General features: G+C 34.6%; 2 pseudogenes across 5 annotated transcripts; both read right to left on the reverse strand.

Annotated features, from left to right (window-relative positions):
* Window positions 1-17,742: 17,742 nt before the first annotated feature.
* Window positions 17,743-22,267, reverse strand: LOC149147189 (cytochrome P450 86A22 pseudogene; annotated as a pseudogene). 3 transcript variants are annotated; one of them, XR_016262634.1, is made up of 3 exons: window positions 21,997-22,267; window positions 21,563-21,632; window positions 17,743-19,879 (listed from the first exon to the last, which is right to left on the reverse strand). The product of XR_016262634.1 is annotated as a cytochrome P450 86A22 pseudogene, transcript variant X2 (transcript). The 3 variants fall into 3 exon arrangements; XR_016262635.1 differs by having other exon boundaries at window positions 21,521-21,632; XR_016262633.1 differs by lacking the exon at window positions 21,563-21,632.
* Window positions 22,268-47,150: 24,883 nt separating this feature from the next.
* On the reverse strand, window positions 47,151-51,804 carry LOC149147190 (cytochrome P450 86A2 pseudogene; annotated as a pseudogene). Of its 2 annotated transcripts, XR_016262465.1 has the most exons (3): window positions 51,555-51,804; window positions 51,101-51,169; window positions 47,151-49,273 (listed from the first exon to the last, which is right to left on the reverse strand). The product of XR_016262465.1 is annotated as a cytochrome P450 86A2 pseudogene, transcript variant X1 (transcript). The 2 variants fall into 2 exon arrangements; XR_016262466.1 differs by lacking the exon at window positions 51,101-51,169.
* Window positions 51,805-72,089: the final 20,285 nt, after the last annotated feature.

The raw sequence follows: 72,089 nt of genomic DNA on the forward strand, positions 1-72,089 counted from the left end.
AGGGGTCTATTCAGATATTGATTGGTCCAGTTTAGAGGCAAAGGACCAAGCACATTGATATTCACATACATTACATCCATGAGTTGATTCGTAACCGAGTCATATCACTGCAGTACTACCCCATTGAGCAGCAGGTTGCAGACATCTTCACCAAGTCTTTCACTAGAAAGAAATTTTTAGAACTGAGAGCTATGCTTAGAGTGGTGGAGACAGATGAGTAGGCCCTTCTAGCCACTTAGCCCTTTTTTCCTCTTTTGGTGGGGGGGTGTGTTCCCACAAGGTTTTCCCTCTTTCTTCATTTTATGAGGATCTTTTATTTATTGTACCTGAGTACCTAACATGGCATCTTGGTCGAGACTTAGCTTAGATAAGTGAGTTAGGATGGGGGGGGGGGGGGGGGTGTTGGAATATAATCCTAACATCTACATTTATTTTTTAGCGTAAGTATCCTTGACTTAGCCACATGCACTAAAAATCATGTTCACACTTGGTTTTTGGTAAACTAGCTCGGTGGACCAACTTTCCCTTGTTTTTTGCCTTTAAAGGCTTAATATTATGAAAATATTGGTCCAACCACTTTCCTAAACCATTTAGACATCTAAGTGCATGTTCACACCTAACCACACTTCATCCACTTGAGTTATTTGAGGATTGGAGCCCCGCATCAAGATTCCCCCTTAAATTAAGGGATTTGGTCCCCCAGACCATTTTAGCATGTTTTAAAGTTGTATTCCTTGGGAAGTGCACCCCTCCTCATGCTTTCCTCGTGGCTGATAGTTTGCATAGGTTGTCTTGAGTTATTGTTGTTATTTTAGGCCTCCCTTTAGCTTTTCTTAGCCTTTTCTAGTTTTTTACTAGTTTTTTCCTAGTTTTCTAGATTCAACAATTTCTATATAACCACCTCCCTTTCGGATTAGAGGTTTGGTTGCTCATGTATTACTATTTTTCATTAATTTAATACATTTATTTTATGGAGCAAATAATTTCTCTCCTCTCTTGAATATCAGCAAATTACTTGTGTTTAATTTAACTAGAATTCTAGATCTTTCGAGTTTCTACAGGAATTCTACACTTTTTTCCAGGAAGGTTTAAATTATACTAGTTTGCTATCATTTCATTCAACCCAATTAGGGTTAACAAACATGTGTATGTGCCTAGCTAAAAAAATTATCTTTCTCATAGTTAGATGTATGATGTTGATAGCCTATTGTACTTAGCATCAATGACTCCTTAGAGATACTTTAAAACATGTTGTCTTGTTTTCATTCATCTTTGTTGTAACTTCACAACTAGAATAATAAATAGAAAAATTTCTCTAGCACAAATAATGCATGAAAAATCACAAGTATCATATGAATCCCTAGTTTGATAAATTAAATGAACATTATTTCTAGTTATATTTTGATAAAATTAAAGGGTAATTAGGAGGCTCGTCACCTAACTTCCATAGGGAATATATCATAAAATACAATGAACCAATATATGAAATTTTCATAGTGTGTTCCCATATACATCTCCTCCATCTCCTTAAACTTTCATGGTTCGAAATGTCATAGGAAACATGTTATAGTGAAAATGCCCATATCTAAGAAATTATAACTAACTAATGGCTAAAATTTTGACTAGATGTAGCCAAATATCTCATCTCTGTCTCCTCAAAATTCCATGGTTTGAAACGTTTCAAAAAATAATTTATTGTGAAAATCCCAAGATGACTCATTTGAAATAGATTTCAAGCCCAACCAAAAGTCCTAAATTCCATAGTGTATATCTCTTCAAGTATAACAAACCAAGATATAAAATTTAACTAGATGTTTCCCTTAACATCTACTTCATATTCTCAAAATTTCACCATTTGAAGTAGTATAAAAAAAGAGTTATAACGGAGATGCTAAGATGACTCATTCACTCCATAAATCACAATTTTTCTCACACAATATATCATTCAATGCTTTCATCTTTTATACATTATCATAACAATTCATGAAGAGACACATTAATTCAAAAAGTCACATCAATTCATTAATTTAATAATTAATTATCCTTTTTATTTTTCTTTTCCAATACCATGGGTTTGAAACCATCATTTCAGTTTTTGAATTCACCTTTTCTCAAGAACATCCTTTCTAATATACTTGGATACTTATATATAATATCAATGGTATAAGCATTTTGACATTAATGGAAACAATTTGTTTAATAAGACAATCTTAGAGACCCAATGTGCATCTCCTTGACCCTAATCCTTTCTATCTTTGTAAATATATAACATCATTTTCCACATATGTTTTGAGATGCATTTGTTGGCCATGAAAATATATCCCTTTCCAAATAGTATACTTTGTTTTCCCAAAATGTTATTCAGTTTTTTTTTCTTATCCATATACTCTTAGTGTTCTAGAAAAAAGTGTATATATGTAAGCTTACCAAGGAAAAAACACATATATACCTGGGTCATTTAAAAGAACCTACATACTCCTTCAAAATGCACCAATTGTTTTTCAAATATGTAAGTTTTAGCATTTTTTCAGGTGGGGTGCATGTGTTAGATAAAAAGTGATTTTTTATATACCATATCTTAATCACCCTAGCCACTTATTGGGACTATAAATTTAAGCAATAGGCTAGGGATTAAGGCATGCCTACTTCTGCAACATAATGCTAGTGAATTTCCTCCCTTTTCTAAGTATACCTCCTTAATATTTTAAGCTCTCCCTTCAACATGAAACCCATGTTTCTTGGTATTCATTCTATATCCATAATTTTTTGTTGAGCCTTATTTATCTCACACAGTTCTTTGGAGCAAAATACTATAGGTGGAGACCTTCATTGGCTTAGGAAACATGGACCTAGAGAATGGTTCCTTTTGGTGCTTGTGGAAAGAATTAGGCGATCTTCATCAATTGCATTACTTCTATTTAAATCAGGAAACATGGACCTAGAGAATGGTTCCTTTTGGTGCTTGTGGAAAGAATTAGGCGATCTTCATCAATTGAATTACTTCTATTTAAATCAATAAGAAACTCATCTTTCATATCTCCATCTCAGTGTTTATATGATATTATTTGTAATCATGCATTTGGAATGAGGAATTCACTAACATTTTATATTCAAGTTTACTTTGATATTACTAGTGCATACTTTCTTTCACTATGTCCAATGTAGATATACATTTGAAAAATGAGAGAAGGAGATTAGATGAGGGGAGCTACTTCAAACAATTGATCTTTTTTTCTTTTTTTTTCCTTTTTTTTTCCGTTAGATGGTACTTTTTCATAATTTGTTGATTATTTGGGTAGTGTCTTTGAGTTTAATTCATCCATTTTTTTGTTACTTTTAACCTTGGCCTTAGGGAATAAATTTCCATAAAATAATTGACAATTCCATTCGAAAAATATTTTAGTTTCTCTCTTAGGGTAAATTTGTAGTTAGGGTATGTTTATAATTTTAATCTTGTTTTTCTAGTCTGTTTAAGTAATTTTTAACCTTTTATATAATTAGATCCTCTTGATCTTGGTATTTTCACTTTTCAATTTCTTTGCATAGTTTCTATACATGAATTCCATTGATAACAATTGCATATATACATGATTTACTTCAACACTATATGTGCTTGCATGTGACTTAGTTTAGTAGTATTCGTGTATCTGTCTTGGGAGTGAAATCTCCTTCACCATTTGGCTTGTCCAAGTTTTTTTTTTCTAGGTCTTGTATGATTTCTTATCTATTTTTCAAAGTGATTTACTGATTTTGGAAGAGATGTTTTCTAGTTTTTCTTTGCCATTTGTGTAAGTGACCTCTTTTTCAACCTAGGGATTGGCTCTCATGAGCCCATAGGGTCTTGGTCGCATGCAAAGGCATGTATGTTGGTTTTGTAGTGTTAGTGGTTTTCTTTTGTAGTTGTTTAATCCTTTGGTCTTTTCTAACAAATCTCTCTCTTATTGTTTATCATCACCCTTTATTTTTCAAGCTAGGTTGTAGGTCTTTCTTGTAGTTGCATAATATTTTTTCATTGTTGATTTTATACACTTGAAAAAGAAAAAGAAAAATGTTTACTTTGAAAGTTTCTCATTTTCCGTTTTTTTCAATAGTAATGACTTTTATAAATAGGGAATTATTCAGATAGTTGGCATATTTTTCAATGAAAAATTTGGATGATTCTCCTCTCTTAGAATGGACATACAATGTTTTCCTTCATTTATAAACTATATGATAAATATCATATCCTAAAATGGACATACAATATTTTTCTCCATTTATAAACTATATGACAAGTATCATATTCTTAAAATTTTCCTTAGTAAAGGGGGAGTGTGGGAGTATGTAACTCTTAGTTGTTCCCATATTTAGGAATTGGTGAGTTTTACATGGTTTGAAAGACATTCTCCTACTAGATCTTCCTAGATTGGTATTGCATTGAGATATTTGCTAACTTATTAATTGTTGCAATCTAGTTAGCTTGTTTATCTTGAAATAGCATGTATGGGTAACATTATTTAGTTGATGGATAGAGAATGATTTGACATTTTTAACTCAAATCTCTTGAGTTATATATATATATATATATATATATATATATATATAGAGAGAGAGAGAGAGAGAGAGAGAGAGAGTCTAGTTTGTTGGACTTATAGTTTTGAGTTGTTGAGACTCTACAATACTAAGCAGTGTAGGGGTTTTAATTTGTTAGCATTATAGATTTGAGTTGTTGAGACTCTACAATCCTCAGTAGTGCAAGGGTTTTAATTTTTTGGAACTATAGATTTGAGTTATTGAGACTCTACAAACCTAGATAATATAGGGGTTTTTAAAAGCACTGAATTCATTTATGCATTCAAAAATGCAATTCAAAAAACAAAATATTGTTATCTCACAAAAAAATGTATAAATCACCAAATAAGCCAAAATTGAGATCCTTTAAACTTATCTCTCCCTTATATTGGATGTATAAAGTTTTACTTTCAGTTACTTCTTGTATATAAAAATTGATAAAATACTTCACTTAAAATAGGAATTGAAATATTTTATTTATGGTCAATATTAAAATATTGTTTTATTATTAAACTTTTTAAAATACATTTTCTATATAAAAGTGATATAAATAATATTATATTTAAAATAAACATTGAAATATTTTATTGGGGGTTATTATTATTTTAAAAAGTCATGTGTCTAAATCTATTTTTTTGTTATTAATATTATATTTAAATATATCAACGTTAATTTCATGTTAAACATAAAAAGAATTAGACATTTTGTAAGATGAGTTTTTGGAAAATAATTGTGTTTAGTTTGTCCAACGTGAACGCTCCACCCATCATTAAGACATAAAAACTTTGTATCCCTGAAGATGGGTGGAGTGTTCACTCAAAACATTCACCAAACTAAATTAGAATATATATATATATATATATATATATATATATATATACACGCATAAAAAATACACCTTTTATATTATGTGGAAGTAAATAAGTTTTGTACTAAATCTTGTTCCTAAATTTATAAAAGTTCCCTGCCACAAAACAATAAAGAATTTGGAATTTTGTAATAAATCTTATTCTTAAATTTATAAAAATCCCTATCACAAAACAATAAAGAATTTGGAAAATAAGATGAGTTTTTGGAAAATAATTGTGTTTAGTTTGTCTAACGTGAACACTCCACCCATCATTAAGACATAAAAACTTTGTATCCCTGATGATGGGTAGAGTGTTCACACTCAAAAAGTTCAACAAACTAAATTAGAAAAAAATATATATATCTTACAATATAAATAGCTATAAATATATGCATAAAAATCACACCTTTTTATATTGTGGAGGTAAATAAGTTTTGTAATAAATCTTATTCCTAAATTATAAAAACTCCTTGCCACACAACAATAAAGAATTTGGAATTTTGTAATAAATCTTATTCTTAAATTTATAAAAAATCCCTATCAAAAAACAATAAAGAATTTGGAATTGGGACATCTTCATATCCAAAATGTTTTAATTTACTAGATAATTAGAAATAAACTTTAAGAGATATTGTTTAAGGTAAAGAAACCATATAAACTTTCTCCTTTAACAATGTAAACTATGAAACGAGAATTGTAATCTTAAAACGAGAACTATAGTGAAAAAAACCCCAAAAAATATGGAAAACAACCCAAAAACAAAAATTGTTGATGGCAGAATAACATTTTTTTGGGTAACTTTTCAAAAAAATTTAATAATTGCAGTGAAAGCTAATTTTTTTCGAGGTAAATTTTCAACATTTTTTAGCAATGATGTTAAGATAAAATATCGTGACTCTGAAAAACCTTAAAATTCCAATGATTTTTAGGCATGTCATTAAAGATAAAACATCACATCTCTGAAAAACTTTAAAATTTCAACAATTTTAAGCTATGGTGTTAAATATAAAATATCATGACTTAGAAAACCCTTCAAATTTTGAAAAAATTTTGACCATGGAATTAAAACCAAAGATCACGACTACATAAAACCTTAAGTTTTCAACATATTTCACCCAAGGCATTATGAAAATTTTCTATGACTATTTTTTTTAAATGAATACCTGAATGAAAGAGTCATTATACCAAGAGTACTTTTTTTTTCAAATGATAAAAGTACAACAACTTTAAAATCTTAACCTAAGACAACTTGACATATTGCAACAAAAATTTGAAAAACAACCATTAAATTGACACGTTGTGTAAGCGAACTGACCCATTGTAATGAAAGCTTAAAAACCAAACATGAAATTAGCATATTGTGGAGATAGACTCGATAAGTTATAATGGAAACTTTAAAATCAACTATCAAATTAACACATAGTGGGATGAGGTTGCTAGTCAAGAATCGACACAAGCCCTACAAGAAAAAATAAAATAAACCAAACTAATAAATAAATAAATAAAAATAAAAATACAAAAGAAAATAAAATTTAAAACATTGAAAAAAATAAAAACAAAAAAAAGCACATAAAGTTTTAAAAATAGTAAGTAAATAAAAATATTTATTAAAAAATAAATAAATAAGGAGAAAACAAAAATTAAAATATTGAGAAAAATAAAAACTAAAACAAACATAAAATTAAAAAAAAATTAATAACAAGTAAAAAAAAATATATTAAAATATGAACAAATTAAAACAATGGTTATATATATATATATATATATATATATATATATATATATATATATATATATATATATATAAGTTGTCTTTAGTGAGACATTTTGGAAGCTTTTCCTGGTGGGTTTTTATGGTCAAATTTCTCTAAAATCCGGCAGCAATTTATTGAAATCGCAAGTTTGACAGGTAATTTCTGCATAATCAAAGCATCTTAGGGTTTTTCGGGGTGTTGAATCCAAATATGCAGTTAAAAAACCATTTTAAAAATACAAATCAAGATTTAACCTCAATTTTTTCCGCGGATTCCATCACCGGAATCTCCAAAAAGTCGCACTAAAGACAACTCCTATATATATATATATATATATATATATATATATATATATATATATATATATATATATATATATATATATATATATATATACAACATAAAATTGTAAAAAAAATCAACCTGAAATGATAACATTTTGAGAAAATATATTAAAAAAAGAAAAAAATTTAAAAATAAAAAAATATAAGAAAATGTTTCCAAAAAATATATAATTTAAGAAAAAATAACCCAAAAAAAAAGAAAAAAGCTATATTAAATAATAAAAATAATTATATAAATAAACAATAAAAAAAATAAAAATAAACTCATAAAAACTTAAAAGAAGACATTAAAATAAAATTAATAAAAAAACAAATCAAAAACCATTTTAAAAAAATAATTAAAAAAAATAAAAACATAAAATTAAAAAAATTAAAATTTAGTGGCCCTCATCCCTTGGGCCTGTTGGGCCGCGAGGGTGGGGGGGTGCAGGGGCTGCATGCAGACCCCTACTCCCCCACCCGTGCGGCCCAATGGGTCACAGGGCCGATTTTGAAAATCGACCCTCCACCCCCTATGTAATGCCCTGAGGAAGTGCGACGCGTTTGGGCACCGAGCGGACCGGGCGGGCGCGCGGGTAGGTGACGAGTTGGAGCGCACGATGGAGGTGCGACGGTAGTGCGACCCAGTTATGCGACAATACTTACGACGAAACATGTGACAAATGAAATGCGATAGAGCTATATGTACACCTTGGAGCGTGGAGCGAGGCACTTAGAGGCTGACTCATGATGGAGGGCAGGCCGACTTGAAGTGTGGGCGCTTGAACGATGGTTAAGGGGTGTGAACAAAGGTTGGGTGGTCGGCTGGGCAGCCCCACCCACACATTGCGATGGATATATATGTAATGCATTTGGAGAGCATTTGGACATCAATCATTCGATCAACACTTCACACAAGAAGTGCGCAGATTCTAGTGCGCAGAAACAAGAGAGGGAAGAGCGCATATCTCATGCGCTAATTCTTGGTTTAGCCGCACGGTTGGAAACGCATTTGGAGTTGGGTGAAGGTGTTGGGCAAGGTGTGCCCGTTGGTCGGTTGCGGCGTGCACGGTGAATGTGTAGCGCCCGTTTGTGCCAAGTCTTGGCGTGGATGTCTTGGGCGCTCATCGTGCAAGTGTGCACGAAGGTGAATGAAGGTTGGCAACCAAGTTTGCCTTGATTGTAAAATTGGCTAAGTATGAAACTTGGACTTCCAAGTATACTTGTATAAGTTTGTAATATTGAAGATTGATTAATACATATATTTCGGGCAGACTCATTGTTCAGGGAGTTGCCCCTCCCTTTATACTGTGTAATTGTGTTCTCGTTTATAATTGTTGTTGATAATGAATGTGTATGGGTGTTCATTGGTATAAAGGATAACATAATAATACTTGGTTGCGAAACACAAACTAAGTAGGAGTAAGTGGTTAGGCGTAGTCCACAAACATAAGTATTGGTGAAAAAAAAGTGTTTGGTGGTGTCGTACCTCACTAAGAGCGGTTGAAAGACTACCACCGGCTTGGGGGCATGACAGGTGGTATCGGAGCTGATATCCTGGTTGAAGCTACTACACAACTTCACCGAAGTGAAGTTGGTATCAAAGCTCAGTTGGAGCTGGTGAGTAAGGTTGCTCGTGACGAAGTGCAGTGATTAAAGCTGATTCAGGGTTGAAAAAAGCTTGAAAATTGGTAATTGGGCAAGGTTGCTCATAACAGGTACTTGCAGGTGAAGTTGTTTTCACACACAAGTGGGACAAGAGCTGGTTCATGTTTGCAGGGAATATGGAGAAGGCTGAAAAGGCAGAGATGGTGGATGAACCTATGGAAGGTGAGTCTAGCCATAATGCAGCTGAAGTCTTCTGGTACAAAGTGTTGGAACAGATGGGTCGATGGAGTTCTAACTAGGTTTCGATGAAGGCTGAGAACATGAAGATTCGGGAAAGCTGTTCGGAACTAAGGAAGGAACTTGAAGAACTCAAGAGCCAATGCGGAAGTACGACAGATGTGGAACTCAAGGAACTTGATGAGGAGATCCGACAAAGTGGTCTTGATCTTCAAGAGCTCTTTGATGAAAGAGCCCGATTGAGGAAGAAAAGTGCCATGGTGGAAGCTGAAATCAAGCAAGTTGAGGAAGAGATAAAGAAAAAGCTTCTTGGTAAGAAGGCCATTGTGATTGAGCAGGAAGAGCTCGACTACATTGACAGGCTGGGAACTCACTACCGAGACAATCCAGAGGATGTTCGGAAGCTTAGCTCTATGGAAGTAGTTAGTGGACACTTGGTTGGTGCACTTGAGCAGGAAGCAATGGAGGACAAGCTTGAAGGAAGTCAAGCTAGACCAGGATCGAATTGCTTGGAAGAGCCGAGCAAGGAGGTGAAGTACCTTAGGAGGAATGTCAAGTTGGGGCACGAGCCAATTGACACTTCTGAGGCCGAATTCTTGAAGAAGGTTGCTGATGTGAGACACAAGATAAAGCCGATAGAAGGAGGTGATTCCTTGAAGCTGAGTTTTGTGCAAGTGACCGTGAAGGGCAAGAGATTTGCAGCTTTGGTGGATACAAGGGCTACTCATAGCTTCTTAAGCAGGAAGGCAGCAAAGTCTTTTGGGAAGAAAGCAAAGATGGAGAGGGAATGGAGTGCTTTCAAAGCAGTCAACTCTACCATGAAAGTTGTTGATGGTGTGATGGAGAACACTCAGGTGAGAGTGGGATCGTGGTTTGGAAAGTTGGACTTGAGGATTGTGGACATGGATGATCATTCTATGGTGCTGGGGCAAGATTTCATGAGGCTTGCACAAGCCATACCAATGGTGGACCGGGACATTCTCTTGATCACAGCTGAGGGAAGAACCATGATGGTACCGATGAATAGGAGGAGTTGCTTGGGGTATAGACCAAGGATGACTTCTATGACTTTGTATCCCAAAGATCCGAATGTGAAGCATGAGGATGTGGAGCAAAGAGGACTTGGGAGTATGACTCAAACAACGAAGGAAAGGAAGTTGATTAACTTCATTGCAAGAGCTAGAAAGAAGGATGAAGGAAGTGAGAGGGAAATCTCACAAACATGGAGACACTTAACAGGGACATCTTCTACTAGTGATCTTCACAATGGAGTTGCAAAAGAAGGGGGTCCGAGTACTACTTCAGAGGTAGTGGTTGATGAGGATTATGAAGGTTGAGATCCTGCTGGCATAGTGGACTTTTGCAAGTATGCTATGGGCATATATGACTTTCAATTGACAAAGGACAAGCTAGGTGAGCTTGGATGTACATGTGAGGAGATTGAGGCTGTGCACAGATACTTGAGGACACAACATCAATCTGACACATGGGTGGATGAGAGTCAGGGAGGAAACTTCCTAGCCCTCCTTTCTCTATAGACAACCTTGGAGAGAGGTTGGTGTAGGGACCTTGTTTGGGAAGGGCTACACCAACTTAACAAGGGGCCTTGGAGGAGGCTTCTTTATGACAGATTATAGACTTAGATGCAGATGGCCAGATGTTGGGATGGGGTCTACGTGGGTTGGACATCATAGACAACTAGAGTCATGGACATCACGTTGGAGATATGGAGCATGACAGTTATGCAGGGAAATTATGCAAGAGCATGTGTAGGGGTGTCATTCATGGACATTCTATGGAGTGCCGAAGCAAAGGATGTTGTGTAGATGTTGTTGTGACAGGGAGATGTATGAGCTAGTGGAGAGGTTGTACACTCTTGTGCAACAAGACCATGGCTTGGACATGTTGCAGATGAGATGGATTTTCCATGGACCTAGACATGGATTGATAGATTCTTGATGAGTTCGAGATATAGCAGAAGTTAGGGGAAGACTTGTGGTGGCATAAGGATGTGCATTCTTATGATTTGGGCGTATGGTTGGACTGATCACCTGACTAGTTCAAGTCATGAGGGGTACTAATGTACAGAGAGATGTTGTTGTTGGGTCGACACGGTGACACATGGTACAAATGTGTTGGCATGGTGGAGCATTTGATGAAAGACTACATGAAGAAATGACACATGATGAGGTCGACATGAGATGTTGCAGTGAGCATGTAGCTTGGATGGAGGGACCAGCCTTCCATGATGGAGAGCAGCATGTGGAGATTGTGACAGAGGGGTCGATCATGGATTGAGATGATATCTGATGTATGACATACCGATGAGGTGTACACCTTGGTATGGTTATCTTGGTGACGTATGGTTGCCGAGGTGAGACATGATGGAGATGGAGTTCTACATATGTTGCAGGGATGTTTGTAGTGTGTGGAGGAGTTAAACATCATGGATATTGATGATCTTGGTGGATGGCTACTAGGACGATATGTTGTCGAGGACGACAACGATTTCAGGTGGAGGAGGATGTAACGTCCTGAGGAAGTGCGACGCGTTTGGGCACCGGGCGAACCGGGCGCGTGCGCGAGTAGGCGACAAGTTGGAGCGCGCGACGGAGGTGCGACAGTAGTGCGACCCGGTTATGCGACAATACTTGCGATGAAACATGTGACAAATGAAATGCGATAGAGTTATATGTACACCTTGGAGCGTGGAGCGAGGCACTTGGAGGCCGACTCATGATGGAGGGCGGGCCGACTTGAAGTGTGGGCGCTTGAACGATGGTTAAGGGGTGTGAACAAAGGTTGGGTGGTCAGTTGGGCAGCTCCACCCACACATTGCGATGGATATATATGTAATGCATTTGGAGAGCATTTGGACATCAATCATTCGATCAACACTTCACACAAGAAGTGCGCAGATTCTAGTGCGCAGAAACAAGAGAGGGAAGAGCGCATATCTCATGCGCTAAGTCTTGGTTTAGCTGCACGGTTGGAAACGCATTTGGAGTTGGGTGAAGGTGTTGGGCAAGGTGTGCCCGTTGGTCGGTTGAGGCGTGCACGGTGAACGTGTAGCGCCCGTTTGTGCCAAGTCTTGGCATGGGTGTCTTGGTGGCTCGGGTGAGCGCCCGCCCATCGTGCAAGTGTGCACGAAGGTGAACGAAGGTTGGCAACCGAGTTTGCCTTGATTGTAAAATTGGCTAAGTATGAAACTTGGACTTCCAAGTATACTTGTATAAGCTTGTAATATTGAAGATTGATTAATACATATATTTCAGGCAGACTCATTGTTCAGGGAGTTGCCCCTCCCTTTATACTGTGCAATTGTGTTCTCGTTTATAATTGTTGTTGATAATGAATGTGTATGGGTGTTCATTGGTATAAAGGATAACATAATAATACTTGGTTGCAAAACACAAACTAAGTAGGAGTAAGTGGTTAGGCATAGTCCACGAACATAAGTATTGGTGAAAAGAAAGTGTTCGGTGGTGCCGCACCTCGCTAAAAGCGGTTGAAAGACTACCGCCGGCTTGGGGGCGTGACACCCTAGGCCTAATAAACCGCAGAATTATAATTTATAATTTATAATTTTGTGTTTTTTAAATGTTTATTTTTATTTTATTTTTTAAAAATGTTTTTAGTGTGTTGTTGTTAAATTTTTATTTGAATGTTTTATTTTAATTTTTTTAATGTTTGTATTATTTTTTATATGTCTTTTTAATATTTTTTATTTTTTTTTTTAATTTAAAGTATCTAATATCTTTTTTTAAAACCTTTGTTTTTTGGTTTTTTTTAATACATATTTTTTAATTTTTATCATTTATCAATTAATTTTGTTTTAATTTGTTGCCTTTTTTTGCCATTTTTTTTTAAATTTTGTTAGGTTTTAATATATATTTTTATTTTAGTTTTTTTTTTTTTTTTTTTTTTGGCTGCTTTTTTATGTGAATGTGTTAAAGTTTTTTATTTTTTGTCTAGGAATTAAACAACTTGAAAAATGGTTAAATAATCAACATTTTAAAAAAATGTGTATACTTAGGACATAAGAAATTTAAAGTGTCAAAAATATTTCTTAAAAAATGTTGATACTTTTCAATATCCACATGAAAATTACCAAAATTTTTAAAAAATTATCCACACTTAGTACATTAGAAAATAAATTATCCACACCTAATACATTAGAAAAATTTAAAATGTCAAAAATAAACCCTCTAAGAAAAGGGTTGAATCAACACTTTTCAAAATGAACATGAAAATCAATAACATTTTAAAAAAAATTTGTTCATACATAATATATAAGAAAATTTAAAGTGTCAAAAATATGCTTAAAAAATGTATTCTGAATAAACACTTTTCAAAATCATAGTTTTAAAAACCGCTCAGAAAAATCGGTAACCGGTCAAACCGGCCGGTTAGCTAGTTGGTCGGTCTGAACCAGCCTAAAAACCCGGTCAGGCCCTTCATTTGCCCGATTTTTGGCCCTAACCGGTGAAAACCGGCCGGTTTAGGACGGAACCGGCCGGTTTGTATCAAACCGGCCGGTTCCGTCCTAAACCGGCCGGTTTATGGCATGCCCACCGAATCTTGGAAAAAGGCGTTGGTGGTTTGTGGTTTAGGGGTTTTGGGGGGAGGTAAAGGTATTTTCCCTCCAAAAACACCCTCTCCAAGCTATAAGAGACCCCTCTCACTCTCATTTGTCTCACACAACTGATTTGGAGTGTTTGTGAGTGTTTGTGAGTTTGTTTGTGAGCTTGGAGAGTGTGGAGTTTTTGCTGAAGTAGTCATCTTGGAGTTGGAGTTGGAGCTATTTTGGAGATAGTGTGTAGCTGTCAGTGGAGTTGCCATCTTCAAGAAGAGGCTAAGGGAGCTAGTTTGCATTTCCAGGTAAGGATTTGCACTTGATAATTCCTCATTTGAGTCTGCTGTCCATGAATTTTTTTTTTAATGTGTTATACTTATAAACTTCTCACTTCTATGATCTATCATGTATGCTATAAACTCTCTAGCTCTATGCTATCAAATTTTGTAGCTTGAGCCTTGCATGTGCATTTGTTTTCCTACATTTATCTTTGCTTTTCCATTTTGCTTAGCTGCAATTTTTTTTTTAAATGGCAGATTTCTTTGCAAATTGTTATTATTTCAAGCAAACATGGCCCCAAAAGGAAAGGACAATGCATGGGCTCATTGTGATGTAATTGATGGAAAAATGATATGCAAATTATGCCATAAATCTATTGGAGGTGGGGGTATTCTTAGGTTGAAACAACACTTGGCTGGGGTAAGAGGCCAAGTAAAGCCATGTGATGCACCAAATGCACTGTTAGGTCCTATTAGGGCAGAATACATTGCCAAGCTTGAAAACTTTTATGAGGATAAGGCTAGGGAGAAGGCCATCCAAGATGAAATTGCAAGGAAGAGGGAATTATTAGAAGCCATGAAAGAGAGTGGGTATGATGATTATGAGATTCAAGACTCCACTTCTATCCCTTCCACCAATGACCCCTTTCACTATGTTCATCCTTCTGTTGGACTTGGCCAACCATCAAAAGGAACAAAGAGAGCAAACATACAAAGTTATTTCTCATCTTCTGCCAACATTGCCTCTTCTAAATCTAATCCCACTTCCTCCCAGCCAAGTTCTCAACCCACTTTGGATCAACATTGGAAAAAACAATGCAAAGAAACTTCTCACCAATACATTGCTAGATGGTGGTATGATTCAGATATCCCATTTAATGCTGCTCGCTCACCTTATTACCAAGCTATGTGGGACTCTGTTATAGCTACAGGAAAGGGCTTCAAAGGCCCTAGTATGCATGACTTGAGGGGAGCTCTTTTGCAAAAAGAGATATCTTCCATTGATGAGTATTTGGTTGAGTTTAAAGAGTCATGGCTCAAAACAGGTTGTTCCATTATGTCAGATGGATGGACCGATGGAAAGAACCACACTATCATTAATTTCCTTGTTTCTTGCCCTCAAGGAACCATGTTTTTGAAATCAGTTGATGCATCTGATAAGGTAAAGGATGCAATCCTTCTATTTGAGCTTTTGGATAACGTTATTCAGGAAGTTGGGGAGCAGCATGTTGTGCAGGTCATCACTGATAATGCCTCAAACTATGTTCTTGCTGGAAAGATGCTTGAGGCCAAATATAAGACCATATTTTGGACTCCATGTGCTGCACATTGCATAGACCTCATGCTTGAGGATATAGGCAAAGTGGAGTAGGTAAAAAACACTGTAGAGCATGCCAAGTGCATTACAAAATACATTTACAACCACTCATGGGTATTGAACCTAATGAGGAAACACACTGGAGGCAAAGAGCTTGTTAGGCCTGCAATTACGAGATTTGCAACTCACTTCCTCACGTTGCAATGTCTCAATGGTCAACATAAAAACTTGCAGAAAATGTTTTCCTCTGAAGAATGGTCTGAATCTCAGTGAGCTCGTAGACCAGATGGAAAAGACACCAAAAAGAAAGTGTTAGACACTTATTTTTGGAAAAGGTCTGTAGAGCTTGTGAAAATTACCGAGCCCCTTGTTAAGGTGCTAAGGTTGGTGGATGGGGAAAGATTGGCCATGGGCTACATTTATGAAGCTATGGATCAGTCAAAGGAGCAGATACGGGCAGCTTACAAGGACAGGTTAGCTAAATATGGCCGTATATGGGAGATCATTGATAACAGATGGAACAATCAACTCCATCGTCCTATACATGCAGCCGGGTATTTTTTGAACCCAAGGTATCACTATAAAAATCAGCTAGGAGATTAGCATGATGGGGAGGTCAGAGCTGGATTGATTGATTTCTTGGAGCGCATGGTCCCTAACCATGTAGACCAGTTGGAAATACATAGACAGCTTACTATTTTCAATATGGCAAGTGGTACTTTTGGCAAAAACTTGGCAAAGATGGCAAGAGATGTGGACCAACCAGGTAAGCAATTCCAATTTCCATTTTGTTTTTCATTTCAAGTTAAAATTGTTTACGTTCTTTATAATTCAAATTATAAACTAAGTTACTAATTATTGTCTTTTTCTTTGCAGCACATTGGTGGGAGTCATTTGGTGGCCAGTGTCCTCAATTGCAAAGGTTTGCAATTAGAGTCCTCAGTAAAACTTGCAGTGCTTTAGGTTGTGAGCGCAATTGGTCTGTTTTTGAGCGTATACACATGAAGAAGAGAAACCGTTTGGAACAAAAACGATTAAATGATCTTGTTTTTGTGCAATACAACCTTCGACTGAGGAGGAACCAAATGATGAGCAATTCACCTGATCTAGATCCCATTGTGTTGGATGATATTGATCCAACATCAGAATGGGTGGAGGAGACTGAAGATCCTGTGTTTGAGGCTGATTTTGATATCGACATGGCTTTAGCGGGGGATGAGGCAGATTATGTGGCGGCATCAGAACCAGGATCAGTAGCGGCATCAAGGAAAGGCAAGGAACCAATGGAAGGCACTAGTCGTGCAGGTCGACAAACTCGTGCTTCCATTAGGTCCACTTCTATTGTCATTGGTGGCATTGATACTGATGTTGCAGATCAGGCTGAGGCATCCTCAGACTCTGAACCAGATGATGTCTATGTAGCTCCTGATGATGATCCTATGTCTAGTAGTGGTGATGGACTTGATGATTGATCATGTGTACACTGTAGACTTGTAGTAGGCCAATGGCCTCATAGCTTGAAGCATTGTTTTTGGACTTTATAGGCCATTTCGAGCCTCATTTCTTATGTATTTTGCTATTTTGTAGATGATATGTATTGCACTCCGTGCCATTTTGATATATTCACCTCTGCATGGTATATAAATGAGCAAACTTTGCATATTTTGTCTCTATTGGCTTGGAATCATGGTTTTACATCTTAAAAATAGTTTTGTTTCATTAAAAATTAATTATTTAATGTATTTTTTTAAAACCAGTTCGTTTAGACCAAACCCCCAGTTAGACCGGTTCCGGTCGGTAAACCGGTTCATTAGGTGGACCGGTCCGGTCACCGGTTCCGGTTTTAAAAACATTGTTCAAAATCGAATGATTTTTTGCTATCTCAAAACAACAAGCACTCACAATTCACTTTTAAGATTTACTTTATTCTTTTTGAACCACATTTTCATGTTCAAAATGCTATGATTTAATAGATAGTTCTAAATAAACATTAACATATTGTTTAAGTTTCGATAACTACATTAGAGTGTGGACTTCATATTGTTTCTCTTTTTGCAACGGAGCAATACTATAGAATATACAGTGTTGGTAAATGGTTTGGCCATAAAGAGTTTTGCATTATGGTTTTTCAAAGGCATATTTCATCATGGAAACATTTAGAATGATTGAGAAAATAATGTTCTATGGTCAAAATATAAGTGACTTGAGCAGTAGATTAGGAGTGAAATAAAGGAGAAACAAGTTGAATAAAACATACAAAATCATGAAAACGCATTTATATACCATTTTTTTTTTACGTAAATAAGTCTGGCATTGAATATACAACATATACAACCTGCAATTACTACTAAAGCTATTTACCTGTGAATGGTATCCCACTCGTCTTTTTTAGAATAAAGAGGCTTAGATCCTTCAATCTTAATCGCTACAAATAGATATCCTGATAATACTACTGACTATTCATCCTACCCATTACCCCTACACAAATAATAAGTTTGAATGCAAGCTTGGATTGACATCCACTCAAACAACAAACTAGTACCCTTATTCTACTGCAATTACTTTGCACAGTTCAACTATCTAGCTAAGCTACGTAGCCACCCTAACCGTTGACGATAGTAACAAGTATAAATATTTGAAGCTATGGTATTGCAACTGTGCAGTCCATAATTCAAACATGTCCTCTATCAAGCACAAAGATTCCTTGGTTCAATGAACACTCGGAGGCCATACTTCATAAATAGCGTGAGTGATATTTTTTGCTCAACAGGAGTACTGGGATCCAATGAAATTCGATGGCGCAGTAGAATCCCAGCAACGATAGTTTTCATCTGCAAATAGGCCAAGTCCTTGCCCAAGCAGATCCGAGGCCCTGCATTGAATGCAAGGAACTTATAAGCGTTCTGAGGAGGTTCAAACCTGCCATTTTTCATCCATCTTTCAGGCTTGAACTCTAAGCAATCAGGCCCCCATACGGATTCCATCCTGCCCACTGCATAGATTGCATAAGTTATGGAACTCCCCCCTGGAACAAATGTGCCATCTGGTAGGGTGTCATCCTTGAGAACATATTTGGAGTCCTCTGGAACAGCAGGGTAGAGCCTCAGAGTCTCAGTAAGTGCAGCCTTTAGGTAAACCAATTCATCAACCTCTTCAAACTCCAGGGGCTTCTCAATCCACTTTGAAGGATCATGGCCCCTACTTTTGGTTAAAACCTCAGAAAGTTCTCCAATAATATTGTCCTCAACCCGGGGATTCTGGATTAACAACCAGAAGAACCAGCTCATGGCCACAGAAGAAGTATCCCTGCCAGCAAGTATGAAATTCAGGGCGACATGTTGCAGAAACGAATCCGAGTAGGCCTTACCATCTCCATCCTTCTTCTTCATAAACCTGGACAACAAATCATCACGTGGCTGATGTTGTTGAGAAATTTTTACTTCATCTCCAGCTCTGGATCCCTGGGACTGAAGAGAAAACTCAAGTCTCCTCATTCTAATAATCTCAGACAAGTATTTGTCAATTTTGGCAACGCTTTGGCTAAGTTCAACCTCCATGCCACAACCCAACATTTGTCTAATTTTCCATATCGTTGTAGGAAGTAGAGAACGCTGCAGAGTGGCCTCAGTGGCATTGTCAAATGCAATGGCAAAGGGATTAAGAGGAAGACCTGGGGACAATGTCTCTGGGTCCATGCCAAATGCTAGACCACAGATATTGTCAAAATTAAGTCTGAGCAAAAGATCCTGCAAATCAACAGATCTGTGTAGTTCTTGAGCCTGTGCCAGGATAGGCAATAGTCTGTCCTTAATTGATCTGGTGGCCCATCTAGCCATGGCATTTCTTAGAGTCCTTGTGGTGAACTCTAAGGCTGCAGTCTTCCTCTGCACCAACCATATTTCCCCATCACTGTTGAAGATACCATCCCCCAACAGGTCATGAAATGCTGCTTGCCACTGTGGCCCTTTTGGATAGTTGTCAAAATGTGTGCGCAGCATATGCTCTATATTTTCCACATTGGATGTTACCGTCACAAGCCCTTGTTTTCTTGCAAGGAAGGGGATGGCACATGTACAAGTTTGGTACGTTCCTCCAGTTCTTTGGAGATTTTCTGAAACCCAATCATGCAGCCTTGTACTGTTTTGCAGCAGTTCTGGCAGGCTTCCCACCACTGGCCACACCTTGGGGCCTGTCAAAGGACCTGCCAGCTTTAAATACCATGCCACATATGCCACTATTGCACCAAATAGCAATATCCATGTAGAAACCTCCATTGTTGTAACAGTGTGCCTTCTCTATCTGTCCTCTCAGTAACCTGTGAAGCCCCTTCAAAACTGAACTGGTAGAAGTTTTTCCTGGTACTGATTTCAGAATGGTGTTCCTCCTGGTTACAGCAAAAGTCAACAGCAATCAGATTCCAGCCCAGAATTGCTTAACCATTCTCCTTTTCCCTAGTAGACTGAGGTGAGGCGTGGTCTATGAAGGGGAATTTTCAGATAGTGGGAAATTATCGGTGAGAGTGATATTTATTAGTATAGTAATTTAAATTTAAAGTAAATAGTTAGTAAATATCCATAAATATTAAAACATTCATTTCAGGTAGTAAATATAAAAATAATTATAAAAATTATTTAAATTATCAATTTTATTTAATTATTAATTATAAATAGAAATAATATATGATTGTGAATGTAGTTTTGGATATTTATGATGTGTGGAAATTTATATTTATAAATTTCCACATAACATAAATATTCAAAAAATTATATTCACAATAATAACAAGTTGTCCATACATATACAATAATATATGAATTAAACATATACATATTTAAAAAATTATGTAACAAATTTTTTAATTATGGCGATTTACCATTATTTTATCATAAAAATTCTTAAACTATAAATAGAATCTGTTTCAATATCATGGATTAATATTAAGGTTTACTAATATCACATGCCTCAAAATTCATAAGCCATACATTTATATTATGTTTTTTTTTTCTCTTAATCAATTTAATTAAAAATGCATAAAGAGAATAAATACTTTTAAAATAAATCTCAATATTTGATTTTTAACTACTATTAAAAATATTATAGAATATTCCCTAGAGCTTAAATTTTTACCATCCACCTAATAATTACTAATAATTAAATTAAAATTCTAAACTCTATTTCAAAATAAACACACTTATCTACTTAATTAATCCATTTTTAATATTAAAAAAATACTCTTAATTTATTTAATACTTTAAATTATTATTTATTTAATTGTTAATTAAATTTATCTCAAATAATTAAAAAAAATGGTTATTATCTTTTTCACTCCAATTCAATTAACTAAAATAATATCCCTAGCATAAATGATTAAATTTCAATAATTTCTTAAAAACTCAAACATATATATATTCTTTATAAAATATAAAAATAATAAATAATTCCTAAAAAAATAAAACAGATATATTCTTTATAAAATATAAAAATAATAAATAATTCCTTAAAAACAAAATTATAAATTATAAAAATAACTATTAACTAAAAATCGACGCAATAACCCTCACAAAAGCGACATGTCCCGCAAAAATGATAATCCGTTAATCCATTCGATTATAAAACTTAAAAAATCCCTAAATTGACACATACGTTCACACACCTGCCTGACTTTTTTCTATATTGAGCTTAAGAGTTTTATTAGAAAAATAAAGTCAAATGTTTCTAATGAAGGCCATGGCTTTACACACACAACAGGTAATTGAAAACAAAACTGCACTTACACATATAAACAAATGAAGGCCATGGCTTTATATACAGAAGTTGATTGAAAACAAAACAGCACTCACACATATAAACATTATTGAGCATCAATCCCTACTTTCTTCAACTTACCTAGGGTTCTCTCAGATTCTCTCCGAATCTGACCTATAAACATTGTTGAGCATCAATCCCTACTTTCTTCAACTAACCTAAAGTTTACTCAGATTCTCTTTGACTCTCTCTAACAAATTAAAAAAAATGGAAAGAAAAACCTGTTCAGTGACACCATAATCAGGAAAAATGAAGTTAGCTACCCTTCTCCCTGCCTTCACCACAAATAGCCAACTCTAGTTCAGAACATCCTCGTAAAACACCATTTGTTATCTGTTCCAATTGATGCAAAAGAAGATCAAAGTCAAGCTGAGTCCAAAATAAAAAAGAATTTTAAAGGATGGAACAGAAGGAGAAAAAGTAAAGAGGGAAAAAAGAAAATATTTATCAAAAATCACAAATTACTGAATCACATAAATATCTTAGATTTTAGATTTTTGTGATTTATATTAAGAAATATTTGGAACTATTTATATTAATAGACATTTAAAACCAATTAATATGATTTATTCTCAAAACAAGTACCAAAAAATTTTCAAAACAAAAATGAAAAAATTCATCAAAAACAAATACATATTCTCCTTCAAAAAAAACACTAAACGATAATACTAATCAACTAATAAATTATATCTCAAACCTCTGCCGTCTTTGAACTTGATCTATATGTTGCAGATATTCCCTTCTTGATGGCTGCTTCAATACAACAATTTCACACAGAATCTTGCAGATTAATGGAAGCTGAGGACCTGGGAAAAATGATACGATCATGAAGCTGCACATCTCCTGAATAACTTCTCGCAGGCTACGCTTATCATATATAGACTGCCGAGCCGTGTTTGTCAGGCACAAATATCGTGGGATTTGACATTAATATTGCAATCGGAATACATACTCTGCTTCCTTCTTAGGGAGTGTCCAGAAAGTACTTTCCCTCACTGTCTATTCAAGTAATTATTGATGTCGTTGGGAGGAAGATGAGAAATGTGTGGGGGAAGTGGGTCGGACGGCCGCCGGCTTTCGCAGCGCCCAATGTTTACTTCACAACACAATTTCTCACCCACTCTCATAAAATTTCAAAGCTTTAAGAATAGATTAACCGTAAACCAAATTTAATGCTATTATATACACATTACGTTAATAATTCCTCAGACAATTTCAAAAATTACGAGAGATTGGGTTAATAATCTCTGAAACCTTCTACGTCTTCAAATACGGTTGAATAATTATTAATGCATGATTGATTTCTCTGTAACTAAAATTATTTTCAACTGTAATGGCGAATTAGTTTTGAACATCCATCAGAGTATTAGTTTGGGACTTTTTACTAACTGCTCATTAAGTTCTCTGATCTCGCTTCAACGGTTGGCCTTTTTGGGTAATTAAAAATTATGTTCAATCGTTATATTTTCTTTTTATATTACTTATTGATCTAACTCTCTTTTTTTAAATTATATTAACATATAACCGCAAATAATTTGATTATAGACTTTGGAAAATTTAAGAGTGGAGTGAAGTTAAACAATAGTTTGGAATATTTACGAAATTTGATATTATAGATTTTGGAAAATTTGAGAGGGGAGTGAAGTAAAAAAATAGTTTGGAATATTTACAAATGCAACAGGGATTGTTAGGGAAATACAACACTGACTATTAGGGATTGTTAGGAAAGGGAAACAATATTGAGGAATGGGAATTGGGAATTATTGGGAGAAATTTAATAGGGAAATATGGGAGAGGGTTTGAGGGATTTGATGTATGGGAATAGGGTTTAGGGTTTGGGATTAGCTTTATAGGTTTTGAGGTATGAGGTTAGAGGATTTGGGATAGAGTATGTAGGAGAAGGGAGTAATGAATTTAGATGATGGGGAATTAGGGATTAGTGAAGATAAGTGAACGATGGGAGGGAGACAAAATCTTGGTGGCAAAACAGTGAGTTTTAAACCCTCGCAGCAATTGGCTTGAGGATCTATAAAAGAATGTTTTGAGGCTTTTTGTTGCAACCACTATCACCCATAAACCACCGTCTCTTATCATAAAATTTGATGCAATAGCAAGATAGCAAGCCTACCTGGAAAATCTAGGCAAAGTATGAGCAATTTGGTGAAGTTTCCAGCAATTTTCGGGCTTGAAGCTATATGCGCCGCGCTAAAAACCCAGTGCGTCGCGCTCTCTATGTGCGTCGCGCCCATTCAAATTTACACTGGGCAGAAATCCCCAGTGCGCCGCCTGTTATATGCACCGCGCCGATTAGCTACAAGCCAGTTCTCTCCAAAAAATGCACACTCTCACCCAATTCACTCTGAAACGTTTTTCTCCAACCTTGGCATGCAAATGACTTTCATCTTCATGGAAAAACTTTTATATAGACATCAATTTGATTTTTGTTTCTCCAAAACCTATTTTGTAATGTTTTGCAATTGACACTTTTTCACAATTAATAGAACTCTAACCTTTTTGTTTCCTCCTTGATTTTTGGTTGAAATGATGAATTTCTTGGCAATTTTTTGCAGGGATAGCTGACATGGAATTTGGCAAAGGAGACCAGGGCTGCGCCTGGAGAATTCAAGAACTGAAAATTTTGAAAAAATATTACAAAAAACGAAATGTCGATTTATCTTCAAAACAGAGTTTTGAAGAAAAGTCATAATCCATCCATATGACGATAAGAATATTTTGAGATAACAACTTATCAAAGACCTCCCTCTGCCATGCTGGCTTTATTAGACTTTGTCGAAGACCAAATTGACTAACCCTAGACCTAATGACTAAAATGACTGTTATGACCTAGAAACTGCAACAAGACTCCAAATGACTTTAAGATTCGATTTTGATGGACAGACCTGAGCCAGCAGTGCAAAGCATGAGGGGGATGAATGACAAAAGCCCTTCCGTCAGATTTATGGCATGCTCCTAATGAAATGCAACTGATCGAAATCGATGGGACACCTAAACATGAAATGCAAAAAGAGCTTTGATCGCTGACGGAGGGATGACCAAACCGACTCTAACAATAAGAATTCCATTCTCTTGCCCTCTGGAGGTTTCCTTGACACCCTATCAGGGTTTTACCATGTAAATTCATGTAAATTCTTGTGTCTATTGAGTGAATTCATTATCTTGTTTCTTATGTGAATTTTTCTTTCTTGTTTTATGCAATTCACAGGCTCAAAATACCAACAAAATTGCATTAAAGAGCATAAGGTCAGATGAGTACACATAATGCTTTGTAGGTAAAGGATATTTGCAGATTGCGAAGAGGTTAGCAGATCATAAGCATATTACTAGATCTCGAGGTAGGAAACCCCACAGGTGCACCGGTAAATCAAAAGGTGAAAGAAGATACTAGACAATGAGGGTGTTACCAAATGTATAAGCACATGAAACACTAATAAAAAAAACAATAAACTTCCACTAGAACAAGATAACATGCTAAATTTGTAAGGCAATGCCATGAATTAATGGAAAGACCAGGTTTATTTAAGAAAACTAATCATCAAACTACGAAAGGAGAGACCATCAAAGATAAAATCACCCTCTCGTTTGGTACGAAAAGATGATTTTGTTCAGGTCAAAGTTTGTTAAAACATGTGGGGCATCCTTATGTCGATTGTGGATTTCCATAATATTTCTGGATTCAATGAATACGGGTGATGTCAATTATTTGAACTTGCCTAAGTCCGTAGGATGGCAAAATATTCCAGGAATATGCAATCGACTTAAGCTTAGAAAACCAAGTGTATAACAACAAAAAGAAAAAAATAAGACCAAGATAATTGTCATATATATATATATAGAGCAAGTAATTAAAACATCAACAATATGAGAGTAACAAAACTTGTTTATAAAAGCCAACACAACTAACTATATATATACTAAAACTTGTTTATAAAAGCCAACACAACTAACTATATATATATTGCAAGTAATTAAAACATCAACGATATGAGAGTAACAAAACTTTTTTATAAAAGGCAACACAACCCATCAAACAAAAGACAAAAATGAAGGATGAAGCACAAAAAGTCAAATGAGTAAAAGGATTTATTGTTTTAAATAGTTCCAGGGGAATGAGAAATAGTACCAGGTTGCAAAAAGAATAATGCCCTATATCTTGAAGTGGATTCCATGAGGAATATTTAAAATTATATATAAACGAACATGCTTACATTATTTCATTACCATTATTTATTATTATTGTTGTTATTTTAGTTTAGGTTTTATTGTAGCCTTTAGTTTTAGTTTAATATGTACTTTAGTTTATATATATATATATATATATATATATATATATATATATCAAGTAATTAATAAAAACATCAACGATAGGAGAGTAAAAAAACTTGTTTATAAAAGACAACACAACCTATCAAGCAAAAGACAAAAATGAAGGATGAAGCGCAAAAAGCCAAATGAGTAAAAGGATTTATTGTCTTAAACAGTTCACAGTGGAATGAGAAATCATACCAGATTGCAAAAAGAATAATGCCCTATATCTTGAAGTGGATTCCACGAGGAAGATTTAAAAATTATATATAGACGAACATGCTTACATTATTTTTTAATTTCAATACCATTATATTATTATTATTATTATTATTATTTTAGTTTAGTTTCTATCGTAGCCTTTAGTTTTAGTTTAATATGTACTTTAGTTTAATGTAGTTTCAATAAAAAAAAAAAAAAAATTGTAATACTTGGTAGGACCTTCTATTTTCTATTATATATATAAGGAAAATTTACACCACACAGTGTTACATGGTGGCCTCAAATCGCCTCAAGGGGAAACCGAGTCTGTTGGCCACCGGTCAGCATTATACGCCATCCAAAACCAAAATTGCTTCAGTATTTCTTTCAAGGCTACGTAGGTCTCAGTCACATGTCCAAATATTATATAACTTCTAACATAAACAACAGGAAATTTAATTTCTAGCTGCATAGACAAAAACTATGTCTATAGGAACTACTCCTTCTAGACATTCTGCTCCTCAGAGTCTGAGGCAACAGGAGCGGGATCATTATCAGTTGCCTCTGGATCATTATCAGTTGCCTCTGGCATTCCAAACAGCTCCACGATGCAAGGGATGTGACAGTCGATACGATCCATCCTGACATCCTATTTGTGCAACTGGAATAGGATTTTTTCCATATCTTTTTTGTAATTGGGCAGGCCCTACAGTGTGACTGCCATCCCCATAGAAATTTGTTCCATTTCTTTACCAAGAAATACAGGTACAGGGTGTGTTTGAATTGCATGATTCTACCTCTTGTGTTCCCTGGGTCGGGAACCATCGTCCTCTAGATCTCTATCTCGTCATCCGGTTCCAGCTCATGTTTTATCTCATCCTCCCATTCATCTATCAACTTTCGGATGCCATCGTATGTTTCCTCTCTATATGTTGCAACAGCTTATGCTATGATGTGCTCACCTGGCTTTCGACCCCTGCAGCCTTCCATCGGGTTGGGTCTCTTGGCTGCTCGAGGAGTTAGGCCTTTACTTCCATGACCACGCCCATGTTTAGTCGGATCCATATATTATTCCTTGATGCCGTGTAAACATTCAAATACTACTAGATCCTTGATGTCTTTCATCAATCCCTCACAACTGGTCATACCTTACTTCTCTGTGTTGCCTAGCCTGCAGCGAGTTAGAGAGTTCATGTGGCCATAGGTGGTCTAGGGTATTGGGTTCCAAGCTCAGATCCTTAGTCTTTTCCCTGTGTTGCTCCCCCTTACCCTAGCTCAGAAGCTCGTCACCCCCTGCATTTGGAACCCAACGTTTAGGCCCTTCTCAACCCAGTCTTTACAATTGTTGCCATACCCACATGCCCCTTCCTCTGTTTGCAACTTCCTGCCATGGGAGTGCTTTCCTCTCTGCCAATTGTGCCCCACAAGGTCCCTATTGGCATTTTTTCTGCCATGCATATGCAATTTCCAAGTATTTCTCAGCAGAGTACTCGCATTGCCAGTATCCCATAACCCTACCCGTGACTTAGCTATTCATCTCTTAGCTTCACTCAACCCCCCAGCATGTCTTGCCCGCTATTACCAATTTCCCCCGGACTGGGTTACCAGGTATGGGCTTGTAGCTTGGCTCAGCCCCGTAAACTCCATGCTATTGCCAAAATTTGGCTCAAAAGCCAAAGGGATGACATGTAGAGCCATGTCATGGCCCTCCATTTCCTCCTCTGGTTCCTCCATGACTGGACTAAGCCCCATTGGGACTGCCTTTTGCCTCTCCCTTCCCCCTAGCGGAACCCCCACCAACACATGAAATTGTCGTAGAAATCCAACCAATGCTTAAAAATAGACCAGGAGCGAGACCAGACTACATACCTGAAAGCCTTCGCAAGCCCGCAGATGCAGTTCCACCTTCTCTCTTACGCACTGATCTTCCTCCCTTCTCCTCTGTAGCATTCACTTGTCTGACACGTTGAATACCTTCCTCGTCTCTGCCACCCTACCTTATCACTCCCTCTGCCACCTTGCCAACCCACATCCCATGCAATAATGGGTGAGGACACCGCACCCACTGCCTTAAGCATGTGGGGGGTAGTTGTCATAAACGTTTTGGTACTGACCATATCTAATCGAGGTATGTCACCCTGACACCACGTCGCATCCCGATCGGGAGGTAGTTTCAATATTTTAGTTTTAGTCTTAATTTTTTAATTGTTTTGGTTTTAATTAAAAATTAAATTAATTTATTTTATTTTATTTTTAGATTAGTTTTATTAATGTAGTTTTAGTGTTTGTTATTTTAGTTATTTTTACTTTACTTTGTTTTTGTTTTTATTTTTAAATTAATTTAGTTATAGTTTTATTTTAGTTTAAGTTTTGGTTTAGATTTAATTATTTAAATTTTGGTTTTTATTTTAGTATTTTATTTTAGATTTTTTAGTTTTGTTTTAGATCTTAATTTGTCTCATTGTCACATTTAATTTGATAAATTTTCATTAATTTTATTTCATTTAAAATAGTTTATTGTTTGGATTGTAGATGAATAGTGAAGAATTTGAAGCATGAGATTAAAAAGGCTAAACAAACTCAAAGAGTTATAAAAGGAGTGTGAGTACACACTTGAGAAGGATTTTTGGAGGGGACTTTTGGAATCCAAAGGTTGAATCAAAAAGAATTCTTAGATTATTTTTGCAAGTGCAGAGACTAAACTAAAAAGACTAAGAAAGTTGTGTTATCACAATTTTCTTCCAAAAATCATTTATGTTTACAATTGAAATGAGTAACTATAGGCTTGTGCACTATTGTCAAGTCTACAAGATCGTTAGAAGACTCTAAGGTCTATTTATTGTATTCATATTTGGTACTACTATTTGGTTTGAGTATAATGATAAACTTTCCAATTTTGTTTGACAAATTTCATTTTAAATACATACAAGTTTGTATAATTGAGCAACATTGTCATTTATAGGAATTTATGTTTAGTGAAAATAATGATCAACTATATACCATGGTTGGTTTGAATTTGTTATTGGTCTTTGAAAACAAGTATACATATTATGTGAATTTCTAGTCATTGTTTATAGGTTGTTTACTAATATGTACTTTGTCATGCTAGGCAGTAACTCCTCAAGGAAAAAATGATTCGTATGCATTATTCCATCAGGTAGGTCTTCATTATATACATGAGGGAGAGACTGTTCATTTCATCTCCCGATGAATGTTCATATTACTTATTTATCTATTTACATATATTCACCCAATCATGAGGATTAGGTGTCGACACTCCCCCCTTAATCTGAAGGGATGTTGGTGAGTCCAAGCATCATTCTGAATCGTTCAAGCTTTTCTCTTCCAAGCGCTTTGGTGAAGATGTCTACAATTTGCTCATTTGTGGAACAATGACAGAGATGGATTGTTTTGGCCTCAACATGATGTCGAATCAAATGATATTTAGTATTGATGTGCTTCGTTCGATCATGAAACTTTGGGTTCTTGGCCAACTTTATTGCAGAGGTATTGTCAATCATGAGTGGAGTTGATTGTACTTGTTTTACCTGCAAATCTTCAAGAATTTTCCTGAGCCACACAATTTCTTTTGTTGCTTCAACTGCTGCCATGTATTCTGCTTCTGTTGTGGAATCTTCTGGAACTGATTGTTTGTGTGATCTCCAGGAGACAACTCTTGATCCAAGACTCATAGCATATCCTGAAGTAGATACCCCAGTTTCTTTGTGTCCATCGAAGTCTGAATCAGAGCATCCAATCAAGCTGAAGTCGTCCACCTGTGTATACTTGATTCCAAAGTCTTGAGTTCCCTTCAAGTACCTTAGAACGCTTTTTGCAGCAGACCAATGTCCCTCACAAGGCTTTTGCATAAACCTGGAGAGGATTCCAACGGCAAATGAAATGTCTGGTCTGGTAGTAGTTAGGTAGCTGAGACTTCCTACAAGCTGTCTATACTTTGTTACATCGTCAAATTATTTTCCTTCAATAGATGTGAGCTTTAAGTTTTGTTCCATTGGAGTAGTAAGAGGATTGCATTCTGTCATGCCAAACCTATTCAACAGATCTCCAATGTATTTATTTTGACAAAGAAATATGGACTTCAGATGTTGGGTTACTTCAATGCCAAGATAGTAATGAACATAACCCAAATCAGTCATTTCAAAACCTTTCCCCAATTCCTTCTTTATAGATGCAATGTAGCTTTCATTGTTCCTTGTCATCAAAAGATCATCTACATATACCACAAGATATACAATTGTTTTGCCAACTTTCTTGACAAATAAAGTTGCATCATCAAGATCATAATGTTTGAAATTGAGTTTCAGAAGATGCTCAGTTAGTTTTTCATACCATGCTCGCGGTGCTTTTTTGAGGCCATACAAGGACTTCACAAGTTTGCATACTTTATGTTCATGTCCTTTCACAACAAATCCTTCAGGATGAGACAAAAAAACATTCTCTTTTAGATCTCCATTTAAGAAAGTAGTTTTTGCATCCATTTGATGGACTTTCCAACCGTTCTGAGCTGCTAGTGCAAAGAGTGTCCGGATGGTAGCCCATTTTGCTGTGGGGACAAAAGTCTCCTCATAATCGACCCCTTCCTTATGTGCAAAACCTTTTGCCACAAGCCTAGCTTTGTGCTTGTTAAGTGAGCCATCAACTTTATACTTTTTCTTGTAGACCCACTTGCAGCCAAATGTTTTGGTTCCTAATGGAGGATCAACCAGCTTCCAAGTGTTGTTCTTTATGAGGGCATCATACTCCTTTTGCATCGCTTCTTTCCATTCATCATGAGAAGCAACTTCTTTGAAGGAAGTTGGTTCAAAATCTGTATACAAGTTCAATTCACAATCATAAGAAACATCCATATCAACAGGTGAATTAGAGTCATCCACATCACCTCCATTTTGCCGGTTTGAATTTCTAGTTCCTGTCTTTCCAACCTCGTCAGGATGAACACTTTCAAGTGTCTTTGTCAGCCACATTGGGGGACCTTTCTCAAATGGTCCAGGCTGCTCCGTTGATTGAGTTGGGACTGAATCAAGATTGAGTCTCCCAATTCTATCAATCACATCACTTAAAGCATCATCCGTTGTTGGAGTTTCATGCGAGGGAGAGTGTTCTTCAGAAGAAGATTCCACATGTTGATCTAGTATAGGAATCCCCCCTTCAAGATGTGGAATCTAATTATCAAATTCTTAAAATGATTTTGCTTTTGCGAATCTATCCAAGCGATCAAGTTTTCGCTCAACAACATTGTCAGTTTTGGATGATTCAAGAAAAATTACATCTCTAGATACAACAAACTTCTTATTTACTTCATCATAGAGACGGTATGCTTTGTAGTTGTTTGAATAGCCCAGGAAGATACACTTACGACTTCTAGCACCAAGTTTGTTTCTATGTATCTTTGGTATCAAGGCATAACAGGTGGAACCAAAGACCTTGAGATGCTTTACCAAAGGAACATGCCCATACCACATTTCATAAGGAGTCTTGTTTCTAATAGCATTAGATGGACATCTATTCTTTATATATGCAGCACATAAAACAACATCAGCCCAAAACATTATCTTTACATTTTTGAAGAAGAGCATGGATCGTAATATATTTAAGATTGTCCTATTCATTCTTTCAGCTACACCATTCTGTTGGGGATTATAAGGCACAATTGTTTGATGTTTGATCCCATGTTGGCAAAGATAGTTTTCAAATTCATTTGATGTATATTCTTTTCCATTATCAGTGCGAATAGATCCAATATGAGATTTTGCATCATTTTCAATCCATTTATGAAAATTATTGAATGTTTGAAAAGCATCAAATTTGTTCTTCAATAAATAAACCCAACACATTCTAGTGTAGTCATCAATAAATGTCATCATATATTTATTTCCATTTGCAGAACGAACAAGCATTGGACCACATAAATCTGAATGAATGAGTTCAAGTTTTATATGTGCTCTTTAATGTGAATCATGAAAAGACTGTTTGCTATGCTTTCCTAGAATGCAAGCATCACATTGCTTAGGTTTCCTAGGAATTGTAGACAAACCAACAACTCCATTTTTCTTCAACAAGCGGAGACTGTCATAGTTCAAATGTCCAAATATAGCATGCCATAATAAACTTGATGGAAGTGTACCTTCTTCATGATGAGAATTGTATGAGAAATGTTGTGCACGAGTAGAGGTTCCTTGCAGTTTAAGAAGCCTTTCTTCTTCTATTCCCCTCATGACAAGTGAGTGGTCAGATGCTTTTCTTACCTCAAGCTTGCCATCATACATATGGATGGAGTGACCTTTCTGGCAGATGTGGACCAAGGACAGCAAGTTTCTCTTGAGCGGTGGGAGATATAGAACATGATGCAGAAGAAAGTTTGGAAGACTAGGCAGTTTAAGCCTGATTGTGCCAAGCCCTGATGGCTTGATTTTTGATTGGTCTACAAATTATACTGCTCCATCAACATTGTCAGTAAATTCTTTAAAAAAATCTTTTCTATGAGTCATGTGGTAGGTTGCTCCTGAATCAAGCAACCAATCATTTTTCCAAGAATCAAGAGAAGCATTAAATAAATCTTCATTTACTCCAATATTACATTGTGCCACAACATAGTGAGAGGATTCAGGTGCTTTACCTTTGTCTGTATCATCAGTTTTACCTTTCTGTTGGTTTCTTTTCTACTCAATTTTTTCCCATGGTAGCTTGCATGTAGAGGCATCATGTGATCCATTTCTTTTGCAGTGAATGAAGTGTAAATCTGCCTTTTCTCCTTTAGAATGTCGTCCCCCCCTACCTCTGAAATATCTTCCTCTTCTTCTTCGACCACCTCTTCCTCTTGGAGAATCTTGAGTAGGATGCTTTTCTTTGTGAGCAAGGAACACAGCCTCTTCAGAAGATTCAGGGGTTGTTTTCTTTCCAAAAGATTTCTCTCTTTCAGCAAACTTTTTCACAAGAGAGTCAAAGGTGATATCTTTGATATTTCCATTTGCTTGCAATGACTCAAGATAATTGGAGTAAGTAGGATAAAGTGCCTTGAGAAAAGCAATAAGAGGAATATCCAATTCAGCCTTAGTGGATTTGATATCATGCATTATAGACTTTACTTCAGATGCAAGAGCAAGATGATCATTATTTTGTAGTTCAAGAGTGAAGAATTTAATCATGAGTTGAACAAATTTAAGTGCAGAATGTGAATCATAGAGTTCTTTCAGCTTTTGTAAGTCTTCAAAGGCAGTTGAATATGACGAAATATGGCGACTCACCTCTTCATTTACAGATGCTACGATTAATGCATAAGCTTTGTTGTTCTTGTTTTCCCAAATGATGAGCTCTTTGTCTGAGGTAGGTTGTACTGGTTCATTGTCTCCATCTCTGACACACACTCCTTTCCACAACTCATTGAAAATGAGGGTGTGCTTTATCATCCGGCACCATTCAGGATAGTTCTCCTTTCCAGTGAAAACTATTCCCACCATGGATATGATTGAATGCATTCTGTAAAAAAAACTTCTGCTGATAGAAAAATACTTCTGCCAATATACAGTAAAATTGTACTTCTAGTGGTAATTTTTACATTTCAAAAGGGCATTCTCTCCATGTACTGTCTTTGTCTTTAATGAAAATATAAAACATAGATCAGCTAGGCATTCTCAAAATATTTCAAATCTCTTCCTCATATACCAATATGGACGCCAATACCTCACACTACACCTTTATGCAACATATTTCCCTCACCTCATTGTTTATGCGAGAACTAAATGAAAGGCTCCAACATATATCTTCCATATACCCCAATGGTAATTTTATATAATGTAATATATGCCCATTAAAATCTCAACAAATTCATGTGCCTTTATGGTATATGGAAAAGCATCACATACCATGTCCACAATTTTCAACGCTGAACCCAAGCAAAGTTTGAATGAAACATGCTCATCAATCAACATGACCACACAACACCAAAATATTGCACCAACACTACGTTACGCTGCACCATGGTTCCGCCGCGCTTCGTTCAATGTGTATGCCAAAACTTCCGCATCAACCCTTTCACGTGCAGAAGCTTTGATTCACACGCAGGTTATTAAGCATGAAGCACGTAGGTTATCAAGCAATGAAGCATGCAGGTTATCAAGCACGCACGTTAACTATTGTACCACGCTTGTTCTTACCATGAAAATTTTCTGTTGCGGCTACCAATGTTTTCAAAACACTGTGAAAACATTGGACAGGCTAGGAATCAGTTGTGGATCTTTTCCAACTCGTGAGTCTTCACAGGCAAAAAGAAACAGTAGCAGGTCATTGTGTGGAGCAGCGTTCGTGGAGCAGGTCACTACGTGGAGCAGCGTTCTGGTGATTTCGTGGAGTAGCATTCATGGAGCAGGTCACTGCATGGAGCATCGTTCAAGTGACTACGTCGAGCAGCGTTCAGGCTACCAATGTTTATGAAGAGACAACATTTTTTAATGGAGAGACAGTGCTTTGTACGCTTTTGAATGGATAACGGTTTTGAATAGAGAGACAGTGCTTTGAATGGCAGTGTTCAGGCTACCAACGTTTATGAATAGACAACATTTTTGAATGGATGGACAACGCTTTTAAATGGACAATGGTATTGAATGGGGAGACAACGCTTTGAATGGAGAGCTCTTTTGAATGGAGAGCAGAGGAGCATATGAGCAAAGTAGGGAGTTACAAAGGGCATAAAAGCTAAAAAAATGGAGCTGGCTATGATACCATGTCAAGCCAGGCAGTAAGTCCTCAAGGAAAAAATGATTCGTATGTATTATTCCATCAGGTAGGTCTTCATTATATACATGAGGGAGAGACTGTTCAATTTATCTCACGATGACTATTCATATTGCTTATTTATCTATTTACATATATTCACCCAATCATGAGGATTAGGTGTCAACATATTTGATCCAATACTTGTCTAGTTATGTGAACTATTTTCATAATGTGATAGCTTATTCTTATTCTTATTTTTATTTATATTAATCCTCCATATTTAGCATGAGAATATATCTATGTGATTTTCTTACTAACTATTTATTGAGTTAAGGTAGAATTGTATTTGCTTTAATTGTTACTATCAGACCAGGCAATAACTCCTCCAAATCAGTTCACATTTATTCATTCAGTTTGATCTTTATTATATACATGAGGGAGAGACTGTTCACTTCATCTCCCAGTGACTATTCATATTTCTTATTATTTATTTACATCAGTTACACTTATTCATCCAATCCTGATGATTAGGTGTCAACATTCCCCCCCTTAATTTTAAGAGATGTTGGTAGTCCAAGCATCGTTCTGAATCGTTCAATCTTTTCTCTTCTAAGTGCTTTGGTGAAGATATCTACAATTTTCTCATTAGTGGAACAATGGCGGAGATGGATTGTTTTGGCCTCAACATGATGTCGAATAAGATGATATTTAGTATTGATGTGCTTCATTCGATCATGGAACTTTGGGTTCTTGGCCAACTTTATTGTTGAGGTATTGTCAATCATGAGTGGAGTCGATTGTTCTTGTTTTACGTGCAAATATTCAAGAATTTTCCCGAGCCACACAATTTCTTTTTTTGCCTCAGCTATTGCCACATATTTTGCTTCTGTTGTGGAATCTGCTGGAACCGATTGTTTTTGTGATCTCCAGGAGATAGCTCCTGATCCAAGACTCATAACATAACCTGAGGTAGATACCCCAGTTTCTTTGTGTCCATCGAAGTCTGAATCAGAATATCCAATCAAGCTGAAGTCGTCCACCTGTGTATACTTGATTCCAAAGTCTTGAGTTCCCTTCAAGTACCTTAGAACTCTTTTTTCAGCAGACCAATGTCCCTCACAAGGGTTTTGCATAAACCTAGAGAGGATTCCAACAACAAACAAAATGTCTGGTCTGGTAGTAGTTGGGTAGTTGAGACTTCCTACAAGCTGTCTATACTTTGTTGCATCCTCAAATTATTTTCCTTCAATGGATGTGAGCTTTAGGTTTTGTTCCATTGGAGTAGTAAGAGGATTGCATTCTGTCATGCCAAACCTATTCATCTACATATACCACAATATATGCAACTGTTTTGCCAACTTTCTTGACAAATAAAGTTGCATCATCAAGATCATAATGTTTGAAATTGAGTTTCAGAAGATGCTCAGTTAGTTTTTCATACCAGGCTCGCGATGCTTGTTTGAGGCCATACAAGGATTTCACAAGTTTGAATACTTTATGTTCATGTCCTTTCACAGCAAATCCTTTAGGCTGGGACATAAAAACATTCTATTTTAGATCTACATTCAAGAAAGCAATTTTTACATCCATTTATTAGTTTTGGATGATTCAAGAAAGATTACATCTCTAGATACAATAAACTTTTTATTGACTTCATCATAGAGACGGTATGCTTTGGAGGTGTTTGAATACCCCAGGAAGATACGCTTACGACTTCTTGCACCAAGTTTGTTTCTATGTACCTTTGGTATCAAGGAATAACAGGTGGAACCAAAGACCCTGAGATGTTTTACCAAAGGAACGTGCCCATACCACATTTCATATGGAGTCTTGTTTCTAATAGAATTAGATGGACACATATTCTTTATATATATAGCACATAGAACTGCATCAACCCAAAACATTAACTTTACATTTTGAAAAACATCATGGAGTGCACCATATTTAAGATTGTCCTATTCATTCTTTCAGCTACACCATTCTGTTGGGGACTATAAGGCACAGTTGTTTGACGTTTGATCCCATGTTGGCGAAGATAGTTTTCAAATTCATTTGAAGTGTATTCTTTTCCATTATCAGTGTGAATAGAGCCAATATGAGATTGTGCATCATTTTCAATCCATGTATGAAAGTTCTTGAATGTTTGAAAAGCATAAGATTTGTTCTTCAATAAATAAACCCAACACATTCTAGTGTAGTCATCAATAAATGCCATCATATATTTATTTCGATTTGCAGAAGGAACAATCATTGGACAGCATAAATCTGAATGAGTGAGTTCAAGTTTTCTATGTGCTCTTTAATGTGAATCATGAAAAGACTGTTTGCTATGCTTTCCTAGAATGAAAGCATCACATTGCTTAAGTTTTCTAGGAATTGTAGGCAAACCAGAAACACCATTTTCCTTCGACAAGTGGAGGTTGTCATAGTTCAAATGTCCAAATATAGCATGCCATAATAAACCTAATGGAAGTGTACCTTCTTCATAATGAGAATTGTATGAGAAATGTTGTGCACGAGCAGAGGTACCTTGCAGTTTGAGAAGCCTTTCTTCTTCTATTCCCCTCATGACAAGTGAGTGATCAGATGCTTTTCTCACCTCAAGCTTGCCATCAAACATATGAATGGAGTGACTTTGCTGGCAGATGTGGACCAAGGACAACAAGTTTCTCTTTAGCTGTGGGAGATATAGAACATGATGTAGAAGGAAGTGTAGAAGACCAGGCAATTTAAGCCTGATTGTGCCAAGCCATGATGGCTTGATTTTTTTATTGGTCTGCAAAGTATACTGCTCCATAAACATTGTGAGTAAATTCTTCAAAAAAATCTTTTCTATGAGTCATGTGGCAAGTTGCTCCTAAATCAAGCAGCCAATCATTTTTCCAAGAAGCAAGTGAAGCATTAAATAAGTCTTCATTTACTCCAATATTACATTGTGCCACAACAAAATGAGCAGATTCAGGTGCTTTACCTTTTTCTATGTCATTATTTTTACCTTTGTGTTGGCTTCTTTGTTGCTCAATTTTGTCCCAAGGTAACTTGCATGTAGAGGCATCATGTGATCCATTTATTTTGCAGCGTATGCAGTGCAAGTCTAACTTTTCTCCTTGAGAGTGTCTGCCCCCCCTACCTCTGAAATATCTTCCTCTTCCTCTTCGACCACCTCTTCCTTTGGAAGAATCTTGAGTAGGATTCTTTTCTTTATGAGCAAGGCACACAGCCTCTTCAAAAGATTCAGGGGTTGTCTTCTTTCCAAAATCTTTCTCTCTTTCAGCAAATTTTTTCACAAGAGAGTCAAAGGTAATATCTTTGAGATTTCCATTTGCTTGCAATGACTCAAGATAATTGGAGTAAGTAGGATAAAGTGCCTTGAGAAAAGTGATAAGAGGAATATCCAATTCAACCTTAGTGGCTTTGATATCATGCATTATAGATTTTACTTCGGATGCAAGAGCAAGAGGATCATTATTTTGCAATTCAAGAGTGAAGAGTTTAATCATGAGTTGAACAACTTCAAGTGCAGAATGTGAGTCATAGAGTTCTTTCAGCTTTTGTAAGGCTTCGAAAGCAGTTGAAAATGGTGAAATATGGTGACTCACCTCTTCACTTACAGATGCTGCAATTAATGCATAGGCTTTGTTGTTCTTATTTTCCCAAATGGTGAACTCTTTGTCTGAGGTAGGTTGTTTTGGCTCTTTGTCTTCGACTCCAATATAAACTCCTTTCCACAACTCAATGAAAATGAGGGTGTGTTTTATCATCTGGGACCACTGAGGATAGTTCTCCTTGCCAGTGAGAAATATTCCCACAATAGATATGATTGAATGCATACTATAAAAAAAAACTTTTGCTGGCAAAATGTGCTTCAAAATAATACAACCTTATTCTTCCTTAAGAAATTGATTTAATATACAAAGAACAAAACTATATTCTATCCATATAGAATAGCACCATTTTTTTTGTATTACAATATGGTTGCAATTCAAGAGAAATATAATAGGCAATATCATCCCGCTAGTACCAAGATACCATAACTTGCATGAAAGCTCAAATCCTATGCTTTACACCTTGACTGCATACTTTTTTTTATTATTGAAAATTACATCTCTTTCTTTTTTTGTCTCTCAGTCTTCAATTCTTCTGGGGACGCAAATCAAGAGGCCAAAAACACTAAAGAAAAAGCAATGTGTTTGTTATGATTGCTTGTACATATAAATATATTAGCAGAAGTAATGTGTGCTTGGAGTAGAACTAATTCATATATAGATGTCACCCGCACTGGATATTCTTAGTTAGTCATGCAAGCTTTAGGGCTGCGAGTTTTGGCAGTGAAATCACATATTAACGCTTCCATCCCCTGCGGCCGCTTACCAGAACGAGTCACTTTGATTAGTACTCATACGCATGCCCTTGCATCCTACAACATAGTTTGTTCAGTCCACGATGGAGCAATATGAGGCAGAGTTGGCCATGGATGCTCAGAAGAAACCGGATGTCGAGGCTGGGGTGAAAACCAGCCAGAGTTACAGGGTGAGTTATGTCAAAAACAAAGTCAGCAGCGTTCAGATGTTTATGAAATTCATTGAAATGGAGGGAGCAACGTGGTGAGGGAGAGAGCAGCGTTTAGATGTTTATGAAATTCATTGATAGCGTTTCAACACAATACAAGGAGTAGCGAGAATAATGGTGAATAGCAGGTGGAGCAGGATTCATACCACAGATTATATGAGAGTTGGCTGCACATTAGAGCAAGGGGTAACGTATATATGGGAAACTGAATTCGGTCAAATGGGCAGGTGTGAATTCTACAAAATAGGCAGAACATAGGCAGAAACTGACACCAGGAGTTACACAAACATAATTTTGGGAGTTGGCTCTGATACCATGTCAAACCAGGCAGTAACTCCTCCAAATCAATTCATATTTATTCATTCAGGTTGATCTTTATTATATACATGAGGGGGGGACTATTCACTTCATCTCCTGGTGACTATTCATATTTCTTATTATTTATTTACATCAGTTACACTTATTCACCCAATCTTGATGATTACGTGTCAACATTTACCAAGTTATATGAACCGTTTTTGTAATCTGATAATTCAACTTCAAATTTCATATTCAATTGCGTTCATTTTATATGCTCTCAATTGGAATATGAAACTACTTTCTTATCCCAATTGAGATAAGTTAGGATTAGAATAGAGATAGGTTATCTTTCTCTATTTTTTTCATAATAGCCTAAGACCACATTTAGGTGTTAGAAGAGCTTGAACGAAAGTCTCCTTTCAAGGAGCAATCTTTTTCTTAGTGGTAGTTGGGCCTACATATCAATGGGAGACACTACACCAACTAGAAAAGGGTCTAATTGGGGCTTTGACCAGGTGGCAATCCCTTGGTTTCAGGTGGAACATTTTTCCAACACCTTTCCATCCTTCCAACATTTGGTAGGGAATTTCTATTTGTCAACACTATATTAAAAACATAGAATTCATACCATAAATATTAACTTTTGTCTTCTTGTTTCTTATGAGCGAAACTATAGTGCTTATAGAGTTTAAAACAATAACAAAATTTAGAATCCTATTGCTATAATTTGGAATGAGATAATGATGACTCACATTTTTGGTGCTATAATCCAGAACATAGTATGAGACTCAGAGATTTGTTGTGTAACAATGTATGGATCTTGGATATCAAAATGTTGACCACTGTAAGCATGAATCAAATATTGTTCTCCATTCTCTACGCTCGATCCTCTACCACAATGCTATGATTCTTGCCACGGTGCCATGTGTTGAGAATTCAATAGGCTTATGAATTATGGTTAATTTCTCTATCATGATAATCACTTGTGAATTTTTTGGCTTTATTATTATTATTATGTTCTCTTATTTCATTAAACAATTACCAAAATATAACTAAAGAAGATCACAAGAAAAAAAGAATACAAGATGTAGGCTCTCCAAGCGAGGGTCAAATCCAACCTCTAAGAAGCCAAGTCTAGTCCTCAAAATTCAGCTTCATCATGATATAATCCATCAATTTCAATCAGAGGAGAACATACCAGTCTCAGCCACAAAACCTCATATACCACAGGGAACTCGCATTTGTTTCAAATCTTCTATAGCCCAGGAAACTCTCACTTGTTTCAAATCTTCTATAGCCCAAGAAACTTTCACTTCTTTTTAGAATATAAATTCAGAACTTTACATATTTTTTGCCTCAAAACACATCACAGAAAGCCCGAATTGTTTTCCATTTTGTGGAGGACACATGCCAATATATAGTTTTTTTCATATGTGAAAATATACATCCTGTAAGTGAGCCGACTTGACATCTAGGAGGATTGATTTGGCTTCTTGAGGTGAATTTACCCAAATTACATTTTCAAAAATTCTTTTTCATTTTTCTTTACAAGAAGTTCAAATAGGACTTTGACTCTTTGAGGCAACAAATCCTAAAAGCATGAAGAACATGCCTAACTAATGAAATAATAATAAAAATTCTTTTTTTCTTCTTCTTCTTACGTTTTACATAAAATAAAAATGATACAAGTACAACAATAATTATGAATATCGAACCTAGCTACATTTTCCAATGCCATGTCACAATTCCACGGTGCTCTACCACGATGCCTCATGAATTTGTGATGTAATTTGTCACTAATTTTCCTATTGATTAACACATTAACTCATTTGTAGGGATGGCACAATTACCTTTTGGGTGCACTTGCTAGGTGGATAACCATTTTAATACATTTTGCCAAATTCTCTCTTCATTGGTTTTGCTGAGTTGTTTCTTGAGGTATGCCAACCTACAAATTTTCTCTAGAACTGGAAAGCATCTACATATCGTTTCAAATCTTGCAAATTTTACATTTTAATTTGATTTTATAGAGAAATTATATAAAACAATAAAATAAATGGAAATATTACCTTTAAAAATACTTGCCTGTAACCTTGGTAGATTTGATAGAATTTGTATGTATGGATGATGGAAAAAGTATGAAAAATTATGGTTATGATGGCTTTATAAAAGATAAAATGGTTAAAACTAGGTCAGTCAAGTGACAAAAAGAGCTAATTCTTTTATCTCATTAATAATTGGGCCACTAGGAGGAAAAGGGGTTTCATTCTTTCGAGAGAAAAATGTTCCATAGACTAGCAGAGTAGCCAAGAGGGGTATGGAGAGAGTATGCAAAGAGGATTTGTGCACTATAGTAGCCCACATACCACAAGCCTTACTTTTTTGTAATTGCAACAATTTTCTATTTAGAGAAAGAGAGCATAGAGGCCTCACCTTTCCATTGGGTCTTCTCTTGAAAGGGTTTACCAGGTTGTATTTTGTGTCAATCGTAGTTTTTGAGTTTTTATTTCAGTGTTCACTATTTTATGCACAATTATAATTTTCATGCGTATACAACAAATAGTAATTTACGGATCCCGAAATCTAAATAGAAATAAGCCCTCATAGTGTAGATTTTGAATTTTTAAGTATAATTGTAGCAGACCTATTATGACAAACTGTCTAGTGGAATATCCATGCCAGTTGATGGATCATTATTACTATATGCTAATTTGACATTATTGAATGATAGTTGGTACAAAGTAGTGTGCTATAAAGGTATATTGCGCATCATCATTTACGTGTAAATTCAACATGACAATATGCTTCCATTAGCACTTCAATTGGGAGTTGTGTTGGGGTACTTTTCCAAATTCAATTATTTCATAATAGTATTCATGGCAATGTCCATGGGTGTCCAAATCTATATTGATATTTTCCATTGAAATGTACACATGTAAGACTATAATTATAAACAAGTAAGACTATAATTATAAACAAAGTAAATTGCAATAGAATATGCATATTAAATGTAACATCAAGAAAATTAATAGTGACAATAATTTCTCAACACAAGAAACACGAGTTATAAATATACATCCAATGTAAAAAAATTAATAAAAAATTGCCTAATGACTTCTATAAATAGGGAATTATTCAAATAGTTGGCATATTTTTCAATGAAAAATTTGGATGATTCTCCTCTCTCAAAATGGACATACAATGTTTTCCTTCATTTATAAACTATATGATAAATATCATATCCTAAAATGGACATACAATATTTGTCTCCATTTATAAACTATATGATAAGTATCATATTCTTAAAATTTTCCTCGGTAAAGGGGGAGTGTGGGAGTATGTAACTCTTAGTTGTTCCCATATTTAGGAGTTGGTGAGTTTTACATGGTTCGAAAGACATTCTCCCACTAGATCTTCCTAGATTGGTATTGCATTGAGATATTTGCTAAGTTATTAATTGTGCAATCTAGTTAGATTGTCTATCTTGAAATAGCATATATGGGTAACATTATTTAGTTGATGGATAGAGAATGATTTGGCATTTTTAACTCAAATCTCTTGAGTTATATATATATATATATATATATATAGAGAGAGAGAGAGAGAGAGAGAGAGAGAGAGAGAGAGTCTAGTTTGTTGAAATTATAGTTTTGAGTTGCTGAGACTCTACAATACTAGGCAGTGTAGGGGTTTTAATTTGTTAACATTATAGATTTGAGTTGTTGAGACTCTACAAACCTAGACATTATGGGGGTTTTTAAAAGCACTGAATTCATTTATGCATTCAAAAATGCAATTCAAAAAACAAAATATTGTTATCTCACAAAAAAATGTATAAATCACCAAATAAGCCAAAATTGAGATCCTTTAAACTTATCTCTCCCTTATGTTGGATGTATAAAGTTTTACTTTCAGTTACTTCCTGTATATAAAAATTGATAAAATACTTCACTTAGAAATAGGTATTGAAATATTTTATTTATGGTCAATATTAAAATATTGTTTTATTATTAATTTTTTTAAATTACATTTCCTATATAAAAGTGATATAAATAATATTATATTTAAAATAAACATTGAAATATTTTATTGGGGGTTATTATTATTTTAAAATGTCATGTGTCTAAATCTATTTTTTTGTTATTAATATTATATTTAAATATATCAACGTCAATTTCAGGTTAAACATAAAAGAATTAGACATTTTGTAAGACGCGTTTTTGGAAAATAATTGTTTAGTTTGTCCAACGTGAACACTCCACCCATCATTAAAACATAAAAACTTTGTATCCTTGATGATGGGTGGAGTGTTCACTCAAAACATTCAACAAACTAAATTAGAATATATATATATATATATATATATATATATGCATAAAAAATACAAATTTTTATATTACGTGGAAGTAAATAAGTTTTGTAATAAATCTTATTCCTAAATTTATAAAATCTTCCCGTGACAAAACAATAAAGAATTTGGAAAATAAGATGAGTTTTTGGAAAATAATTGTGCTTAGTTTGTCCAACGTGAACACTCCACCCATCATTAAGACATAAAAACTTTGTAGCCCTGATGATGAGTGGAGTGTTCACTCAAACCGTTCAACAAACTAAATTAGAAAAGAATATATATATCTTACAATATAAATAGCTATAAATATATGCATAAAAATTACACCTTTTCATATTACGTGAAAGTAAATAAGTTTTGTAATAAATCTTATTCCTAAATTTATAAAAACTCCCTCCCACACAACAATAAAGAATTTGGAATTTTGTAATAAATCTTATTCTTAAATTTATAAAAAATCTCTATCAAAAAACAATAAAGAATTTGGAATTGAGACATTTTCATATCCAAAATGTTTTAATTTACTAGATAATTAGAAATAAACTTTAAGATAATGTTTAAGGTAAAGAAACCATATAAATTTTCTCCTTTAACAATGTAAACTATGAAACGAGAATTGTAATCTTAAAAGGAGAACTATAGCTAAAAAACCACAAAAAAACATGGAAAACAACCCAAAAACGAAAAATGTTGATGGCAGAATAACATTTTTTTTGGGTAACTTTTCAACAATTTTAAAAAATTGCAATGAAAGCTAATAAAAACCAAATTTTTTTTGCAAAAAACATGGTGAAAGAAAAAAATGTTGGTGTTGTAATGTTTTTTTTTTCGAGGTAAATTTTCAACATTTTTTAACAATGATGTTAAGATAAAATATCATGACTCCGAAAAACCTTAAAATTCCAATCATTTTCAAGCATGTCATTAAAGATAAAACATCACATCTTTGAAAAACTTTAAAATTTCAACAATTTTAAGCTATGGTGTTAAATATAAAATATCATGACTTAGAAAACCCTTCAAATTTTGACAATTTTTCAACCATGGAATTAAAACCAAAGATCATAACTACATAAAACCCTAATTTTTCAACATATTTAAGCCAAGGTATTATGAAAATTTTCTATGACTATTTTTTTTAAATGAATACGTGAATGAAAGAGTCATTATACCAAGAGTAATTTTTTTTTCAAATGATAAAAGTATAACATTTTTAAAATCTTAGCCTAAGACAACTTGACATATTGCAACAAAAATTTAAAAAACAACCATCAAATTGACACCCTGTGTAAGCGAACTGACCCATTGTAATGAAAGCTTAAAAACCAAACATGAAATTAACATATTGTGGAGATAGACTCAACAAGTTTTAATGAAAACTTTAAAATCAACTATCAAAATAACACATAGTGGGATGAAGTTGCAAGTCAAGAATCGACACAAACCCTACAAGAAAAAATAAAATAAACCAAAATAATAAATAAATAAAAATACAAAATACAAAAGAAAATAAAATTTAAAACATTGAAAAAATAAAAACAAAAAAAACACATAAAGTTTGAAAAATAGTAAGTAAATAAAAATATTTATTAAAAAATAAATAAATAAAGAGAAAACAAAAATTAAAATATTTAGAAAAATAAAAACTAAAACAAACATAAAATTAAAAAAATTAATAACAAGTAAATAAAAAAATATATTAAAATATAAACAAATTAAAACCATGGTAATCTATATAGAGAAAAAAAACATTAAAAAAAAAAAAAATCAAGATGAAATGATAACATTTTGAGAAAATATATTTAAAAAACAAAAAAAAATTATATCTATATATATATATATATATATATATATATAAAGAAAATGTTTCCAAAAAATACATAATTTAAGAAAAAAATAACCAAAAAAAACTATATTAAATAATAAAAATAATTATATAAATAAACATTAAAAAAATAAAAATAATAATAATAATAATAAAACAAAAAAACAAATCTAAAACAATTTAAAAAAAAAAAACATAAAAAAAAATAAAAATTAAAAAAATTAAAATCTAGTGGCCCTCAACCCTTGGGCCTGTTCGGCCGCGAGGGTGGGGGGTGCAGGACTGCATGCAGACCCCTACTCCCCCACCCGTGGCAGGGTTGATTCTGAAAATCGACCCTCCACCCCTAGGCCTAATGGACCACAAAATTTTAATTTATAATCTATAATTTAATGTTTTTAAATGTTTATTTTTATTTTATTTTTTAAAAATGTTTTTAGTGTATTTTTGTTAAACTTTTATTTGAATGTTTTATTTTAATTTTTTTAATGTTTTTATTATTTTTGATATGTCTTTTTAATTTTTTTATCTTTATTTTTAATTTAAAGTATCTAATATCTTTTTTTTAAACCTTTGTTTTTTGGTTTTTTTTAATATATATTTTTTAATTTTTATCATATATTAATTAATTTTGTTTTAATTTGTTTTTCTCCATGTTTTTTTAAGTTTGTTAGGTTTTAATATATATTTTTATTTAATTATTATTTTTTTATTTTTTTTTGTTGTTTTTTTTATGTGAATGTTCTAATGTTTTTTTATTTTTTGTTTGGGAATAAAACAACTTGAAAAATGGTTAAATAATCAACATTTTTAAAAAATGTGTATACTTAGGACATAAGAAATTTAAAGTGTCAAAAATATTCCTTAAAAAATGTTATATTTTTCAAAATCCACATGAAAATTACCAAAATTTTAAAAAAATTATCCACTCTTAATACATTAGAAAATAAATTATCCACACCTAATACATTAGAAAATTTAAAGTGTCAAAAATAAACCCTCTAAAAATAGGGTTGATTTCTCATCAACGCTTTTCAAAATGAATATGAAAATAAGTAACATTTAAAAAAAAAATTGTTCATACATAACATATAAGAAAATTTAAAGTGTCAAAAATATACTTAAAAAATGTATTCTGGATAAACATTTTTCAAAATCTAATAATTTTTTGCTGTCTCAAAACAATCATAATTCAGTTCTTAAAATTTACTTTATTCTTTTTGCCACACATTTTCATGTTCAAAATGCTATGATTTAATAGATAGTTCTAAATAAACATTAACATATTGTTTAAGTTTGGATAACTACATTAGGGTGTGGACTTCATATTGTTTCTCTTTTTGCAACGAAGCAATACCATAGAATATACAGTGTTGGTAAATGGTTTGGCCATATTGATTTTTGCATTATGGTTTTTCAAAGGCATATTTCATCAGGGAAACATTTAGAATGATTGAGAAAATAATGTTCTATGGTCAAAATATAAGTGACTTGAGCAGTAGATTAGGAGTGAAATAAAGGAGAAACAAGTTGAATAAAACATACAAAATCATGAAAAGGCATTTATATACCATTTTTTTTTACTTAAATAAGTCTTGCATGGAATATACAACATATACAACCTGCAATTACTACTAAAGCTATTTACCTGTGAATGGTATCCCACTCGTCTTTTTTTAGGATAAAGAGGCTTAGCTCCTTCAATCTTAATCGCTACAAATAGATATCCTGATAATACTACTGACTATTCATCCTACCCATTACCCCTACACAAATAATAAGTTTGAATGCAAGCTTGGATTGACATCCACTCGAACAACAAACTAGTACCCTTATTCTACTGCAATTACTTTGCACAGTTCAACCATCTAGCTAAGCTATGTAGCCACCCTAACCGTTGACGATAGTAACAAGTATAAATATTTGAAGCTATGGTATTGCAAATGTGGAGTCCATAATTCAAATATATCCTCTATCAAGCACAAAGATTCCTTGGTTCAATGAACACTCGGAGGCCATACTTCATAAATAGCGTGAGTGACATTTTTTGCTCAATAGGAGTACTGGGATCCAATGAAATTCGATGGCGCAGTAGAATCCCAGCAACGATAGTTTTCATCTGCAAATAGGCCAAGTCCTTGCCCAAGCAGATCCGAGGCCCTGCATTGAATGCAAGGAACTTATAAGCGTGCTCAGGAGGTTCAAACCTGCCATTTTTCATCCATCTTTCAGGCTTGAACTCTAAGCAATCAGGCCCCCATACGGATTCCATCCTGCCCACTGCATAGATTGCATAAGTTATAGAACTCCCCCCTGGAACAAATGTGCCATCTGGTAGCGTGTCATCCTTGAGAACATATTTGGAGTCCTCTGGAACAGAAGGGTAGAGCCTCAGAGTCTCAGTAAGTGCAGCCTTTAGGTAAACCAATTCATCAACCTCTTCAAACTCCAGGGGCTTCTCAATCCACTTTGAAGGATCATGGCCCCTACTTTTGGTTAAAACCTCAGAAAGTTCTCCAACAATATTGTCCTCAACCCGGGGATTCTGGATTAACAACCAGAAGAACCAGCTCATGGCCACAGAAGAAGTATCCCTGCCAGCAAGTATGAAATTCAGGGCGACATGTTGCAGAAACGAATCCGAGTAGGCCTTACCATCTCCATCCTTCTTCTTCATAAACCTGGACAACAAATCATCACGTGGCTGTTGTTGTTGAGAAATTTTTACTTCATCTCCAGCTCTGGATCCCTGGGACTGAAGAGAAAACTCAAGTCTCCTCATTCTAATAATCTCAGACAAGTATTTGTCAATTTTGGCAACGCTTTGGCTAAGTTCAACCTCCATGCCACAACCCAACATTTGTCTAATCTTCCATATCGTTTTAGGAAGTATAAAACGCTGCAGAGTGGCCTCAGTGGCATTGTCAAATGCAATGGCAAAGGGATTAAGAGGAAGACCTGGGGACAATGTCTCTGGGTCCATGCCAAATGCTAGACCACAGATATTGTCAAACGTAAGTCTGAGCAGAAGATCCTGCAAATCAACAGATCTGTGTAGTTCTTGAGCCTGTGCCAGGATAGGCAATAGTCTGTCCTTAATTGATCTGGTGACCCATCTAGCCATGGCATTTCTTAGAGTCCTTGTGGTGAACTCTAAGGCTGCAGTCTTCCTCTGCACCAACCATATTTCCCCATCACTGTTGAAGATACCATCCCCCAACAGGTCATGAAATGCTGCTTGCCACTGTGGCCCTTTTGGATAGTTGTCAAAATGTGTGCGCAGCATATGCTCTATATTTTTCACATTGGATGTTACCGTCACAAGCCCTTGTTTTCTTGCAAGGAAGGGGATGGCACATGTACAAGTTTGGTACGTTCCTCCAGTTCTTTGGAGATTTTCTGAAAACCAATCATGCAGCCTTGTACTGTTTTGCAGCAGTTCTGGCAGGCTTCCCACCACTGGCCACACCTTGGGGCCTGTCAAAGGACCTGCCAGCTTTAAATACCATGCCACATATGCCACTATTGCACCAAATAGCAATATCCATGTAGAAACCTCCATTGTTGTAACAGTGTGCCTTCTCTATCTGTCCTCTCAGTAACCTGTGAAGCCCCTTCAAAACTGAACTGGTAGAAGTTTTTCCTGGTACTGATTTCAGAATGGTGTTCCTCCTGGTTACAGAATGGTGATACTTATCAGTATAGTAATTTAAATTTAAAGTAAATAGTTAGTAAATATCCATAAACATTAAAACACTCATTTCATGTAGTAAAAATAAAAATAATTATAAAAATTATTTAAATTATCAATTTTATTTAATTATTAATTATAAATAGAAATAATATATGATTGTGAATGTAGTTTTGGATATTTATGACGTGTGGAAATTTATATTTATAAATTTCCACATAACATAAATATTCAAAAAATTATATTCACAATAATAACAAGTTGTCCATACATATACAATAATATATGAATTAAACATATACACATTTTAAAAATTATGTAACAAAATTTTTAATTATGGAGATTTATCATTATTTTATCATAAAAATTCTTAAACTGTAAATAGAATCTGTTTCAATATCATGGATTAATATTAAAGCTTACTAATATCACATGCCTCAAAATTCATAAGCCATACATTTATATTATGTTTTTTTTCTCTTAATCAATTTAATTAAAAATGCATAAAGAGAATAAATACTTTTAAAATAAATCTCAATATTTGATTTGTAACTACTATTAAAAATATCATAGAATATTCCCTAGAGCTTAAATTTTTACCATCCACCTAATAATTACTAATAATTAAATTAAAATTCTAAACTCTATTTCAAAATAAACACACTTATCTACTTAATTAATCCATTTTTAATATTAAAAAAATATTCTTAATTTATTTAATACTTTAAATTATTATTTATCTTTATTAATTAAATTTATCTCAAATAATAAAAAAAAAAATGATTATTATCTTTTTCACTCCAATTCAATTAACTAAAATAATATCCCTATGGTTAAATTTCAATAATTTCTTAAAAACTCAAATATATATTTCATCATCATCATCATCATCATCATCATCATCATCATCATCATCATCATCATCATCATCATCATCATCATCATCATCATCATCATCACCACATCAAATATAAAAATAATAAATAATTCCTAAAAAAATAATAAATAATTCTTTAAAAACAAAATCATCATCATCATCATCATCAAATATAAAAATAATAAATAATTCCTTAAAAAATAGTAAATAATTCTTTAAAAACAAAATCATCATCATCAAATATAAAAATAATAAATAATTCTTAAAAAAATAATAAATAATTCTTTAAAAACAAAATCATATCATCATCAAATATAAAAATAATAAATAATTCCTTAAAAACAAAATTATAAAATATAAAAATAACTATTAACTAAAAATCAACGAAATAATCCTCACAAAAGTGACATGTCCCGCAAAAATGATAATAAGTTAATCCATTCGTTTATGAAACTTAAAAAATCCCTGAATTGACACATACGTTCACACACCTGCCTGACTTTTTTCTATTGAGCTTAAGAGTTTTATTAGAAAAATAAAGTCAAGAGTTTTATTAGAAAAATAAAGTCAAATGTTTCTAATGGAGGCCATGGCTTTACACACACAACAGGTAATTGAAAACAAAACTGCACTTACACATATAAACAAATGAAGGCCATGGCTTTATATACAGAAATTAATTGAAAACAAAACAGCACTCACACATATAAACATTATTGAGCATCAATCCCTACTTTCTTCAACTTACCTAGGGTTCTCTCAGATTCTCTCTGAATCTGACCTATAAACATTGTTGAGCATCAATCCCTACTTTCTTCAACTAACCTAAAGTTTACGCAGATTCTCTTTGACTCTTGCTAACAAATTAAAAAAAATGGAAAGAAAAACCTGTTCAGTGACACCATAATGAGGAAAAATGAAGTTAGCTAACCTTCTCCCTGTCTTCACCACAAAAAGCCAACTCTAGTTCAGAACATCCTGGTAAAACACCATTTGTTATCTGTTCCAATTGATGCAAAAGAAGATCAAAGTCAAGCTCAATCCAAAATATTCCAATTGATGCAAAAGAAGATCAAAGTCAAGCTCAATCCAAAATAAAAATAATTTTAAAGGAAAAAACAGAATGAAAAACCTAAAGCCGGAAAAAAGAAAATATTTATCAAAAATCATAAATGACTGAATCACATATATATTTTAGATTTTAGATTTTTGTGATCTATAATAAATATTTGGAAATTTCTTACCAATTAATATGATTCATTCTCAAAACAAAGGACAAAAAATTTTCAAAACAAAAATGAAAAAATTCATAAAAACAAATACATATTCTCCTAAAAAAAACACTAAACGATAATACTCATCAACTAATAAATTATATCTCAAACCTCTGCCGTCTTTGAACTTGATCTATATGTTGCAGATATTCCCTTCTTGATGGCTGCTTCAATACAACAATTTCACACAGAATCTTGCAGATTAATGGAAGCTGAGGACCTGGGAAAAATGAAACGATCATGAAGCTGCATATCTCCTGAATAACTCCTCGCAGGCATATATAGACTGCAGAGCCGTGTTTGTCAGGCACAAATATCGTGGGATTTGACCTTACTATTGCAATCGCAATACATACTCTGCTTCCTTCTTAGGTAGTATCCAGAAAGTCCTTTCCCTCACTGTCTATTCAAGTAATTATTGATGTCGTTGGGAGGAAGATGAGAAATGCGTGGGGGAAGTTGGTCGGACGGTCGCCGGCTTTCGCAGCGCCCAATGTTTACTTCACCCCACAATTTCTCACCCACTCTCACAAAATTTCAAAGCTTTAAAAATTGGTTAACCGTAAACCAAATTTAATACTATCATATACAGATTACGTTAATAATTCCTCAAATTTAATACTATTATATACAGATTACGTTAATAATTCCTCAAATTTAATACTATTATATACAGATTACGTTAATAATTCCTTAGACAATTTCAAAAATTACGAGAGATTGGGTTAATAATCTCTGAAACCTTCTACGTCATCAAATACGGTTGAAGAATTATTAATGCATGATTGATTTCTCTGTAACTAAAATTATTTTCAACTGTAATGGCGAATTAGTTTTGAACATCCATCAGAGTATTAGTTTGGGACTTTTTACTAACTGCTCATTAAGTTCTCTGATCTCGCTTCAACGGTTTGCCTTTTTGGGTAATTAAAAATTATGTTCAATCGTTATATTTTCTTTTCATATTATTTATTGATCTAACTCTCATTTTTTTTAAATTATATTAACATATATTTATAAACCACAATTAATTTGATCATAGACTAGTGAAGTTAAACAATAATTCGGGTATTTACTAAATTTGATATTATAAATTTTGGAAAATTTAAGAGCCGAGTGAAAATTAAATAATAATAGTTAAATCAAATAGCAGTTAATTTGAAATTAGATTTTGGTAACATTTAAAATTTGTTATCAAATAAAAATAGTTAGGTATAGTATAATTAATAGACAAAATGATATTTTCTAGAGTATTTTTTTTTAGAAATTTTAATCAAAATTTGATAGAAATTTTAAGAATCAGAAGTTTAAATTGTTTAATATGTAAAGTTTAAGTGTCTTCGAGGTTTTTTAGGGTCTTGAATCTATCTGTTTAAGCATTTTAAAATGCATTTAAAACTAGAAAGTATATTATCCCCCAAAAAAACATTTTGTCTATTACTCAGATCATATTTATCTTGGAATAATAAACACTACTCAATGATGTCAAAAAAATATAGAACATTACAATCACATTAATAAATATGGTTGATGTAACTCTGTGGGCATCATTTATCCACAGTAATGAATATATTTATTATTTGATAATTTAGATGATAATTTCATAATCCTATTAAATATTAAACATATATTTACACAATTATTATTTGTTATTTGATATTTTGCATGATAATTTCATAATTATATTAGATGAACTTGAAAAAGTAAACATAGATTTAAAAATATAAAATAATTAATATTTGAAATTCCATATAAAAAACACTATAAAAATGTGTAAACATCTCTAATTTTTTTAATATATAAACTTAAATTTGAAAAAATAATTTGTCAATATTTAATATTAAAGTTATGAGTAGGTTTACTACTGGTTCACCAGGAGTCAGTTATCAGAGATAATCGAAGAGGCAGAGCAAGGCCAAGTCATAAGAGAAAGCAACAACAGCATAGCGCGCGAAGCGCGCGGCACTATAGCACCACTGTAGCAAGCTTGTGACCAAAAGCCCCTACTTAAAATTGGTATCAGAGCCAGTAACGTCTTGTTCAAGAGGTCGGTATTCTAAATCTTATACTCATTAAAAGAATGGACCCTCCCCGAAAATCAATTTCTTACCGAGAACTAGAAGAGAGAGATTCTAAGGCTGAAGAAAATCCTTTAATGGATATGTTTGCAGCAAGTTCCAGTCGTGTCCTAAATTCTGCCGAACTTGAATATGAAGAACCCCAGCCTTCTGCCCGATGGGAACTACTTGCTATAGCTCCCTCAGAAGTATATAGTGATCTTTCTGTTTTCCATTTAAAAGTAGCTACTAGAATTAGCATTAAAGAGTCTGTGAGCCAGATTCAAGAAAATGCTGATAGTATTCAAACCATTTCTCTGTTAAATCCAAAAGAGTTACAGACAGAGGCCAAGAGACTAAAGACAAATTATTTGCACTTAGGATGTATACAAATAGGAATCAATCCTTTAATCCATAAAGGATTACATACTTTTGTGTTAGCTATTGTCCGCGATCTGATGCATAATAAGTATATTGATTCCTTAGTAGGCGGAATAGTTGCTCCTTTGTCTAATGGCCCAATCTATTTTCACTGTTACCCAAATTTCTCTGTCTATACATTTGATGAAACCATTGATCAGATCTTACAGCTCCAGATCCAAACCACTGGTTTCGATATGCACAAAAAGAGAAACAATATAGCCATACAGACCAAGGCCTGTTTTCGTCACACCAATACGCTATGGCCAGCCATCCGCCATACTCCCAGTCGAGATTCCAAATCCAGTATTGTTGTTCTGACTGATCCCAAAAATCAGAAAATAGAACACCAAACTATCAGATGGGAAGACTTAACATTTCCAGAACACTGGGTGGTGAACAATCCTAAGCCTCTCATACCAAAGAAAATTACCTCCGCTGATATCACAGAAAATTCATCTTCTGCAGTCATATCTTTTCCCAGAAGATCCACTATTGACCGTCGAAGAATTGAGATTGCCTGTAAACAGTCTAAATATTACAGAGATCCTTCCACTGTAGATACTGCTTGTTCTATTTCATCTTCTTGTAGACATAATCCTTTGTATGAATTAGCACAACTTGTAAATTTTTCCTCTTTAGAAGTCAAATGTCCTGAGTGCCAAGAAAGTATTAATCTGCCTACTTTGGCAGAAACTGCAATCCATTCAAACCATAATCCCAGAACTGGCATAGCTCCTCCTTCAACATCTGTTAATTCATGCCCAAATCCCAAGTGCTCAGACATTCCTTTCCCACATGAGCAGGATGCTGATCATGTACTTATGATGCATGAAATTGTTACATTAGAAGGAGAAGACCCAAGGCTGACTGAGATGATGTGTCTAATGAGACCAGCCAAACCCAGATATGGTCTAGGACACCTTGAATAGGTAAATCGCCTGATTCTAGATTGCAGATTTCGCCTAGTTCCTGATGACTGCAAAAAGCCTGCAGTAATGGAAATACACAAATTTTTCTCTCTCATGGATGGATGCCTGAAATCTAATATTAGTGCAAAATGGATGAAAGCCATGCTAAACTGGGATTTGTACACCAATCCCCAGGCTGATGAGTTTAATAAGCATTATACTCCAAGAGAGAAAAAAGAATTAGCTGAAGACTGGAAACGTTTTATGGAAATGAATAACACATGGATATCTTTCTACTCTTGGAAAGATAATATTTCTCCATTAAATGTTTTTACCAGTTCCACAAGTACTTCAGCAAATAAACATGCTTGGACTGCACTAGATGGAACAAAAGTTGAAACTCCTTCAACATTTCCTCCTTTCAAAGGAATTGTTATCGGAGAAAACCAAAACGCAGCCAAGGCCATTCCAATGGTACAGAAAGATGACAATGTTCTAGGAATTGATGGAAGAATACAGAAGGCTAGTGAACAGCTAAACTGGACAAACACTGCATTAAAAGGCTTAGAAATAACTGCAGCAAAATCAACAGAGGTCAAGGAACAAATTGATACTGTCCAAGTATCAATTAATAATGTAAATAAATGTCTGAATAATGTACAATTTGATTCTAGTCTTATTCGTTCTTATGCAAGAGAATCTTTATCCAAGATAGAAGAAGTAGAAGGAAAATTAGTTGATCATCTGGACTCAACTAAAAATCCTATAACTGGTTTGACAAATAAAGTTGAAAAAATGAATCTGTCAATGGTAGAAAAACCAATCCCTAACTCTTTTCTTGTGAAAAGAAATATAAAGATTCAGATTCCTATTAAGCCAATCAATAGGTTTCCAGCATTATTTCCCAAAGAAGTAGCCACATCTTCAGAATCTGAGGCTGCAGAAAAAATAACCATTGCATCCTTATTTAAGGATGAAGAAGAAGAAAAAGGGAAAGAACAAAAAGATCATAATACACAGATCTTTCCCATTTATGAACCTCTTGAGCATAGATTCACCAGGTACCCAGCACCTGATATTGAAGGAAAAGGAAAGCTTCCTGAAGCACATACCTTTTTCCCAAATTCCCACAGAGAGTGGAATATAGATAACATGAGTGTTGGCAAAATCAGGCAAATGATTGATATGATGTATATAGAATATAAGCTCATGTGTCTTAGAGGAAAAAGTGAAATTGATGCTTGAAGAACTATTATTTAGTGTTTTATAGGGACACTCCTCAGGTGGTGGCAGACAGAATCATCTCCTAAGCTCATAACAACAATGGAAGAAGAAGTTCTTAAAGATGAAAAAGGAGATGTCATACATAATCTCGATGGCACCGTTACCAGCAATATGATAGGAGCCTTGACATCAATGATCCTAGAACATTGGTGTGGTAGCGAAACAGAACTTGCAGACAAGAATGAGGTTATCCTCATGAACCTAAAGTGCCATAAAATGTCCCAGTACGAAGACTTCCACAGAGACTGGATGCAAAGAATTTATGAAGTCAAAGACTCAAAGAACCTGTTATGGAAACAGGTATATCTTGCAGCCTTGCCATCCAGATTTGTAGATTACATCAGAATGCAAGAAGTCTTCCAATTACCTTTCGAGTCATACACATGGGGTGAGATATATGCTCACATTACAAAAACACTGATAAGTCTTTGTACCAGCTCGAAGGTAAATAAATCTCTAGAAAAACTTTCCAGATTACCAGATAAAAAGTCCATCTGCAATAAGTATGGATTGACAGCAGATGATCCTTTGGTAAAAAGGAGAAAAGCTAAGAAAAGAGAAAAAAGAGAGTTTAAAGAAACTTTCTACAAAAACAGAAGAAATTATCCAAAGGACAGAAGGAAATATCCCAAGCAGAGTCAAGGACAAACTTCCAAAAAGAAAAAGGGATATTATAAATATATTCCAAAAACACATTATTATAATCCTTCAGATATACATCTGCATTCCACAAAACAAGAAAAGTGGAATAAGATTACTTGTTGGCTATGTGGAAAAACTGGACATACTTCCTCCAGATGTCCAGAAGGCGAAGAGTCAAAGCGAAACAGAGGCAAGAAATTTGAAGCCTTTGTTCAGAAAGGAAAACAAGTCAAGTAGGAAGGAAGAGGACCAATGATATGTATGAAATGTGGTTCTCACACACATAAGACAGAACACTGCCCAAATGTTGTCATCAGAGACATAGCTCAGCAGCATCAGATAGAAGAATCTTCCTATGACTCTTTTAGTTCTTCCTCTACAGAAGAACTCCATGCACATATACAACAACACTCAAATTCTGATTTCTCAGAATGCTTATGTTCTGAATCTGAAGAATGCGCATGTCAAATTCACTATGATTCTAACTCAAAATCTTATAGTGACTCCAGTAAAGAAGGGGAAAGCTTCAAGCCCCAGAAAGAAAAAGTTCTCATGGCCGCAACAGAAGAAGATGAGCTGAAGATTCTATCCCAGATCCGAGCCATGGAGGATGGAGAAATGAAAAATCGCCTGACTGAAGCATTCATGGACCAGTTAAAATCCAAAGCTTCAAAAGACTCAGGTAAGAAGTCTTTATTTGTTGATGCTTCATATGAAAGAAACACAAAATCATTTCAAAGGCATCATCAAAAACCTGACAGTAAGATCACTTACTCTTGGAGAAGTAAGTCGAGAGATCCACTATCTCAAGACAGAAATTTCTGCAATGAAGGCTCAGATTGCAGAATTGAAGAAAGGTAAACAAGCAGCAAAAGAAGAAGAAGATAATGACCAGCCATGGGATACTGCTCAATTTAGCAGTAATCAAGAAGTCCAAGTTGCCGAAGGAATGAAGGATCCAAATTTTGGATTCAGAGATATGAGGTTATTAACTATCTCCTACCAGCAACATCATGTTAAGGTAAATATCTGCATAAAAGGGCAAATGTTTGAAATGATTGCTCTTCTGGACTCAGGAGCAGATATTAATATCCTCAACATGAAGAATATTCCAGCAAAATATTGGGTTGCTGCAGAAAGGAAAGTAGTAGGTCTGGGTAACAAGAAGCTCCAATATGAGGTACCCAAAGCCTCTCTCTGTTTTGATACTCACTGTGTATATTTGAAATTTGCAGTAGCTGACATCCCAGTAGACTGCATACTTGGCAATGTTTTTCTAGCAGCAGTAGAACCTCATGGGTCACTCAGACTCAAAGGAGGAAAAGCTGGATATTTTATATCAGTTCCCACATCTAAAGGGACAAGGAAGAAGATTGAGCTTCCTTATATTTCTAATCCAAGAATCTCCACAATGGTACAAACTGTGCAGAATCTGGACAGAGCTGAAGCTAGATTGTCAGATTTGAAAGATCTGAAATCTACTCTTAGAATAGAAGAACAACTCAAACTGCCCCAGGTGAAAAGCAAGATTGGAGATTTGAAAAAGCAGATAGAAGATGAATGCTGCTCTGAAGAACCTAATGCTTTTTGGCATAGGAAGAAGCACACAGTCGAGCTCCCTTACAAGGAAGGATATGCTGGTAAGCCTTGTAAGAGCAGAGCTATTCCCATGAGCAAAGAATACAGAGATCTTTGCGAAAAAGAAATTCAACAGCTTCTTAGCAGAAAATTGATCAGAGAATCAAATAGTCCTTGGAACTATTATGGGTTCTATGTGAACAAAAGAGCTGAGCAGATCAGAGGTATCCCGAGGCTAGTAATCAATTATAAACCTCTGAATTCAGTCTTAGCAGACGATACCTATCCCATTCCACATAAAGGAGACTTAATCAGAAGGATAGCTGGAGCTAAGATTTTTTCCAAGTTTGACTTGAAAATAGGATTTTGGCAAGTTCCCATTTCTGAGAAAGATAAATTCAAAACTGCCTTCAGCATACCAGCAGGACATTATGAATGGAATGTCATGCCTTTTGGTCTCAAGAATGCGCCATCAAAATTTCAAAAGGTAATGGACAATATTTTTAAGCCATATTTTGACTGGCTTATTGTATATATTGATGATGTATTAATATTTTCCAAAAATATTCAGGAGCACTTTAAGCATGTAAATATATTTAAGAATTTAGTTAAGCACAATGGTTTGGTGCTTAGTAAAAAGAAGATAGAGGTTTTCCAAACCACTATCAAATTTTTGGGCCACACAATCTGCAATGGGCAGATTTCTTTGCAGAAACATGCACTAGAGTTTGCAGATAAATTTCCGGACATCATCACAGATAAGAACCAACTGCAAAGGTTCTTAGGCTGCCTCAACTATGTTAGCAATTTTTATCAAGACTGTGCAACTGACAGGAGAATTTTAAATAAGAGATTGAAGAAGAATCCTCCAGAGTGGATAGAAGTCCATACAAAAGCAGTCCAGAACATTAAGGCTAAGGTAAAATCTTTGCCCATTTTATATGTTGCTGATGATCTTGCATATAAAATTGTAGAATCAGACGCAAGTAATATCGGATGGGGTGGAGTTTTAAAGCAAAAGGTTGGAAGGGACGAACAAATAGTTCAATTTGCATCTGGAGTATGGAATCCAGCCGAGCAGAACTACTCCACAATCGAAAAATAAGTCAAGGAAACATGGAATTGCACCAGTAAGTTTGAGGTTTATCTTATTAATAAATCCTTTTTATTATGAACTGATGCATCAACTTTACAGAAGGTGTTAACAAAGGATATTAAGAAGGTCGGAGAAGCAAAGTTTGCCAGATGGCAAGCTCTTTTTGCAAACTTTGATTTCCAAGTGGAACACATTAGAGGTGCAGAAAACAGCTTCCCTAATTTTCTTAGCAGGGAATATATTGAAACACAAGAACATAACCATGTCATGATGATAATCACAGAATGGGATCAAAATCAGAAACAGGAGTTGCTAAGGACTGTCCCAGATAACCAAGATTGGGAAGAATACAAAAGAAATTGGAAACCCACCTGGCAATTTCGAAATACAAAAGTATTGGATGCCAACTTGCAACCTCACACTGACATCCAACACTTTGTCCCAGAACGGAAAGTGTACCCTAAGGGAAGCAGGTGGATTCATGACATGATATATGATAAAGCAAGGAGAGATGCTGACATTGCACAACAAGCTTTGGAACAAAATTTTCATGATATTGCCACTATCTGGTATCATGGAGGACCCAGTACAAGCATACATGAAAGATATGTTTGCATCTACAGGACAAGAGATCTTTGGAATGAGCCTGGACATGTTCGGACTCAACCTGCTGCTAGATGGCCAAGAAATGACCCAAAGATCATTTTTCCAGATACAGTGTACAATTTTGCAGAATACAAACAACTCTGGTGGGACTTCCTCAACGTAGACGACAAGGTAGGAACTCACTACACCAAATTAAAGTTCAATACCATTGGCCATTATCAAGGATATCAACAATGTAAATGGTTCAGAGATTGGTGGATTGATTATGGTGTGAGCAGAACCGAAATGGACCCAGTATGGCATGAACAGTATTGTAAGAACCATTGCAAACCATGAATTGAGCAATGCCTTACATATTGCATTCACCCCGTTTACAAAACTGTTAATGAAATGACAGAAGGTGAATGGTCAACTTACAGGTCATTACCTTATAATAATTCACTAGAAGAATACATGAGAGAACATTTGGAATCGCTTGTTTTAACCAAAGTACAGTATCAGATTGTTCTAGGGAAACCAATGATTGTCCGCAGGATATACACAAAAGCCTCGGACGAAATGTTGTATAAAAGAGATAGATTCCCTGGATTGACAGTATTCTGACGATTCACATGGGCTTTCTGACAAAAGCATCCATATTGTAATTATGAGTACCAGTCAGAAGGGCTTAATTGTGGCCAGATTTCTCGTGGGATTTGCTGTACTAAAGCCTCCACTATGTAAATAATTCATGCACTATCTTTTCGTGTGGGCTTTTACGAAAGCATCCACTTTGTTTTGTCGGCATTAATTTCCCATGGGCTTTGATAAAAGTATCCACTTTGTTTTGTCAAAGCTATTTTCCGTAAGATTTACTTTTCTGGACAGGAATCTATGTTCGCTCTGGCATTACCCGAAAGCAATCATTCCATCCATCGGATTGGAATCTTTGTGCGGACGTTGCCCTAGCACTATCCGAAAGTAATGATTCCATCCACCTTTCATGGATAGCCTACAGTAATGTTTGTCCCCTCTCATTTCCTATATAATGAGGGTAAGGCTCATTGTTGAGGCATTCGGAGTTTGAGTCAGTCTGAGTCCTTGGGAGTTTTGTGTCGAGTACCTCTCCTGCTCTGCATCTGCGGACATTCAGTCTGATCTGCTTGCATCACGAGAAGAACTCAAGTCCTTAGGTGATTTGGACCTTGCGCATCAGTGTGCTCGGCACTGGTGAGAACCTAAAGTGGCCGAATTATATTAGCCATCCAGTGTGTATATGAGTTGAAGTCATATTCTGAGGCAGAGCCTATCTTTCGCGAGGTAGCCTTTGGTATTGCTTGTTCCTTGCGAACAACATATAGTCCGATAAATGTGAAGATAGTCAATCTTTGTAAAGAATCTCTCTGTAAGAAGCTTTATCCATTTTGAAATAAAATGAGTATACTGTGTCTGAATACTTTGCGCACATATATTGTCCGTTGTGGTAGTAGTTATCTCTGAAGCCTAGATCTGAAGTTCGCAGGAAGTTCGCCGAAGGAACAAAGGGACGCCAAGGCCGTTGTTAGGCGAAGAAGCTATTGTTGGAGCCATGAGAGCATGAATGTTCTGAGTAGGTTCACCACTGGTCCACCAGGAGTCAATTATCAGAGATAATTGAAGAGGCACAACGAGGCCAAGTGAGCAGAGAAAGCGATAGCAACATAGCGTGAGGAGTGCGCTGCACTGTAACACCACTGTAGCAAGCTTGTGACCAGAAGCCCCTCGATTGTTTGTTGTGTTATTTAATTGGTTTTTTCACTGGATATATAAATTCAGCGCCCTGAAAACCTCTTGGGCACTTGGATTGTGAAAGAGTTACCAGTCAAACTTGTAATTTCAAAAAGAAAATGCAATATTTAAAAAAAATAAAATCACTTCCAGAAAATCACACTATCTATTTCTATTTCTATCATTCTCAGAAGTTTTATAACCCTGTTCAGCTTTTTTTATCGACTTTTCCCGGCTCAACTAATTAATTACAGACAGCTACGACACTATTTTCTGTCTCTCATAAAGTCACACACAGGGCAGGTACATTTCTAATTCTGAATGTTGTATTCGTCAATTTATCTAGAACAGCTCGTTAATTACATTTTCCATTTTGAATTTTAGCTAAAATTACAGAGATAGCAATTCATAAATCAAGAGGAATGAAAAAACGTAAAATATTTAACTTCTCGTAACTGTAAACAAATTTTCTGCTAAATTTGGGACATAACTTTCACCTAACAACGAATTTATCGACGGATTAAGTTCCTCTTTTATTTTTAAAACCTCCATCTCTTTATTTACGCAGGCGTAAACATTGAGGTACTCTCAACTAATTACCAGACAAGACCAGAACTAACAACAACCTGACGCAGGCCTCCACCTGGCCATAATTGTACTGGAAGGTGAAAAGTCCATTCCAGAGCAAATTAAGTATCACTCTAGGTAGTTGCACTTTCCTCGATTAATGTCAATTTACTTCACAAGGGTATATATGTATTGTAATAATGACGCCTTTTCAGAAACAGATGTTTGCGACTTTTAATTTTCTCTTCCGCTGATCCAGGTGGCAGATTAGCGATTGGAGAAGCTGGTGGCCCAGAAAGCCACAGACGACGACATACGCAAAACTCACTCCAAGATCGCACGCAACCGACGCTCAAAATGAATAGGGGTGATCTGATCTTTCTTTCGGAAATAAAAGATCACCGGAGTTGTTGAACGGCGGGCCTGAAATTTCCAACGCTGTTTAATATTACAAGTGACGTTCAACCTGACGATGGACGTTGATTTTACAACATCCGCTGGCGATGTGGGATTTTCAATGCTTTCTGCGTACTTTCTTCTGGATGTTTAGACTGAATTGGATTCTTCTATTTTATTCATGAAATGGTTTTTTTTGTCTTATTATGATTTTTGATTTTTGTTGAGTATGTGTTATATTCTTTTTATTATTAGTGTAACAGATCGTTACCTTACGTTTTATTGAGTGCACCTGGATTGCAACAGCAGCTCACTTTGCTGCCTCCATAGAGTTTAGTTTTTTCGATGGACTCAAGGATGAGATGTGGACAGACCCACCCATGGTTTTGCTCATGGTTCCTTAAATTTTGAATAAAAATGTGATTTTTTTAAAAAAGAACTGTTGAGTGACTCAAACTTTGCCTAATAAACAACTTAATCTTATTATTCTTAATAATCTTTACCATATTTTAGGTAAAATTGACCAAAAAAATGTTGTGAAAAAGACCATTTCATCTATTAGTTAGACCACTGAATTGTGGTGTCAGGCTCCTCATAAATCTATCCCAGAGTTGATTATCAATTCATTTATTTTGATGTTTAAATATTTTAGGCCTAATATAACTTATACATAAAAGACTTATTTCACTTGAATTTGACCAAACAATTTCAAGTAATATTGTGACTTTTTTATATTTAAAATATAATTTTGAAAATATAAATAGATTTAACATCCTGAACAATCAATATGTATAGCATTTGAATTTAACATATTAAACAATTTAAATTCAGAAAAATGTTTTGAAAAAAACTTATTTCACATTTTCTTTTTATTTAAAAAATTATGTTTTATTTAGATTTACTATTTAAAAAATTATGTTTTTTTGTGCGTTGAATACATTTTTATATAAAAGTTATTTTAAATAATCGAAGATAACCCATTACCAATTTAAAAAACAAACCCGTTAATATAATTTAATTAAAAATGCCAGCGAGAGTAACATGCATAAATGTGCCTATCACTTAAAACCCGAATTGACTACGAGATTAAAAAAAATTGATAAATGTGCAAAGAATCCAGAAAACTGATAAATGTGCCTATCACAAAAATGTGGCGTTTATTTTTGGTGAAGGGTTATGTCGTATATGATATCGGTATTAATGCCAAAATGTGACTTGTTTTTAGTTAAGAGTATTTTGTATATAATATTGGTATTAATTCCACACCAGCGAGCACCTTCCAACAACCTGTTGTCGCCCCTTCGCCATCGCATTAAGCACGCATCACCATTACAGATCATCTCTTGTTGTCTATAATATTCAGAGATCACCTAGTCAATAATCACATTAAAGTTGGGGAAATTTACTCTCACAATAATCACATTAAAGTTAGGGAAATTTACTCTCACAATAATCACATTAAAGTTAGGGAAATTTACTCTCACAATAATCACATTGATATTGAGATATTTACAAAATAATATATATGGATAAAATTGTTTTTAAATGTTTTTTTTTTTTTTTCTTCTAATCCAGAGGAATGGTAACTAGGTTGGTGAATAATTGTTGTTAAATGGATTTTTTTTAATGGAAAAGAATAAGTAACTAGGTTCTGACAAAAAATAATTGTGAAGGTTTAATTTAATAAAATATTTAAGGTTAAAATTTTGATTATTAATAATTTTTTATTAGATAATGAAATGAGAAATAATTATATATTTTCAAGAGAAACACACATATGAATAAATTATGAATCATAAAGTTTATATTAAATTTCATTCAGTTAATTAGTATATATGTATAGAGAAAAGCTCTCCAAATTTATACACAATTTTTAAAGAAAAACCAAGATTTTTTTAGAATACAATTGGGTAAAAATAAACAGTTTTCACAAATAAACTTTTCCAAAGACTTTTACTATAGATGAATCTAGATACTCTATGATTAGTATTAGTAATTATCATGTTCCATTTCTAGAATACTCTATGAATAATATTAGTACTTATCAGGTTCAACACACCCTTTTAATTAACAATTCTAACACTAACTATTTGTTAATGTCTCTATGGAATTACAATCCTTCAAAAAAATTATAATATGATCCTCTACTATTAGAAGTCTCATCTAGGATTACCACCCTTGAAATCAATTCCAAAAATTTGTTTTCCATGTTGCACAACTTAGTCTTAGTTGTACTTTTTACAACTTTTTTCTTTCTTTTGCTCCAAACTTTATATTTGCATACTTATTCTTCATTTTGAAGCGCTTCTTATTCAATTTTTCTCTTTTTCTTTATTTTCCTCATCTACGAATATTTTCATTATCCTTAATCTACTCTCCCATTGTTGCAACTACTTCAACGACTCTAATGGTTGCCTTCAATTTCTATTTCTTCTTCTTCTACTTTCCATCCCCATTTTCATATCCATCATGCTTGGACTTTGCAAACCACTCCCAAAGAAATGTTAATTGAGTATCATTACCCAAATTCAACATTTGTTGTATCCTCTTTCATGTCTTCATCAACTTCCACTGTTAGATTTTATTCACATTTTTTTACTATTGTAAATGTAGTTTCATTGTCATCTTCAACTTCAACTTCAATATCCATATTATAAAAAGCAACTATCAAATTGACACACAGTGTAGGTGAATTTGACCCATACCAACCATGAAATTAACACATTGTGGAAGCATACTCTTTTTTTTTGTGTAAGTCAGGAGATTATATTATATAACAAAATATAGTACAAAAAATCCGCGATGGCGGATCGAAAGCAGGGAATCACAGTGAACCATATCTAAACATCTGCTCAGAGATTTCACCAAAACAGGACTGTAAACAGCATACCTCGCAGGGTAGCTTGACCTGAACTTGTTCCTATCATCCGACACAACTAAGACAGTGCATAGCATGACAAATACATAGACAAACTGAAACAGAGACATAGACAAACTGTGACAGAGACATATATAAAGCCGAGGAGAGCCACACCGGGAGCGAAGCTAGATGAATTTTCCCATCTGGCTGATGGTGTCCAGTCCCATCTGCCGCATATGAGTATTCATCCTGGCTTGCATTGCTTCAATAGTTTCATTATCCTCTGCCCCTGTTTTGGCAGGCTGCGAGGCTCCGGGAGCAGCATTGACCGTGTCTCTCAGAATCTGGATGAGGAGGGTGAGCTTCCTGTTGACAATTTGAACGGCTTCATGAACTGTGTTGATCCGCCCTTCCAGAGAGTTGTTATAGTTGATTATCTTCCCCATCTGCTCCTCCGTAAGGATCACTTCAGTTACTATGTTCTGCTTCTCATTCTCCACAGTTTCCAAGGCTTTGGCTATGAGCATTTTGGTGCGCCAACTTTCGGCCTTCGTCCTAACGAATTGAGTGGCCCTTTTCGAAGGTGTTCCAGGGTCCCTCAACCAATTGACCTCCGCAGCAATCTCCTCCTCCGTGCGCCCTTCCTCCGCTTGCTTCACCTTAGCTTCCAGCTCCGCTACCTTACGCTTGTTCCTAGCGGCAGCACGGGTTTCATAACCTTGCTTCGCCTCAAGCAGGTCCTGATTTGCTGCATCACAACGGCAACCACTGGCTTCCATCCTGACCCCTCTATGTTTCTTCCAACCAGAATTCCTCTCGCTCACTGAAGTTAAGTCTGCACTATGAAAAGACACAGTAGTGAGAACAAAGTGGAAGCCCGCAGCTTTATAGCCTTTGCGGGTGTTGATCCTCCTGAAATCGGTCTGGATCCTGCTGTAGGTAGGAGTACTGTTACCATCAAATCGATTGAGGTCCACACACGCGAGGCTGATGCCGGTCGATTTAGAATGAGTGTGGTTGCGTATGAGCCATTGATCAATTTGCCAAGTGTGTTGTACTTCTGAGCGGTTGTTATGGAAGCTAATGGAGTCGGACAGACCCTGTTTGCCCTCCTTCCGATTCACCATGCTCTGTACCTTGAGCCTTCCTGACTGATACACCGTGAACATAAATGTCACTGATGTCTTTTGATACGGTTTCCTTCCAGGTGTCCTGGTATTTATTCTCCTTATGCTTTGAATTTTGTGGCGCGATCTGTAATGATCGCTAGTTTGGCTGGTCTGCCGCCGCCGGTTAAGCCATCTCCCTGTGAGTCCAGTCATGCCGTTAACTCGGTTGCTGGTGTACTCTTCACCGAAATTGTCATCCCTCCGGTGCCGGATGTCTGAGCCATTATCGGCTATTGTGGAAGCATACTCGATTCATTATAAAGAAAATTTTAAAATCACCTATCAAATTGCATATAATGGAATCGGGTAGCTAGACGAGGGTCGACATGGACCCTACAATCATAATAATAATAATAATAATAATAATAATAAATAAAAATGAAAAATACTAAAGAAAACAAAAATTCAGATTTTGAAAAAAAATAAAAACAATAAAAAAACACAAATTTTTTAAAAAGTAATAAAACATAAAAAATAAAATTAAAAACATGACAAAAAAATCAAATATAAAAAATATATAAAAAAACAAAAAAACCTATAAAATATAAAACAAAACAAAAAATTGTAAAATAAAAAAATAAATATTTTAGAAATACACATAATTCAAGAAAACAAAATTTAAAATTTACAAAAAAAAAATAAATTTTTTCAAATAAAATAAAAACCAAATAAATGAACTAAAATAAACATAAAAAAAAAAAATTAAATATTAAAATTAAAGAAAATAAAAATAAAATAAAATAAAACATTAAAAAAATAAAAAATAGAAACAAAATTAACAAGAAAATTTAAAAATTTAAATTTAAAAAATATAAATTAAAAAAAACCAAAAAAAAAATAGGCCAAGGGTGGTAGGGGTCGATTCTATGTTTTTTTTTTTTTTTTTCCCTTAAATTATATGTTTTTTGAAATATTTTCTTTTTTTATTTATTTTTTGATATTTTTTAATTTTGTTTTTTATTTAATTTTTTATTTTTACAAGTTCATTTTGTTTTTTTTTTTTTTTTTGCCATGTTTTTTTGTTTTTATTTTTATGTTTTATTACCAACATGAAAATCATTAAAAAAGATATCCAGACTTAATATATTAGAAAATTTAAAGTGTAAAAAATAAGTCCTCTAAACAAAAAGGGTTGATGTTGCATCAACACTTTTCATAATCAAGATGAAAATCACTAACAAAAAAAATGTTCATACTTGATGCATACAAAAATTTAACGTGTCTAGAATAAGCTCTCTAAAAAAATGTATTGATGTTTCATCAACACTTTTCAAATTCAGCATGAAAATCACTAACATTTTAAAAAAATGTCCATACTTGATACATACGAAAATTTAAAGTGTCAAAAATATGCTCTCAAAAAAAAGGTGTATTCTGCATCACCATTTTTCAAAATCGGGTGATTTTTTATACCTCAAAAAAACAGGTAGTAGTTAATTTTCTCGTTTGGTTGGTAACTATGTTACAATATACCATCAATCATTTACATATATTCTAGTTCTCATCTTAATGGCCCAAAAAACATAATTTTTACTAGAGAAAATAGGAGATAGATAATAATTGTTGAAAAGTCCATACTAATAACTCCAAATTCACTCAAATTCACTCTCCAAAACTAGTGATGGAGAGAAGCCAAATTCACAGAGAATTGGTATTTATGGCTATGCACGGTTGTTGGTTGAATCCATATTGATGATCCTTGGTATTGCATCAATAACGTTGCAACTCCCAAGGATATCAACTTTAATTGTCGATGCATGGTTCATACAAACTTTAGAAGGGTTGACACTATGTGTGTAGTTTGTACTTATCCTTTTCCTTTGCTAATTTTTATATGGGTGAAAACATTGAGATGAGATCTAGTTACTCAAAGACAGTTCTATTAGGTTAGGGTTTCAGGGACCTATGACCTACCCTGACAAACCTGCAACAACAGAAACCAAACGAAGGTGACACCCATACTATGACGACGGGTGAGGAGGTATGAGCGGGACGATAAGGGGGGGGAGAAATAACCTCTTATAGGAATGTAGCAATAGGGGAATCAATCCAATATGGCGCCGCAAGTGGGAATGGGGGAAAAGGTAAAGGGATCTTCGTTTTGGGTGCCAAATGGTAGGTAGGATTGGGAGGAAGATGTCTGCCAAGGGTTGCAAAGAACCTAGATTCATCATCCCAAACAACAAGATGGAAGAGTACAGAAGGTACATGAAGGACCATGCCCTCATTTGCAAATTCATAGGGGCATGGCTGACCGAGAAAGAATTGATAAAATGGATCCAACACCGATGGCAGCCAAAAGGGCACATAGATCTCAAGCTCGGAGCGAAAGGGTTCTTCACAATGATCTTCTCAAACTTGGAAGACAAAGAACGAATATTTGAAGACAGACCATATTTCTTCAACAATGTCGGCCTCTTCATCAGGCATTGGGAGGAATGTTATAACCCGGACCAAGAGAAACTTCTAGCTGCCCCAATATGGGTTCGACTCTTTTCCCTACCAATGGATTTCTGGGACCCAGAGATACTAGAAGGCATAGGAAACTCGATTGACACCTTCGTAAAGGTTGCAGACTCAACAAGGAAAGGCTGCTACACCTCCTATGCTAGAATTTGTGTCTACATGAATATAACGAAACCACTTCCAGATTATATAGAACTAGAGTATCATGATGAGGTATGGACACAACCGATTGACTATGAGCACATCTCGTTCCGGTGTCGCAGATGCCATGAATATGGCCACCTGTTTAGAGCTTTCCCCCTAAACCAGACAGCCAATCACCCGGAGGGAGAAAGGGACAACGAGAAGATGGCACAATCGGAAGCAGATGGGTACAAAGAGGTGAAAAGGAATAAAAGAACCCCTCGACAGATTGGAAACCACAAAAAACACCAAACAGAGAAGGAGCCAAGGAGGCAGAATAAATTTTCGTTCCTACAGGAAGAAGAACTAGAGGCGGAGATAGGGGACACGCCTCAGGCAAAAGAAAACCTGGGAGACAAAGTAATAGAGGAGGGAAAAAAAGAAGGAAATGTTGATTGAGGTTGAGCAAGGACTGGAAGACAACATGAAAATGGTGGAAACCCTAATGGAGATAGACAACCAGAAGGATGACCTAAGTATAGAAGAACAAGTCATGAAAAGGCTATTGTAGGAATGGAGGCATCTGGATGAAAGATTCATCCCAGAAGATAAAAAAAAACTCTATAAAGAGACCTTTCAGCGGTATAGTGAAAAGCAGGGCACAACGATCATAAGCCAACCTGAACAGCTAGGGGCCCAAGCGAATCGGGGACAAGAGACAGGAACACAAGGAAAAGGGGGGGAAAAGAGGAATGTGACTTTTATTTCTGGTTAAGTGTTATGTTGTATATAATATCGGTATTAATGCTAGAATGTGACTTGTTTTTGGTTAAGAGTATTTTGTATATAATATTGGTATTAATTCCACACTAGCTAGCACCTTCCAACAACTTGTTGTCACCCCTTCGCCATCACATTAAGCACACATCACCATTACATTAAGCACATATCATCCCTTATTATCTATAATATTCAAAGATCACTTAGTCAATGATCACATTAAAGTTCGGGAAATTTACTCTCACAATAATCATATTGATATTGAGATATTTACTAAATAATATATATGGATAATAATTGTTTTTAAATGTTTTTTTTTTTGTTAATCCAGAGGAATGACAATTGTTGTTAAATGGATTTTTTTTTTTAATGGAGAAGAATAGGTAACTAGGTTGGTCTAGTATTCTCTTTGCCTCTGAAAAATAATTAATTGTGAAGGTTTAATTTAATAAAATATTTAAGGTTAAAAATTTGATTATTAGTAATTTTTTATTAGATAATGAAATGAGAAATAATTATATATTTTTGAGAGAAACACACATATGAATAAATTATGAATCATAAAGCTTTATATTAAATTTCATTTAGTTAATTAGTATATATGTATAGAGAAAAGCTCTCCAAATTTATACACAATTTTTAAAGAAAGACCAAGATTTTTTTAAAATACAATTTGGTAAAAATAAACACTTTTCACAAATAAGCTCTTCCAAAGATTTTTGTTATAGATGGATCTAGAATACTCTATGATTAGTATTAGTAATTATCATGTTCCATTTCTAGAATACTCTATGAATAATATTAGTACTTATTATGTTCCAACACACCCTTTTAATTATCATTGTTAACAATTCTAACACTAACCATTTGTCAATGTCTCTATGGAATTACAATCCTTAAAAAAACACTATAATATGATTGCCTACTATTATAAGTCTCATCTAGGCTTACCACCCTTGAAATCAATTCCAAAAACCTTTTTCCATGTTGCACAACTTAGTCTTAGTTATATGGCTTACAATTTTTTTTCTTTCTTTTGCTCCAAACTTTATATTTGCATACTTATTGTTTTTTAAGCTCTTCTTATTCAATATTTCTCTTTTTCTTTATTTTCCTCATCTACATTATTTTCATTATCCTTAATCTCCTCTTCCATTGTTGCAACAACTTCAACAACTCTAATTGTTTCCTTCATTTTCTATTTCTTCTTCTTCTACAATTATGATAGTTTTTCCATCCCCATTTTTGCAAACCACTCCCAAAGAAATGTTAATTGAGTATCATTACCCAAATTTAACATTTGTTGTATCCTCTTTCATGTCTTCATCAACTTCCACTGTTAGATTTTATTCACATTTTTTTACTATTGTAAATGTAGTTTCATTATCATCTTCAACTTCAACTTCAATTTCATCATCCACATGTCTACATAGTGGGATTCGCTTTCTTCAACATGTTTATGCTCTGCATTGTACAAAGTCAACTTTTTCTTGCACAATTTTTTCAACAAAGCTCTCTGTAATGTTCAATACAACTGCAATCTCCATGTCTTGTTTATCTTCTTCTGCCTCTCCAAGGTCTTCTATTACAACAATTACTTCAATAACAATTGTAAGGCTATGTGACATAGCTTGATACTGATGAGTGTTTCTCCCCCTTTCACTACAAGCCATCTCTTGAATATGCCAAGTTTCTTGGGACCTGATTATATTGCAATTTTACAAAAAATGCTTTAATCCAAGCCTTGTTGAATGAGAGATGATGGTGTTGCATCATCCTTCTTGTTTACTATGAGTTGATCCCTCTAATATTCAGTCGTGGCCTCATAGGCTACTTGATTTGGAGGTTCTTCAAACCCTTTCAACACAAAACATAGTTACTCATCAAATGAGAACTATTACCTCAAAATGGGTACTCTAGCCCAAAAACTCTCAGAAAACATTAA

This window comes from Pinus tabuliformis, chromosome 9 (assembly GCF_031772625.1).
Source record: "Pinus tabuliformis cultivar Carrire ecotype Pingquan chromosome 9, CPIR1, whole genome shotgun sequence".
NCBI classification, from domain to species: Eukaryota; Viridiplantae; Streptophyta; class Pinopsida; order Pinales; family Pinaceae; genus Pinus; species Pinus tabuliformis.